Here is a 52,573-nt window from a genome sequence, read left to right on the forward strand (position 1 = left end):
GACATCAGCAGGTGTATTTTCAGTTTGCTAATTAATTACTTTGTAAATGCACACGTTAGTGTGTGCATTATATATTTAGGGGTAGATGGAGGGATGTGGGTGCAGCTGTAGAGCATCACCTGGTGCTGACTCAGCCCCTGCAGCCCCTGTGTGTGCAGGCAGGTGAACGTGGTGGGGAGGAGATCCCTGCCCCAGCCCCCAAGTGGCTGTGCAGAACAGGCAAGATGTTTTGCTCATTATTATTATTATTTTTATTCCTCTCTTGAAGTCACATGTTCAAGCTATGCTTGTTTTGATTAGGAATTTTTAGATCTCTTTTGGATCTTGCCTTAAAAGCTTGATAAAACTCTAGCTATGAAACTGTTAACGTTGTCTAACCAGGAAAACATGTATATTTTATAGCACAGGACTCCATAGGATTATAGCTATAAATGGCAAAGATTGGCAGGCGTCACTGTCTAACGTGCAGAACTGGGGCACAGGAGCATAACAGCATTTCGCAGGCAAAGAAAGTGGGGAACTGGGCCAGTGAACTGAGTGTCTGAAGGTGCAGGGCAGTTTGCAACAGACCCAAGGTGTTGGGCTCATTTTTCTCTTTTTATCTCCCTCATTACTGCATATTCTCAAGTGTTACTCCAGGTGTTTCTCCTTTAGTGGGCCTTCAAGTATCAGGGGTATTGCTGTTTTCTTCCTTGCTGTTGATCATATTGAGGGAGCTTCAGTGCCCGTTTCGGGGCTGGTGTGTTGCCCTCGCAAGGGCTAAGCCCATCCTTGCACTTCCAGGAATATCGAGCACAGGGATTTTCCATCTCCTTCCGCTAGTTGTGTTCCATAAAATGGCATGATACCTTTACCAAAGCCTTTGCGGAGCAGGAATGCTCCCGCACTCTCTCATAGCGAGACAAACAGCCTGTCTTGCCACTCTTCTTCTTTCTCTCCCCCATGCGTGTGCTGAAAGCTCTGTGCTGTTACCCGGTGACGTTTTAAATCAATTTATAGCGATGCAGCATTTTAGAAACCCACGCACAAGTCTAAGCACAGCATCGTGGTATTTTGGTAGCTGAAGGTTTCAGTTATATGGCACAGCAATAAGAAATCAAGAACTAGCTGCAGCTGCGTGTTTAATAAGTCATGATGGTTGGCTCCAACTGGCTATGAACATTTAAGGGGCCACACGTAAAAGATCCTTTTGGGCTGGAAGCTGTGTAGCGTGTTCGCTCCTCAGAGTGCCTTTTGGCTGCCCAACAAACAGAACTGAGTGTCCACTGGTGCAATATTAGCAAAAATCAAACTGCCACTGGAGGATAAAGCTCCCCTCTTGCAGTGCACCAGGCCACAACCTCCTGCTGCTCTGCCCTGCTCGGCTTGAGCTGCTGGTTCCTGTGGGACACGGCCGGCTTGGACATCTCTGCCCGTGCCGGGGAGGAGATGGATGAGGGAAACCTGCAGAAACACCCCCAGGTCCTGTCTGCAGGCTCCAGACACTTTGCAATCTCTGCACACTTAACTGATATAAATAACCTGCAAAAGTTGTATATGCTGATTGTTCAGAGCCATATTTCCTGTATCTTCTACTTCCCCTATATTCATCATACTTTTTCCAGTGAATTTCACTGGGTTTATTTCTGTCCGGTGTTTAGAAGTTGCTGGTGCTGGAAGTATAAAGAGCATGATGGAGGTTTCAAACTCTTCTCTATGGTTATCACTTCTTATATTTTAATGCAGACTTTACTAGTGTAAATGGTGTAATGGAGAAACCAGGTTATTTTTCTTTGTTCTTTCAATGAGGAAGCTTTTCCCTTGCCTATGCCCCTGGACTGACTTTGTTCTATCACCCATGTTCCCCCCGTGCCAGGATAGGCTGGGTCTCAGCGTAGTCTGTTCTCTTGACGTTCTTCCTTCATACTCTTCTCTCCAAGGTCGTCAGAGGAGCCAACGTCTGTCATTTGCTCTGCACAGAGGCAACAGCCTCTACATCCAGACCATGCTCTCCCTCCTTGTATGCAGCTGAACATCGGTGCTCCACAGCTGCACTTCTCGTTTTGGGCAGGATTTCTTTGCTTGTTAAATGGGCCATGGGTCAGAGCCGAACTTTTGTCTCAGTGTTTTCAGTGGTTACTATGTGTGAAGGAGATGTAATACATTTTTTTTTCCTTTTTTTTTTTTCCTCCGATTGCTTTCTGGACATAGACGCATCTTGTCAGAAAGTGTCCTGAGCAATCCTAGGCTTATACATCCCTTATACCTAGGCTTATATGCTGTATATGTCCCAGTAAGACACACGGTTGAGCGCTGCCCCTTCTAGAGGTTACTTAAACATACACTCTCACAACCCATTTCAAAAAGAGAAAAAAGCACTTAAAAAGCTCCAGCCATGTGCTTTCAGCCTGCTGTGAAGAGAGCTGGAAATGCATGTGTTTCTACTTAAATGGGTGCTGAAATCTCAGCTGGACCCAAGCCATAATTCTGCAGTTTCCTACTTAGTTTTGGTAGGCTTTACCCATTGGGAAGGGGAGGGATGTTTTTCAAAACAGGAAAATGAAATTGTACCCCTTCCCCCCATGCACACAATTGGCAGGAGAAAAAAGGAAAAAGAGAAAGCTTGAAAATGCTCCTCATTGCAGTTGAAACTGGCCGCACTTGGTCTGCTTGGCCTCGGTTCACTCCTGGGAGACCCGAGGCATCCTACCCCCACGCAGACGCTCAGCTCTGCCTTATCTGCCTTATCCGATGGGATGCGCGTTGGGACGTCTGTCATAACTTGACTGCTACCTTCTGGCTTACACCTTCTCTTCTACCTGTAGATGAACTGTATTTCTGTAAAGCTTTGGGTGAAATCCTGACAGCCGTGAAGACAGTTAACGTTTTGCTGTTGACTCCAGCTGCCAGGATGGCATCTCGTGTGTCAGAAAGCGACTGTGTGACCTGCAGCATGAGCAGCCGTCAAAGCAGCTGTGCCGGAGCAGCTTGGGATCAAGGGAAGGCATTTCGCAGTGGAAAGAAGATATTCCTGCCCTGGCACGCCTGCATTTTAGTGTAGATGTACAGGGAGAAAGCGGCTCTGTCGGCCTTTCTCCTGCTGCTGCTCACACCTGGGACACTGCGGTAACCGTGGGGTGGGTGCAGGCTCTGCTACAGGGAGACCCTTGTGGTCTGCACAGAACTGCAATCCTAAACGCTGATATTTAGGGGAATGGGGGAAAAATCCCCAAAAGCCCATTGGGAGTAAATGCAGGCTGACCTCTAACGTATTTGTTACATGAGGCACCTTCTGATTTTGCAGTCCCTAGAACACCACCTTCCCTTCCGCACCCACTTTAAGGTGCTTTTTCTGCGGATATTTTTACATCTGTATCTCTGGAGAGATGTTGCTTTTTTGAAGATTCCTGTGTACAAGACAATGTTCTTCACATTTGTGATCAGACAATTATTAGGAAGTAGTAAAGCTTTAACAAGCACTGCACATTCTTGATCTTGCTGGAGCGCACGAGCATGCAGGTCATCTGTGGGGTGCACTGCAGAGCGTGTCTGCTCTTACCTTGCCTTTGAGGCTGTAAGCAGAAGATTTTCTTCCTTTAGCAGGTGAGTTTTCCATAGCAACTCAGCAATAAGCACTGTGATTTTGCAATTTTACATTAATTTGCCTTTCATATTAATCCTTGACATCTCAAATTTGGCACTATGTGGAAAAGATACACTGATAGAGAGTGAATTGGTTCTACTGTTGCACTGACTGCATTTGAGGAAATAGACTCCTGCCTTTGAGAGGCCAGAAGAGGAACATTCGGGGAAGTAATTTGAACTGATATTGTTGGGAGGGGAATATTGCTTGACATATCTGTTATGACAGCTGAAGATATGCTGAGGCAAGAAATAGAAAAGGAAAAGACAGTTGTTAGGCCAACAACAAGATGAAACCATACCACTTGTGACAGCTGTTGGCAGCGTGATATCACGGTGCTCATGCATTCCATTGATCTTCTGGAGTATTAGGAACTCCGAGATCATGTTCGTTGGGTGCTTCTAGACATCTTGTTGGAGGTAATGCTCCCTGACAGCAGCCAACGGTAATTGGCAACGTGGATTCTTCAGATGCAGACAAACATACAAAACTTCAGCATTTTCTTGCTGACCCTTTCAGAGAGTGTTTGGTCATTCTGGAACCACGTGCCAACTCTTAGATTTCTTGCTTTTAGACTTCCTTGCTTCTTAGACCTTCAAAACCAAAAATATATGAAGATACATAAGCAAAAATAAGCTTAGTTGAGTCCTGCCCCTTCCAGACATACTCCTGGCTATTTTTCTGCCATCTAGGCTTTCAAGTACTTTTGCTCAGATTCTGCTGATACCTTTCCAGCTTGTAACAATCAGGAAGCTGAAACAAGCCTCTGGTCAGGTCTTGTTAAAGGCGGAAATGCCTTTCTGGCAGCATTCTTTGTATCTTTTGCAGTTTGGGGTCTCTGTAGATGCACTTACTTTCCTGTTTCAGAGATACTGTACCTCTCCTCCATCAGAGGGGATAAGAAAAACTTCCTCTGAGTAGAGCAGATTTCTGAACTTCCACAGTGCTCTGATTTTTTTTTCTCATATGCTACAACTGCAGTCTTGCATTGAGTTCAAAACTCAGCTTCGTGTCTTTGCTGCCTGTATTTAATCCACAGGGCAGATCTCTTTTGCATTCTAATTTTTTATTCTTTCATATCTTTTTCAGCTGATATGAATCACCATAGTTCAGTAGGAGATAATGAAGTTCTGCTGATTTGCACCAGTATTTTCGAAATATTGCCTCCAATGCACTTTCTAGGTGTGTCAAAACTGTGCTCATGAAACCAATTTTGTATTTTCACTGTGTCATTTTAACCCTTACGTCTAGAAACACACATACACTTACTCTCCAGCTCAGTGTGTCTGTTAGTATTACCACAAGGAAAGTCTGATGGAAAGCTGAGCTTTGCTGTCTGTTTTAAGAGCAAAAGACTCTTCTGGATCAAGGTTGGACTGAGGACCATTTTCCAAGGAAAGCTTCCTCATAGTTGTAGATGCTGCAAAACAAGTACTTTGAGGCTGCAGACCAAAGCTGATCTCTCTGGGCAAGACACAGTCTGGGGAAAGAGCTTGTCTTAGAATGTCATGTGAATGGCAAAGCCATTGCTCTTCGGAAGACTGCTCAGCTGCAATATCCATCCTCCCCGGAGCATGACAAATTGGAGTAGACTAAGGGGAAATTCAGGACCAAGCAGAGTTGCCTTTAAGGGTAGGCTGAAGTAGGGAGAATTTCACTAATGGCATCTAGAAATGGTAAAGCTATAATAACAGTGGTTGTCATAGATACTTCTACCTTACTTAAAAGCTGTGGCAGAGTACATTTGGTTTATTAGTGAACCAAAGGACCTGACTCCCACATGCAAAATCAAGCCAAAATGGGAATAAAATGGAGGTGAGCGGGTTCATTTGCCTGCAGTGAGAAGTATCTTAAGAAAAAAAAAATACTTCGCATTAAAAATAAATTGAGAGGTGGGGAAGAAAAACATTTAAGGTAGTAGAAGGATACCTTAAAGCATGACAGAGATCTGAAAAATGCCTAGAAATATTAAGGGAAAAAACCTTATGTACTTATTTGGTGTTCGTCGCTTTGGCTTTTATTTCTATTTCGTGTTTTCTTTGTTCCATTTTGTTGCATTTATTTGCTGTCTGAAATGCTGGGCTAACAGCCCTGGAAACTGAAGAGCTTTTCCTGCTGCAAAAGCAGGAATATCTAAGTCAGCTGGTGCATCCCTGTCCCCCTCTACCTCTACAGTCCCACTCTGCCTCCTCATAGGGAGAGAATAGTTGGGAATTTATTTGATATATCCCTCCTGCTCAAGCGGATAACAAACCAGTTGGCAGAACTGAGGAGGGAAAGGGGAATGTGGCTGGTTCAAGGTGTGTTGCGCCATGATATCACCCTCTAATCTGAGACCAGATCATTTTTTCTATACATGAGCCATGAGTTGCTAAAAGGCTTTCCATTATTTCAGGCAAGGGCCTAATTAAAACCAGAAGTGTAGAGGGCTCTGTATCCCATTACATGCTTCCCAAATTGTTGAATTCCTGGCTTTTTTCTTTCATTTTTTTTGTCGCTCTGATTGTGTCTTCAGTTCCTTTCCCCACGTGCCCTGCCCTAAAGCGTTCCGTGTGGCGGCGGTTGCTCCATACGTCCCGCTCTCCCGATCTCCTTGGCAACGTGGTGCCGCGGACGCGCCAGGCCGCGGGTCGCGGCCAAGCGGCTCCCACACACCTTGAGTCTCTGATGGTAACGTCGATGATAACGATGATAACGTTGATGATAACGATGATAACATTGATGATAACGCTGGTAATGCTGTCTGCTGCTTTCTGCCACGGAGCGGCTCGTTCCTATCGTGCAGCGCGGTCCAACCTCTCTGAGCAAAAAGATTCATGATTCCTGTGTCAGGGTAGGCCTCAGAGCAGAGCCTCGATTACACAGAAAAAAATGCCCTTTATTCTGAGTAGGACGATTAAGAATAAAATATCCTCTGTATTATCCACTGCATAAATAAGGGTGAAGAGTGAGAAACAAGTTTAAGGCCTTCAGCAGTATGCAAGGAAGCAAACACAGAATTTTCATGTTTCCAGTGCGATTGATGGAGCACTGGATTGATGGATTGACTAAGCACCTCCAATATCTTGTGTCTCGGTTGTTCTCAAAAGTGGCACAAAGGTGTCTCTTTTTTGAAAGGTGCCAATCTTTGGGTTTTGCTCTTTTACTTATTTGTTGTTAGAAGCTATTTCTTGCCTTAGCCGATAGTGCTAGTACTCCAACACTTGGAGTAACATGTGCTGACTTGACTGTAACTCAGATAAAAGAAGCATCATTCTGAAGGGCTTGGAAGCAACGAGAAGAATGAAGAGAACATCCTTTTGTATGATTAATTGATCGTTCTTTTGATATCCCTCACGTTAAGGCTGCAAGATGTTTCTTGTGGCTGTTGAACCTGCCTCATTAATGTTACGTCTTCACGTGCTCCCGGCTGGTCTCCTCCGCTCTGCACAACCTTGTTCTGGCTGGTGGCTTTGTGCTCCTGACAAAGCCTCTGCTAAGGCACCACCTCCTCATCCCGTTGCTGGGAGAAGGAAAATGTGAAGGACAGTGTAATATAGTGTCATCTTCTCTGATGGAGCTGCAAGTGCCACAGCCTGGTCTTAACCCTGTTGAGAGACTGAACTTTTCTCCTGCTTGACTTCCTTAGTGCTGGTGCTGCTGCTTTGACTGATGCACACAGCCAGAGGAGCATTTTTCATTGCTGCGGGAACTCTCTAAAATGTATTTATTACTTAAATAATCCACGTAAAATCCAAATCCACGTGTGAAAGATTCACATGAGTTCAAGTGTGAATTCACTGTGAATTCATTCTGCAAATAGGAGGAAGCCTTTGCTTCCTCCCAAATGGCTCAGGCAAAATGGCTTTTATAAAATATGGGTCTTTTTCCTAATATTTGTATCAGATTCCACTCATTATAATTTTGTTTTTGACTTTGCTACCTCATTCTGGAAGCACCTCATTGAACCCTTGCTAGCAGTATTTCATGTGGATATTAGCATTAAATCCTGAGAATTTTCTGTGTGCCCTCTGTCATTAAATAATCTCTCTCTGATTTACCAGAATGAGGATTATAATAGAGACATTAAAAAGGCATGTGTCTATAATTGGTTTTTAATGTCATTGCTATTTATGGGTAATTTTAGTTTCAAAGTAACCTGGAAAGTGATTTCAAAATATAAAACTGTTGAAGATAAAGCTGTGCCAAGGGAAATTCATCACACAGGATATTTCTTAATTGAAGTACTGTTAAGGATCCCAGAATGAAGCAGATTTCCATGTGTAATATATGACTTACACAAGCCAAACTCGGCATTGCATTATTTATTGTAAACTCAGTCAAAACCTCAAATGTCTATTCAAATGCATAGAAAGTGCCCCAAGTAGGTATGAATGTATATGTTTGTGTTATGCATGCATATACCATTTGTGTCTTTTCTATATGTGTGTGTGTGTGTGTGTATATATATATATATATATATGAATAGTGTGTATACAATTCTGAAACTTCATTTTCCAGCAGATGAGTTTACATTAATTCCTAAAACCCAGAGCAACAACAAAATTACTTTGCAGTGTTAGGGGGAAAAACATTACAATAAAAATGAGGCATACTTTTAATTATCTGTAGTCATTTGGATGAAATCTGTAATGAGCTTGATAAATGCTGATGCTGTAGGCATCAATTTTTCAAATGGCAGTAGATGCGAAAATGTCTGGAAAGGCATTGTTAGCTTCGACGACACAATATTTCTGAGGTCTTGGTTAGCAGGAATAATTAAAATGACTTATGTAAGATAAGTGTCATATCTCTGTCAGCAACTAAATGTTAAATGTTGTTATAAGCTAATTACTTCCTTGAATTGTAAAGAAAATTATAGTTTTGTATTTTAACTGCTAAAAGATGGTGTCTGGTGTCTACTCCTCATTTCACCCATGCTTTCTGGCAGTGCATTTTAAGCAACTTCAGTGCAATGGGATTTGCTCGAAGTGGGTGAGAAGAAAGCGTGGACCCCAGGGCCTGCAGAGGCAGTTCAAGAAAGCAAAACTTGAGTTTCTGACATTAAATCTGTTTCCTAAACAAGTGGAAACTCAGCGCACTGATGCTGTGAGGTTTCCCCCTGGGGTTCTGTGTGCAGACCAAGGGGGATCGCTGCGTCTCTTCCCTGGCCTTGGTCCCTTCCTCTTCTGGTTCAGGGTCCTGCTTTCCCTGGCCGTCCTTCCTTTCCTTCCTGGAGAATGCGAGCAGGGAGCTGGCCAAGGGGCTAAGGAGGAGAAAGGGGATAAAGAGGCAAGTTTCACCCCCATCCCTTCCACACATCCCTCCACCCTGCGAACTCCCTTGTCCCTCACCCCGGAGAAGGACAGTATTTGGGTGAAATGTAGCCTCTTGTGTAGCCTTGTGCTCTGTTTTTGTATTATTTCCCTAGCATCCACCATTGGTTGCTTTTGGACACAGTCTATAGGACTAGGTGGACCTCTGCTCTGGCTCTGTGTGGCCAATCCTATGGCTTTCCCATCTACTTGGTGTTAAACGGGCATGGGAATCGGGGGATTTGTAGGCTCGAGACATAAACCTGTGTTCTATGCAGAGCTTTCCCTCCACACCTCTGCGCTCCTCATCCCACCCAACATCTCCACTTAAATTAAATGTACAAATGCAAATGTACATGCAGGTACATGTGCAAAAGCAAGGAACGGTCACAGGGAGAAAGTAACTTTCAATAAGTGTCTAAAAATGCCGGGTTCGCAATGATTTTTCATTCATATTAGAATCTACCTTTCTAAAAACCTTATGCTTGCATGTAGCCTTTTGTAACCCCACAGTACTAGTTATATTTTGTTAGTTATTTTTTAATAATTTCTGATTTTTTCATTGGACTGGCTTAACTTTTTGTGTTTATAAATTTTCTGTGTTACACTGGTTTTCCTGGACACTTTGAATGGAGGTTTGTGCTCCTCTGGAAATGTTCAGATGAAACTGCAGTCAGACAATTTGCCCAATGACATCTGTTCAGCAGCATAGTTTTACTTGGCTACAAATGACATATTTAATTGAATGAAACATTTCAAATAGGCTCTGACAGCTTTCCAGCCCAGTATCTCCAAGCTTGCTATTTAATGAAAATATGCCATCCTAGAAGTGTCACAGGGAATATAAAGAATTTGTTTTGTGAAAGACAGCACTATGATGTTAGGAAAGAATGCATTAAAATATTATGTCTGCCGCCTGCGATACGTGCCTCTCAGCTTCTGAAACATCTCAGTGCTTTCTAGTGAATCTTTTAAGGCATGATTTTACACATTTTACATGTGTTGCATGCATATTTAGTTCTGATCTGCATTCTGCGTGCAAGATAAGTTTGTTAAACAAAGCCCGTAAATTATCTTGTGCAAGTTTTAGTGGAAGTTTTATAAAGGGAAGTATGCATTTCATAAGAAACCACAGTATTGTCAGCTGAGGAACAGATCCATGCAAGGGGAGCCAGAAGTTTGGGAGCTGTGTTAGTCTTTAGTCTAGCCAAAGCCAATTCCGAGCACTCGGGTTGTATAAATTTGTCTGGGTTCAGCCTGCAGAGTAGCAGTGCTCTTTACTTTTGATCTTTGCCATGGATACTTCGGAGATGTAATAGTCGAGTGGTGGTTTCCAGCATAATGTTTAACTTTTGGCACGTGGATTCAGAGCTTTACAGCCCCTGCCATTATTCTAAGTTAAAACTACTTAATGTGGCTAACACAGAAAAATAATTTTGAAGTACTCAGACTGCCTGTGTTGCCCAAATGGACCAGATTGTGGTTTCCATCAAATATCAAGTAGCCAATAACCCCTGCGATGCCTCTTTAGCTGACACGACAGATTTGGAGGTGTCTGCTTTTCTTGGCATACTGCCGGGCTCAACTGATAACATCATTTCTGCTGTTGGACAGTGCTAACTTCTATGCTGCTCTACTAGGAAGCTCTAAGGGGTAGTATAAAATACTCCCAGTGAGGGATTCTCATGGGTAATTCTGAGATATGCTGAAAATTGATAATCCTGTTCTCAACTCCGGAGTAGCTGAGCTGGTGCCGTTGACACGAGCTCGCCGGTGAGAATCCGCTCCCGCCTCCGCTTCCTGCTCGTGTGAGACGAGCGGGTCCGGGCCAGATGGGAGACGGGAGCCGTCCCTGCTCCTGCTGGAGGAGCTCAGTGTAACCGAGATTTCTTTTGAAGACACTGGAGATTTTTGTACAGGGTTTTTCCAGACAGGAATTAGGTACATCCAGGTGAAACATTTCTTCAGTTCAAATGCCTATTGGCAATCAAACAGTTCAATTAAACCCTTTTAGAAATTCATTCAGGGACTCCTTTTTCATATAAAAATCTTCTTTCCTAGGGTTTCCAACTCTTTCTAGCTGTGCTACTTATGCTTTTATAGATCCAAATATGTTATTTTTAAAACTTGAGACTTAGCAATAGCTCATGCTCCATCATGAAGACTTCGGTGTCTTCAAACATTTCCTGCTGTCCCAATCATGTAAAGTGGACACATCTCCAGGCATTACCCTGGATTAACCTAACCTTATCATGTACCTAACCTACCATTATCATGTACTTAACAAATTAATTGCTTTTTTTAGCTGATAGTAGCCTTTTCAGGGTGCAGAAACAACCTGATTATAATTCATTAGGCATTCTCCAATTGTGTATAAGACGGAGAGAAGTCTCTTCCTCTCATTCCTTCACATGTGCCTTACGGGTTTCCTTGCTTCTTCTCTCAATGGCCATCTGAGTGCAAGCAAAGTAACACTATGCCATGAAAGCTACACTGAAGATTTTGGCCAAGCCTAAGCCGTTCCAGAGAGGCAACTTCTTGTTCCCCATCTGCTTTCTTAGGAAACGTGTGGTGTATCTTCTTCGAAGGAAGAATGTGTTTGCACGGCAATGCTGGTTAACAAGTAGTCTCTTCATTAATGTTTTGGTCTTAGAAGGAAAAACAAATGCTAGAGTTTTGGCAAGTAACCACCCTTGCTCCCCACCCAAGGGTAGGGAGGTGGCTTTTTCCCTGTTCAGAATCATTTGCACACACTGTTACTTGGGATTTTCTATATTCAGATACCTCACACAGTCGTAGTTTGCATTTATGCACATTCACTCTGCTTGTGCCAGGCAGAATCCCCGGGCCGTGGCGGGGAGGCCGGGCTCCCGTAGCCACAGGGTTTGTGAGTTCCCACGTCCAAACGATTGGGGAGGATGCTGCAAGGTAGCGAATGATGAACTCAAATTGTCCATGTGAAATAGGCCGCAGGCTACTTTCATCTCCTTAATATTGATGCTTGGGATGCTTGGCTGATTTCCCAGCTATTATAGTTGTATTTTGCTCCCCTCTTTTTCTCCAAACTGTGGCGCTAATTAAGCTCTGCAAATTCCAGTCTTGCAGGTTTTCCAGTTACGGCGCTGCCGTCCCTCCGTGGCACACGCTGGAGTGTAGCAGCTAGGATATTTATGAAGTGGAGACATTCAACGGGAACATGTCCAAAAGCATTTCAAATCACTTAAGATAATTAAACAAGGGGAAAGGATGTGGCGCGTTTGAAGGAGATGGGGTGGTTTGGTGAGTGAGATGATGTTAGGCGCCTGTGCATGGAAAACTCATTACCCGTGCTTCTCTCGTTCCTTACATTGTAATGAGAAACTGGAAAATGCCACCGGCCGGGTAGCCTTTCCGGGTGATCCTGGCACCGAACCCAGCCCCGCGGAGGCAGCAAGCTTAATAGACTTGTTTATTTCTCTGAATACATTTTTTGCAGAAATACAGCAATTGAAGAACTAGCAACTAATTCCAGCATAAAGGTCAAGGTGACCTGAGTGGAGATGCTGGAGAATTAATGGGTTGTGGTGGTGTCAGTAGGCAGAGATTTCAGTGACATTTCTTATGACTTTCCTGTTTGCCATCCCGTTCCACTCTCTTCCCTCACTCCTAGGCAAGGTTTAAAATGGGTTGCAAAAGGGCTTTAAATAAGAATTTGTTTAACAGAGAGAGACAGCACTCGGGCAGGAAGAAAACAGACACTTGATCATTCAGGAGGAGAAACAAATAGGAATAAAGGTCAGTTGTCTGCCTGAACTTCAGGGCACGCATGGAAGAGAAAGGAAGCCCCCTAGGCAGGCCTTGCTCTACCCGTTTCTTAGTGAAATTAACACTCTAATAGAGTATGTAGAGCAGTCGATAGTCACTGTGTCATAAGATTTAATATTCTTCTTAAAGCAGCAGCTCTTGGAGTAATGTCACTACAGGAAAATTTCAGTCAAAACTAAAAGGTTAGCCAAAAAGAACAGATAAAGAGCACGAACCCCAGAGGTGTAAAAGCAAATGTTTCTCTCCATAGTTCAGTAGATGGTTTGCAGCACCTTCTCTCTATCATTAAAAGCTACTCTGAAATACTATAACCAAAGCGTGCATCGCTGTGATGTTGGACCCTAGAACAGAGATGTGCATACGTGACCGCGTTTGAAACTAGAATTAAAGTGAACGCTGGGGGCTGCATGTCCGAACTTTAGGATGAGGATTTGGGGTTGAAGAAGCCAGACCTGAGCGCACATCTCAGCGCTGCCAGTCCTTCAGCGCCGATGCAGAGCACCCAGCGTGCACCCAGCGTCCCTGGGCACGTCAGATGTCAAAAGCAAAATGCCACATGTCTGTAAAGCTTCATCTCAGAGTCGGCGCCGCTTTCTCCTTACCCCAGGCTTCAAAGAAAACGTAGAGCTTTTTCCAGAGAAGGCTCAGAGTGTTTCCATTTCGGGACACGGGCTCTGGCTAGCTGTGCAGTTCCCGCTTGGCTTCACCGCGTGTCAGAGCCCTCCCGGCTGACGCTCCGTGGCGGCGGCGCCGGGGCTGCCTCCAGCGGGTGCATCAGGGCTCGGGGCCCTGCACGGGAGCAGCCCAGGCCCTAGGCCACTCGCGGGCAGCTGGACGGTGCCCTCAGAGCATTGAGAGACTGGGTTCCTCCATCCTCGCCGAGGCAGAGGCCAGGCTGTTGCTGCATGTTCCTCGGGAGCTGTATCGCGGTGGGACACGCTGCAGCCCGGACCCCGTGCAGACATCATCGTGTCCAGCTGTAAGGCAACACCTTTGGATGCCCATGGCTGTACGTGACTCCATCACACGAGGCAGATCCCACTGCGTGTGTTTCCTTTTGGCTCCACAAAAAACAGCCGTTTTCCTTATCCCTCTCTTGCAAGGTGGGCAGCCAAAACCAGCTTCACCCTCACAGAGCAAGAAGCAGCCCCATGGGCTCTGGTGCTCCCAGGAAGAGATGTGCCCTCCGCAGCCTTCACCGAGTGACTGCTCCCACGTCCTGCTGTGATAACGGCCCCGCTTTTCCCAAGTAGCACCAGCATGAACCGGGATCTTGTCATTTTTATGGCCTGATATGCTGTACTTGGCAAGTGGTCGGTTAAGGGAGAGTTTGATAATAATCTGCACCCATTTGAATGATCCATGTACCAAGGGGAAAGAGTAAGTGTTTCAGCTAGTAAAAGAAGTGCAACTAGGAGAAATTAAAGAAAGGCTGAGTTTCGGGAAATGCGTCGTGACAGCAACATCTGTTAGAATGCAAAGTAATCTCCCTTGGAAAGTGGTGGACTCAGCGCCGCCTTTGATGTTTGAAAGTAGACGAGACGAAAACTAATTTGATCTCCAGCACACTTGGCTTTCAGGGAGGCAGCCTGCATGATCCACTGGATTTTTCCCATCTCCAGCTCCTGTGACTCCATCTTTCTGACACTCCCTGGGTGATGAAGTATCATTATAACCTTTTGAAATAATATATTGGCGCTTGGAGAACGCAGAGTGATTTTCTCATTTGTAAGTAAGAGGCAGTGTGTTAAATTACCATTCCTGGTATTAAGTGGATTGAGTAAAGAGCCTGATGTATTAAAGCAGGATATTTCCCTCCTCCCGAGCAAACCACCCAAGACTCCACACCATGGAGAGGCCGGGAAGGGAAGGGTTGGAAGTTTAAACACTGCTCATCGTGTTCCCTGGGGCTTGGGCGAGTGGAGGCAGTTTGACAGGAAAGCCCGGGGCTGATTTATGGCAGAGGAGGAAGCCTGTGCTCTACCTGTCAGAGATCAGTGCCGGTAAAACTTGTATCTGGGGCCTTAGAAGCTTCTCCCTGTTATTCCACTCTTGGAAACACAGACTGATCTATGATACTGGCCAACGCAGTGTCTAAATATCTAAGTTAGTTGAACTCAAGAATCCCACTTTTGCGTCTTGAAAGAATTAAATAGAAAATTGTGGTATTCCTTTAACTGATTTTTTAAACTCTTATCCAGCAGTTGGTGCAGTTCCTGAGGGCATTTGTTTCCACTGCTTCAAGCAGTGCAAAAAGAGGATAATGGTCTGACACTGCTGAGCTCTAGCTGACAACTCCAGACGTGGTGATGAATTGCAGTATGATATATTAATGTTATTTTGATCCCTGCTCTTTAAAAATTACATTGATCCAATTAGGTTAAGTAGCTTGCCATCTAAATTAATTTACTTTCATCTATTAATCTCCTTTACTGTGAGTCAGAAACAGAAATGTAAATCAATTTAATATGTTACATATCTTTTTGAGGGAGGAAATTAAATTACCTAACAGATACATATGGTGAATTTGTTGTTCAAAATGTTAAACATTATTACCGTAATTTGGAGCTGAAGAGCATCCCTCTTAGTGGTGGAGTCTGAGTGCTTGTTGCACTTACTTTGGTAACCTTTCAAGCAATGTCTTTACATGACTTGCCGTCCCCAGGCACTAGTGCTACATGCTTATTCTGCTACATAGCTTTTAAGATATTAGACATTTTGAAAGTGGGATAACAGCTTCTTTTCCTGCCAGAAATTGTTTGTTGAGTCCCTGGTGGCCTGTCTCGTATAGGTCCCCAACCCCTACAATGCAGAGAAAACCTTTCTTCTGGCTTGCTCCCAAACTAGCACTAGCACCCAGTGGCACAAAAGCAGACAGAAGCCATTGCAAGAATGTCTTAGTTATTAAAGCTCAATAGCGTTAATATATATTCCTGAAAAACCTTCTCGTGACCTAGAAGCCCTTCAGCTGTATGTGAAGTTTCCATGATTCCAAACCAGCTCTGGCTGCCACATGAAGGCATTTTTGCTTCATTTAGTGGTCCAAGAGTGGCACTCCATCATCTTGGCAGTCTTGCCAGCCCCCGCTTTGCCTCACTAGGATTCTTTCAGTTAACTGGTATTTCCATCACACTAGAGAGCAACCCTTCGTCCTGGAGAGAGGAACTGATGATAGCAACACCAGGGCTTTGTTTCGCTGCTGTATTTCCTATTTAGTATCTAGAAATATCCTTGAAAATACACAAAAGAAAGTGAAGCCTCAATGGCAGGGACCGAGAACCAGCAGCTGGAAACTGGGCATTGACAAATTCAAGCTGGATAAGTGCAGTGGGCGTAGTTGGCTGGTAAAAACTCAGCAAGATTGCGGTAGTTTCTTCATCATGGGAAATCAAGACAAGAACTGTATAAACTAAGAAAACACAGTCTCATTCCATCACAGTTATTGTACTAGAAGCAGAGATTAATCAAGGCAAATGACCTATGTGACATGGGATATCAAATTGCTGGTCACAGCGCTCCCTTCTGGTGTTAAAATCCATGAATCTATGGAATATTTTCTAGACTTGTGCCCGAGGGTAGAGCCAAGAGAAGCAGAAAGGTCACCTTTATCATCACTGCTGTCAAACACTCGGCAAATAGCAGAGCACAAACCAAATTTATTGCTCAATCGCTTTGCCCTTATGCTACATCTGTTACCCTCTCCCTTCGCCTGTCTTTTGTCCCATTAAATAAGAATTGCTCTGGTATCCGAAGTGAAATCCCATCTCCAGATAAGTGCACAGCAAATTTCTACCAACTTTAGCAGCAATGGGATCCTGCCTTCTGCCTTTACAAAGCCAAGGAACCCCTGCTAAGCACTGAACTTAGCCGCGCTGCTCTATAAATAATGGTTATAGCTAAGGCAGCAGCTGCTCTTTCTGAGCATGGGAATGGCAGGCTGGGAATGTGGACAGAGCGTGATGGATCTCAGGGCGGCTTTCCAGGGGTGAGATGAACACAGGTGTCAAGTGCTGCCCAAGATACCCTCAGGTGCTCAGGGCATCGCTATAGAGCGGGCTGGTGAAATATCTAGGGCATTACATTGACAGCAGATGCCTGTGGGGTTGTTTTGGTTTGGTTGATTTAGGCAACCAAACCCTGCTCTCAATTTGGTGGATGGCCAAGATCCAGAACCAGTTGTACAACTCACCAAACATCACTGTGTTTTGATATCTGGTATCTGTTAATAAGCTAATAGTTCCTACAGTCTGAAAAATGGCAAATGAGAGTCTATGCTGGAATATCCATGGTGTTGGGTTGTCTGTCTTTATCATTTTATTTATTAATTTATTGCCTTGTTTCACTAACCTTGTTTCTCTTCTACCTTAAAATACGGGCTTTCAGAGACAGGTTCTCTCTCCAATAAGTGACATTAGGATTTGATTTCTTCAAACAGTGCTTTTCCATTTCACTAAGGTGTTTGTCAAAATCAAGCATGTTTGTGCTGAGGGCTGTCACTGAACTCCCATGTTAAGAGTCAGTGTAGGGATTTATTCTTCCTTCTGACCTTGTTAGAAATGCCCTTTAGAGAAGTAACTGAGAAAGAAATGCATAACAGGGCTTCAACAGGGCTGAGCAGGGGCTGCTTTCCCCATTCCATGAGTTTACTACGTGGGGAAACTTCAGGTAATTACCACACATAAACCTTCCCCGGATGTTTCCGGAAACCTGGAATAGCAAGTCAAAATTCTTGGTGTCGTTGCCAAGCCGGGAGGGGAAGTGTGGAGTGAATGGGAAGAAAATATCTCCCTGGTTTTGCTCCCTGTTTTCCCTTGAATGTCAGTGGAAGGGGCTTCTTTACACTCACTTGAGGTAAACGCGTCTTTGGGTGGTCACTTGCTGATGAGTCCAGCATTTTATAGAGCAAAATGAGTAACACAGGGAAAGCATTTCCCTTTTCCAAAACCATCATTCCTTACTGATGTCTAGGCTTCAGATTTAATATGAAACGTGTTGAAAATTACCTGGAAGCTTCAGTGCTGAGATGTGCTGACATTCAGCGCTCATTTGGAAGAGAAAACTGTCTGAAAGCGTGTAGTCTTTTTATAATTAACACAGGTAGAGCTTGTGTGCTAGCACTTCAGTATTTGAAGTTGTATTTGTCATTATGTCACGCTCAGTTCTGGCGGTCACCGCCTCGTTAACGCCAAACTGCCATTGTCACCTCGCATGGGAGCACCAAGGGACAAAGCAAAGGAACTAACACTCCTGTGGTGCTGTGTTTGCCTTCTAGGGGCCTGTTAGCCAGCACCTTCACAGAAACGCACTACCTGGGGGACGGCACCGACGTGGTCGTCGCGCGCAATCGCACGGTAAGGCCTGTGGCGCTGGCGCCGCCTCGTCCAACCGGGCCCGGGGCCGCGGGACGGACGGCTCCCGCGTGGCCTCTGCTGCCTTTGGGGCCTTCCTGGCTGCTGCGATCCCATGCAGGAATTTTTAGGGAGAGACTTTAAAGGGAAGCTGCGGTGCTTTTAACAAGGTGACTGATAAAAAGTGTAGGATTTATTCAGCTTCTCAGAAACATGCCCGTTAAATTTTCATAAGACGTTGCAAGCAGCCGTTGGTGAGCAGTTAAGGACGAAAGTCGTGGTTCCCATAGAAAGGAATATCTGCTTTTTGTAGTGGAGATCATAGAATCACAGAATCATAGAATGCTTAAGGTTGGAAGGGACCTCTCGAGGTCATCTAGTCCAACCCCTGCACACGCAGGGTCACCTAGAGCACGTGGCACAGGACTGCGTCCAAGCGGGTTTGAAGATCTCCAGAGAAGGAGACTCCACAACCTCCCTGGGCAGCCTGTTCCAGGGCTCTGGCACCCTCACTGTTAAAAAATTCCCTGTGGAACTTTTGGTGCTTCAGTTTGTGGCCATTACCTCTAGTTGTGTCGGTGGCCACCAGTGAAAAGAGGCCAGCCCCATCCTCCTCACTGCCTCCCTTGAGGTACTTCTAGACACTGCTCAGGTCCCCTCTCAGCCTTCTCTTCTCCAGGCTGAACAGGCCCAGCTCCCTCAGCCTCTCCTCATAGGGCAGATGTTCCAGGTGCAGAAGCCATGGTTGAGGTTTAGAGGAGGAGGGTGTTTGGGTTTATTGTTTTTAAATAGATCTAAAGACTGTTTCATACACATGCATACATATATGTAAACCCACACATATGAGTATATACGTATTTATATAGAGATATATCTCCCTTGGTAGTCTGCTCCTTGTTAAAATCAGCACAAAATGTTTTTTATCATAAATAATTTAAGCTGCTTTTTAACAATAAAAGCACTTTAAGGCAGTAAAGTCTTTGTCCTCTGACAGTATGAATGCCTTAATTAAAAACAATGCAGCAAGTGATTTCAATTACAAAGTTTATTTTTTATCTGTCTAAGAAGTTCCAGCTCCTATGGAGTATTTGTTATGTTATTTATTTACTGACTGTATCAGTAGCAGCATCGTGCTCCACATTCCCATCCAAAATGGGCTGTGCTGATGTCAGTGAAAGGCAGTATTTCTATGCATAACATCTTAACTCAGAAGAGGAAGCTCTGTTATATCTCTGCATTTGTGAGTTTTCAGTGTTTTCTCATTGCTGGATGCTCCTGTCTTGTTCAGAATAGGAATGGTAGAAAACAGTGCTGTTCTTAACAGCCTAAGTAGGAAACTGCACAGACTGGTTTCTGGAAACCTCTGAACTGCCTTTCTGCCATACTCCTACTTCAAGAGGCAGAAATAAAGTTACTTTATTTATGCTTTCAGGCTGCATCAGTGTCACTGTAGGAGAATCAGTGTGTGTTCACTTCAGGGCAGGGGGGTGTTTTTCCTCTGTTACCAACTGCATGACTGTAACTGATAATAAAATGAAGTAGAGTACTCATGCTGGAAACTTGGATGTCCATAGCAATTGTGACCGAAGCACTCATCCCAAGAAAGCTCAGGCTACGATTTCCTCCCTTTTTTGGGAGCTTTGTCCTTGATAATGTATTACTGGGTCTTTATGAGCACAGCTCATAAACATCCCCCAAAGTAACCACTGTTACCCTGTTTCTGACTGTCCATTCACTGAGAAAAGCCATTGACACCTGTATTTAGAATATCACTCGCTGCTGTTCTGTGTTTAGTTGCTCATGCTGGAAAATAGGAAATGCTTCAAAGAAGTATTTTTCATGGTACAATCTAATTTTCAGAAAATTCGTATCTGCATTATTCCCCCTTGCCCCAGCGCTCTCACGATTATTGCTTTCTTTAACAAAACCGAGGTGGTCTTTCAAAGTCCACCAGGTGAGGCTTTGTAACTGAAAACCATGGCCCAAGACTGAAAAGGTTAATTAATGCAGCTAGATGGGTGTGAATGAACCGAGTGGTAAAAAGGCATGGTGAGATGGCTGTCAGGCTGAAGCCTGAGTGATAACTTGCCTTTGCACTAATAAGATAGCAACCTTTTACAACAGTGTTTTCAGTTTCCAGGTGGCATTCAGAGGAGCCACGAGAGAAGAAACGCTGGACGTGACACAGTCATTACTTTCCAGCCAGTCCCATAATTGGGAATGTAATATAACCTTTAGTCAACAATAAAATTAACCTTGATTCCAGACAGATATGTGTATGTGCTGCGCAAGTATCTCTGTTGTGGCTGCCTTTTGCACGTTGTGGATTATTAAGGAAATACAATAACCTAGCCACAAAATGAAATTGGATTGTTGCCTCTTAAAATAGAAGACCCTCTTATTCTTGGTTCTTAATAACGTGCAGCCATTCAGTTGGGTAATTCAATAAAAGGTTTCCTTTCCAACGTGCTTCTCTTCCCCTTCATTTGCTCTGGGAGGTCTATTCAAACTGTAGGATTGGGACTCGCTTTATTATACTTCCTTTTTTACATAGCTACCTCTTATAGATATGCACACATGTAAACTACCTTTAATAAAAATATACAAGTCTATGGGAAGCAGTAAAGCATGTCCCTTGATTTGTACTGATTATTGACTTTAAAATATCCCATAGCTTAACCCATTTTGCTGTATTATTTTATTTAAAGCTATCACAGTCATGCTTTTTAAATACTATGGACCCTCTTAAAAAAAATCCCCCTGAGGTTTTGCACCTGAGGATCCTTTGGGCAGTTAAGGATGGTTAATATTAGTGGAGGTGGGAAAGATGCTGTCGGTTTAATTCTGAATACTGTAGCCTAGATAAAAATCTGCTTTAAAATATTTTTAAAAACTATGGAAAATCATGGTAAGATGAGGTATTAAGAGTGGTTTCACCTGCTGAAATGTCTTCTCTCTTTTTTAATTAGGGTCACTGCTATTACCACGGCAGTGTGCAGGGGTACCCTGATTCTTCTGTCAGTCTCAGCACCTGCTCTGGACTCAGGTGAGTGCGTCCTTCAGTAATACTTGAGCTTCTCAAGAAACCATCCTAGCGCTGGTTGCATTTTTGGTTGCCCTTTTAAAAGTCTACCAACATGGGTTTATTTTTTCACGTGTTGCTGCAATCTGTGTAAAAAAAATTCCTCCCTGTAGTAGCTCAAAGAGGATAACATAAAAGAGGATGCAATGTGGGAGCTGTCCGTGATTCTCCGTGTGTTCCTATATGCCTTTGGGGCAGTGTGGTGCTTGCTGTGTGTCGGGGCTCTCCTGTCCTCGTTGCTGCTCCACCTGTCATTAGAAAAATTACTTCCAAAAGGCACCCTTGGAGCTCAATAAATTGTGTTCATGACAGGGAAGATGCTTCACATTAGTATCGTAGCTACTTGCTAGCAGAACAGTAACAGATTCGCGTTGCTGAAGACAAAATCTCTTCTGCATTTGAGGAAGGAACGGGCTGGTGGCGTTCTAACACCGTTCAGGAAACAATTATCTTCCTTACTTGGACAATCCGAGGCTGGTATTTACTCGCAGAGCTCTTCCAAATCATAGTAATTAACTGTAAATTGGCTCGGGTGTTCTGTCTCAAAAACCCAGTTTTCCTGTCAGATTTCCAGCTGTCTCAACCTTTTCTGAGTTTGTTTCATTTATCTGCCAACAGCATGAGTAGCTGGAGCCTTTTTTCCTCGATTTTGCATTTTGTGCCTAGGAGCATTATGGAGGCCTTCAAACGGGTGCTCTGGGACGAAGAGCAGCAGGGAGAGAACAGTTTTACCAGCCAGCAGGACCTGCTCGCTGTGGTGCTGTCCAGCAAGGAGGAGGCTTTTGTGGGTGCTTGGGAATGGCTCTGGCATCTTCCACAGGCTTCCACTAACTAATCCATCACATGGTCTGTCATGGTCAGCATTAGCCAGTCGTTCTCACAGTGTGCAAAAAAACCCAAAATTATGCAGTGCTGTCTGTATCTGAACCACCACTAAAGCGATTGCATCGCTGCAAGGTCCACAGAGGCAGGGAGAATTTTCCCTGCCTGAAACAGCATCTGATGTTTCAAAACCAATGTTTTGTTCCAGAACAATATAGAAAACGAAGAACTCTCAACAAAAAAGACTCTTGTCAGCATTTAATGCATTTTCTTTTTGAATTTGCTTGTTCCCTTATGCTCCCGGAGTTACGCTCATGGAGTTGTTTCTCTGTATTAGCTAGTCGAATATGGAAGGCAACATACGTTGGCAGTGACATTTTTCTCTCATGTGGCACTATTGCAAATAAATTCCCAAAGTACAAGCTGACAACTAGTCTCTTTCCCTGCAGAACAAGTGCAGCAGCATCTTTGTCAGTACAAGCTTTCACAAGCTTCCCTACCAGTGCAGGTTTTCCTTGCAGGAGGAAAGCCCCGGAGGATGGGGATACATCTCAGTATCCTTGCCCATTTAGCTGCAGCACACACAGCTCAGGCTGCCCCACCGAGTGCCCACGAGTGATAATAGTTTTGTGATAAAGGTGCCTGTTGACTAACTCTGCAAAACTCATTTCACAGCCTGGTAGCCAATAGTAATAACTTCCAATCATCATCTGTGCTTGATTTGAGCCAGGGATGTCCGGTTCAAAGGCTACATAATGTCCTGTCAGCTCCTCTAGCTGCCCAGACCCTCTCATTAAAGTGATTAGGAATGAAAGGGCAGGTGGAGTGAAACCCTGAGCACCCACAATAAAGTCCTGAGAGCTCTAAGCACCTTTCGGAGTCAGGCCCAGAGGTGACAGTGTAGCTCGTCCATCAAAACATTTCTGACAATATGCTATTGTAGCCGTATGTCCTGTGAGAATTTGGTGGAAAGATCTGCAATCACTGCACGTGATTGAGGCTGAAATAATATGAGAAGAAATAGGACAGTGCAGACTAGTTCACAGCTCGCTTTTCTGGCAACTTTCTGGTCATAGAGCTTGAAAGAGTAGTTACGTGTAAGAAAACTTTGTGAGGGTGCAAAACAGACTTGAAAATAGAACAGTCACACTGCGACGTTCTGTGTCTGGAGAGTAACTGTAGGCACCTGATATGCAGGGGGAAATCAAAAGGAGTGAGGGCAGGAGCCGCAGGGAGGGCAGCCCCAGGGGAGCTGCCTGTGGAAGGAGACACCCGTCTAGGTCTCGCTCTGTTCCTGGCTTTGGGACAACTTCCAAGCTGACTGGACGAATCCCTCCGCCTTGTTCAGGCTCAGTTTCTCCATCTGTGAATTCGTTCAGTGAATCTTACCTACCTCGGGTGGCGCTTGAGGGAGGCTGGAGTTCAAGTGCCTTGAAAACGTCTGATGAAAAGAAGCCCTGAAACCTCGGAGCACTCGTGTCCTCCCACTCCCTGCAGACGGGCGTCTCGGGCACCGCTCCATGTGTGGAGGGTAGGAAGCCTTCCCCCGGGTAGGAGAGAGCATTAAAACACATGAAGCTGCTCATAAAGAATAGGTGGGCTGCGCGTTTCAGAGCGCTCTGAAGCCTGAGTGCTCAGCAGTGGTCAGAAAGCAAAAAGGATCATAGAATTACTGAGCCAGAAGCAGAGAATAGAACAAAAACACCATTAGCACTTAATAAATACATACTGCACTCACATCTTGCACTCTGTTCTTGCTTTCTCATCCCCATCTCCAAAAAGGAAACACTGTGTGTAGAAAAGGTATAGAGAAAGGCAAAAATGGTGATCAAAGATAGGAGCAGCTTTTATCCAAGCAAAGGAAATGGACTAGGATTTGTTAGTTTTGAAGAGACGATGGAATAGGGGCTTATGACGAAGCTAGACTTAATGTCATGCAAAGTGGGGGACAATTGCTGAGTACTTTCCATAATCCCAGAATGAGGAGGCATCATAGGATACTTTTTGAAGTGGTAGAAGTCACTGTCAGAGGTGGCTGCCAGTGTCAAAAGTATCAGTAGATTCAGGGCAGTTTGCAGTAGGAAGAGGCCTCTCCCAGACTCTCAAACGCAGGGAAACCCCCGACTCTCCAGTGTTGGAGCTGGGATCCAGACAGGCATGTGCTTGCTCTGGCCCTGCACTGTTGCCCTAGGTACCCGCTGCTGGCCAGAATGAGCCTCAGTGTGGTGGTAGGGATGGCCTTGATGATCCTGAAGGTCTTTCCCAACCGTAATGATCCTATGATTCTGTGATCACAGACAGGCCAGCCACGTGGCTGAGCATTAGAGATGCATTATTAGCTTGTGCATATGACATGATTAGTCTGCCTGCCATAAGCTACAGGGAAGAATAAAGTGTGAAGTATGCAAACCCAGACAGGTTTGACTAGTTTATGGTTTTTAGGCAGATAGAGATGGCGAGATGCAAAGATAACTGAGAAGCAGACTCCCTTCTCTTCTACACAGAGGCTCACGTACTCCAGCTGTGACACATCCTCTCAGACATAACAGCAGAATGTCTCACTTCATACAGGATTACGATGGCATAAATAGTTGGATTGCCACTGATAGCTGCCTAAAATGCAGGTTAGAGAGGGTAATCATGCTGTAATCTGCTGCCCTGGAGGAGGCAGAGCTGCGCGCCGGGGAGGACACAATATATGCCGAATGCACAAGATGGGAACAATGGATAATCAGGATTTCCAGCACTTCCATCTGGGTAAGGAAGCCAATTAGGATGTCAAAATGCATAGGAAGGTGAAAATACAACAAAGTCATTTCCTTCCTGTTCTGTGCAAATACCCTTCTGTTTATCTAGCTCAGAGGCTCTTCAGGTTTATTAGTGCATAGGTGCATCTTCCATATATAATTTTGGCCTCTGGCCATCCCATACGCTTCTTCGGTCATAAATTTGTATTCACCTGAGTGCTTTTTGCCCTGTTTCTTTCTCTGCACACACACAGGGTAACATATACATACCAATTACAGCCTAAGGAAGAGCACAAACTCTGTTGCTGTAGCTCCAGGGTTGGCAGGTAGCAGGGACCTCCCAGGTGGTGAGAGGTTCTCAGAAGATCCATGGTGGATTAAGGACAGAGGCCTGCCAGGAAGCCATTTCTTACCAAAATTCCTAAATGCTCCAGAAAATCATAAGATCTCTGTGAGTTACCTAATTGCCAGCTAATCAGCACAGTCACACGTGCAAAAACTACCCAGTCCTGCCCAACTGCATCTGCAACTGAAAGGAGCTGAGTCCAAGAAGAGAGTGAAGGCTGGAAGGCCACAGAACTGAGAACTGTGATTTTTAAGGCATTACGTGGCTGTGCTGCACAAGGCTGACAACGTTTGAACCACCCATTTGTCAAATGGCTTGGCTGAACTCGCCGCGTCCTCGACTGCTGAAGCAGGGATTTAATTATGACAGTTCAGACATCAACTGTTTAAAAAAAGAAATGGAAGTAGGAAACCAGTGAGAATAAAATGAAATTCCTCATAACTCCTCAAGCGTGGCTTCCTCACAGAAGGGCTGATTCTATCCAAAAAGAGGTTATGTGAAAATCCCAGCTGAGAAAAGCAAGGGTTTGGATATGTGCTTTTTCTCCATACTTTCCGAAGAGCTTTGAGTTCATGCAAATAGCTCGCACGGTTTGTGAACTGCCCGGGGTTCTTGGGTTTCATGGCAGTGAGATTTGGCCCCTGGGGTTGCCCGGCTCCTCTGTGCTCCTCGTTCCCCCGTCAGCAGCTCCTGCATCGCTTTGATCTGCGGCCGGGCTTTGTTTGGTGCAACCCGAGGTCAGAACCGGTCCTTACGCGGCTCTTTGAGCCTGCCCCTTTCCCGACAGGTCAGGGTCCTGTCAGCACTTACTAACAATGAAAAGTGACAATTTTTTCCGTACATTTTGCAGCTTGAAAAAGTTTTTTACAAGCCGTAATATGATACGCAATTTAGAATCAAGGTTTCTTTCACCGTTAAGCCATTTACTGCTATAAAATATACTCACTAAATTGGCATTGATGCCAGAATCTCTTTCCTCCTTCATTTTCCTCTATTCTGTCTTCCCGCCCTGCAGAGTGGGTTCACATACAACACCTTTGCTGATAACACAATTAGTGTTTCTCGCCTCCCAAATGCTGGACATGGGATTGCATTATCACTTTCAATTCAAGCAACTCCCTGCTTAAATTCCAGGCATCAAAATTGCAGACCTTTGTGCACTCTGGACAAACCTGTCTTGCACAGAGGAAGGATTAACACACCTACCTGTGTGTTGCAGTAGTCTCTAGGTATGACTGCATTTTGCACGCTGTACTGTGGAATAGATTTTTCAGATTAGTGTAAGGCATTCGCTAGAATAACATGTTTATTTGATTAATGATGTGTCTGAGTGAGAATACCTCTGCCACTATTGCAATATGTAAAACCAATAATGCTGCTGCTTTAGCTTCCTTTTGTGATTTTGGCCTGCGATGATTTGGATCGGTTTTGTTATTTTAATAGAATTCTGGTGGGTAGTATAGAAGGATAATAGCGATACTTGGTCTTCTGTGATGCTCTTCACCAATAAATCATCATTATATGCAGTCAGTAGAATTTACCCTGTTTAGCAGATGGGGAGCTGATGCACGAGAAGGGAATTGCCAATTCAGGGCTGTCTGGGCAGTGGTGGAGACAGGAGAACCTCTGTCTCTGGAATCCAGGTCCCGTTGTCTGTGTTTCTCAGTCTTTTCAAGTTGAAGCCTTCTGGAAATAGCTAAAGTCAGATAAATAGATTAGGAAAAGAGTAGAGAGATCATCTAGTTCGGTTATCCCAATAGTAAGTATTTGCTTGCAGCTAACTACAAACAGTCCAAAACTGGGCTCTCATTCCTTATTTCAGTTTTCCTCCTATTTGCTCGTTTGCCTGCTCACAAATCTGAGAATCTGTTGTATAGAGTCCTGGGAATGCAGGTTTTCTAAGAAAAATAAATAAATAAATATGCTTACCACTTTACAGGTCACCTTCTAATATCAGAAATGTTTAGAAACACTGAGAAGCTGCTGTAGCTCCGTTAAAGACATCATGAGACCGGTGCTCCGAGGCCACATTGCTCAAGTGCTGTTACCTGTTCAGCTGGAACCCTCGTGGAAATGGGTGGTAGAGCTGTGAGATCAGACCCGGTCTCTGGAGAACTGATCCCAGCATCTTAGATTAAAGCATTTTGCAAGTGCTGCTCATCTTTGCCATTGCAGACAGCCTGCACTGCGTGCTCATCGTTTGAGTCCTCTTCCACACTGGCCCACTCGTGTGAGCCTTGACAAATACGTGTCCACACTTTGCATCGTGGCACAAGGGCCGGGTATTGAGGACCCCGTTGGGTTTTACCGCCACTCGAGCGCTGCGTGGACCTGGCTGTGGCTCTGGACAGAGACAGGCTCAACGTGAGCATGCAGCATGCTCTAATTAACCTAATACAAACCAAAGACATCTACATTCGTCTTCCCATGGCAATAGGGCTTTTTATTATTATTATTTAGAAATAAGTATAACTTTGAGCTTCATTAAAACCAAATGTTTAATTGCATTCATGGATATCAGTTTTATTGATTTACTTAGCTTCCCTTGTACGGTACAGCAGAATAATATATCACGGTTTCATATACTGCTGTCCTAGCCAAGTTTTGCTTCAGCGTCACAGTTTCTCAGACAAGTATGCATTGATGGTTTATGTTGGCAGGGCCTTTGCTTCTGCTGACAAGTTGGAAAAGAAAAATCCCATTTATATTTTGAGATTTCCTAAAGCCTGTTGATTTATGAAATTCAACTGGCCTTGCATTAGGTTGTGCTTTATTTTGTTTCTTCCCCTTCTTTTCTTTTGAAAGCAAAAAATACCCTATTTGACTTTATCAACTGCTTAAGCAGTAGAGTTATTCCATGTAATTGTGTTTCCCCAGTTGAGAGATTCCTGGCAAGTTAAGCAGCACTTAGCAACAAATTAATTATTTTAAGTTAAATTTTAAGTGCATTTTCTTTGAGATGGAGGCAGAGCCCCCACCACAACCCATCCCATGGGCAGGTTCCCTGTGTGTCCATATGTCCTGCAGTAGGCAAAGATCAGGGAGCCACGGCTTGTGCTTAGGGCTCATTAGGAGCAATGTGGTTTATGTGGTACTGAGCACCAGGCACGAGCAGGGTTCAAACCTTGTGAGACCCAGTAAAATATTAGCTCAAGAGCAGTCTAAGAGAGCTTCCAGCTGGCACCGAGCCTGTGAGATGATGTCTGGACATCCCGGATGGTGTCATTTTATTTTCTCCCTCTCTGCTACTAAAACTGCCTGTTTTAGATAGGGGTTGAATTGTCTCGTCTTGTTCCTGGTGATGGTGGAAGTGAAATTATATATATGGAGCTGCTCTGGGTCCCACTACCTGCCTTAAGGGCAGGGTCTGGGCAGCAGGGCCCTACAGGAGCCAGGAACTGCTGGAAAATACGGACCATCTTCTGGAGCACGTGAGAGACCAGGAGCAATGTCGGAGTAACAGAGCCTGCTTGGAAAAGCCTGTCAGAAATGCAGAAGGAAAAAAATAGTAATTATGGATTTATTTTATTTGCATCAAATTCAGAGTACTGAAAGACTGGTAGGTATGGTTAATTTTATCCTGCCACACCAAAAGAAAAAAAGAAACCATCATTTTTGACTAGCTATATTTTTATGGTCACATGTTTGGCTCTTATTCAATGGGGGAAAATGCAACAGTAGGAAAAGAAAACTGATCAAAAACAGAAGGTGGGCCAAGATAATTCATATTTGATAATATTCATTATCTTATTACAGAGGGTCACAAGCCAGGTGCTGATATCCTGTCGGCTGGATGGAAAGGATAAGGGTGCATTAAATTAAATGTATATTTTCCTTATGTTGAACATGCAGAATTTTTGACCTTGAGATTGTTTCCTGCGCAGAGGTGGAACTGCACTTAGAGGCTCGTGCTGTCCCTAGGGAGATGGGAATTTCGGTGACGAGTTGAATCAACTGGTTCTCAGATACTCAGTGGAAAATGAAATGAATCCCCTTGGTACCTGCTCATTTGTTCTTATCCCCCCAAATGAAGGGATGAGAACTGGTTAGGGACGTGAGGCAGTGGATGGGGGCACAAGGGGGGTACCTGGAAACCTGGCACTGCTGGTGCGTGTTTCTGCTGGGAATTCTTGGCTCCAAAATGCTGGATTAAAAAAAAAATGAAGCTTCACCCAGCAATAGGATACTGTTAAGCCCTTCCCTTCTTAGTGCAAATAATTACAGTAAATGAAACAAGTATAGATACTTAAAATGAGCAGCATTCTAAGCAGTCTAAAGTTAAAATTAAATATATATTTTTAAAAGCTATATAACTTTTTAAACAGTTTTATGCTGTTGTCACTAACAGGGAGAGGGTCAGGGCTAGCCCATTTCAAACAGTGACTAACAGGGCTCTGCCTCCACTGGTGGCTCCGGCAGCCTCCAATATTAAATGATTAATTGCACATGGGAAAGACAACAACCTTTATTTAATTATGCTGATTAGGGAGTTGCTGGTTATTGGAGTAAAGGGAATATGTTGTCCTAGTTTCCTAAATTCTTAAAGGAATGAAGTAGATGTAACCTAATTTCTTGGAGCTGCATAAAGCTCAGGTCGTGGGGCAGCTTGGAGGGCCCTGCTGTGTCCTTCAGGCTGTGGCCTCGTAGCTCCAGCTGAAAGGTTAGTTCTGCTTTTGCATCTATGAAATATTTGATGTGTAAAGAGTTTTTTGAAACACTTAATTTACAAACATTCCTGTGTAGTGGGTAAATAGTAAATCTCATTTGACTTGCTGGGGTGCAGGGGAGGCTTGTCAGACTCCAAGTCTTTGTTCAGATCAGTGAATTATGCTCCTTGTGCTTGTGTGGGCCTGTGAATGCTATTGCAGGGCCTTTTTAGTATGTTCTAGAGACAGTTAACAGAAAAAATGGTTGTTTATTGGCTTGGCTGAATTGAAGTTACTGATGTTTTGTAGCAAGGCTGTGCTGTCGGTTGGCTCGAACCCAAAACTTCTCTTAATTGGTTTGGGGGCCAAAGACCTAAGTGTCTTGTTCATATCTTCATAACTTTCTGTTCTCTCTCAGCCAGCTTTTCCATAATATATGTATATATATTTTAAAATCAGCATTTATGGTCTCATTAACCTGCTGCTGGGTCTCTGCTGTTGTTGTTTTTGTTTTCTGTTTTTTTTCTTTTTTTTTTCAAGCTACAAGAATGTGTAGAAACACATGAGATACATACTGGTCTCACTGGGGTTATAGTATCTCATTTTTACTGTAGTTCAGACTAGAAATATAAACAACAAACACTTCCTATATGCTAAAAAGACCCACTAATGAAATGTAACTTTTTTGCCCAAAAATGATAGCTGTTAATAGCATATACAGACAGCGTAGAGGAGATTAAAGGAGGAATTGGGGTAGTATGTCTGTCTTGGCCAGTAGCAAGATCCATAGGGATTTTAGGCAGGATCCCACTATTACTGCTGAACCTTTGCCGGTCCTTAGGGATTCATGCCCACATAATTTAAAGATATGTAAGAAATCAGTAATGTGGTGCAGTTTGAATTGACCAATACTTGCAGCATCACTGTAAGTAATTTTTCATCCCTAGTTTACAGAAGAGAGATGGGTTGTAAAGGCTGTCTAGCTTTGATTATGCCGTTAGCCAGCAAAGCCTGATCTCCCGTGCCATGGAGCAGCCGTCTGGCAGCCTCCTGCTTGGTCATCTCCGTGTGCTCAGGATGTATGTTAGACACCGAATACTAAATCCCTTCCTCTTACTATAACGCCTACCTAAGGCCTGGCATTGAGTCTAACTCCTGGCTTCTAAAGGCGTTAGTCCTGGTGTAACGCACAGCGGCGCGTGGCTGCTCACCTGCCTTGTGCTGGGCTGCAGGAGCATCCCGAGGTCCTCACATGGCCTTGCATAAAAGCAATTGCTCTTGGGAGCAAAATGGGTTAAACAGGAATCCCTTGGTTAATGCATCTGAGCTTCATTTTAGTTAATAATCCATTTAGATACTCTGCATCTCTCACCTGGCAGATTTGTTGCTTGCATGAGCATTAGGTTTAAAAGGTGTAATGCACACTGCAGATCCTAATACATACTTTCCTCTGTACCTTCTCTTGTAAAAGCATTTTACCACCTTTCTGTTCTGTAGTGTTTTCCACGGGTTCTCAGAAACACGTGCTCTGTGACTCCACTCCGCAGTGGCAATGCATCACCAGGAGAACAGAAAACACATAAAACACAAATGTAATTTTACTCTACAGCACAGCACTTCAGAAGAGGAGAATTTTCTTTGAGCCATTGCTGCTGTAAAGTACAGTGTGCTGCTCTGACGAATATACAGCTCTGATATCTCCTGTTCCACCCAGCTGTGACACTGTAAATCCACGTTTTGCTTTTTTCACGCTCTGTCATTATTAAAACCTGTTGTAACTTTGTTGAAAGCAAACATATATTAGCACCTGAAATCTATGCATCTTACTCTGCTCTCTTAACAGGGGAATTATTGTATTTGAAAACAAAAGCTACATTCTGGAGCCATTAGAAGGTGCTGCAAGTGAACACAAGATCTACCGATCAGCAAACTTGAAAATTGCCCCAGGATCTTGTGGCCACACTCTGGACCTTTCTGCCACGAGGACTGATGACTCCCTACATGGTTCTCAAGCATTTGCTGGCAGGGTAGGTGGCTGATGCAGTTTGCTGAATATCTGCCTGGTAGCATGTCTGTATTACTGTCCACTGTGACTTTGACCCAACCTCAAGAGCTACCCTTTAAAAACTGTTTGTGTCCATGAATCTTTAGTCATCATTCCTTCTCTACTACATGAGTCTGGATTACAGGTTTCCAAGGAAGAGTTCCGCCTTGGAGAAGGGCAGAGGCTTGTGCTGCTGTCCTGCATGTAGAGGCCAGTCATGATCTGCCCAGAGGTCGGATCGGCTGCTCCCTGCGTGTTTCAGTCCTGCCGCATTGGCTTTCTCTATGAATTAATCCTTGAGCTTCTTATATCCCTACGGAGCAAACCATTAAACCATTTAGCCACTTCTGTTGAAGTCAGCTACTTGAGTGCATGCTTAGAGTTAGGCGAACATGATTTACTAAAATGCTTTTTCCTGGTCTTGCTTACATAGCGTTTTTAAAATTCTCTTTCTGGTAGTGAGATGGCACCGAAGAGTGTGTGGTCTCATATTATGGTAATATATTTTGATTCATGTTCCACTTATAATTATAGCAATCATTTAAGACTCCATAAGGATAGTGAGTAGAATAGTTCTAGAATAGCTCTTGCCCACCCAAGATGGAAAGAACATGATAGCTGTGATGCTTTGCTAATAATATGTTTTCAAACTTAAATGATCCTTTAATTCCAATAGGAAAGTATTTTATGCAGACAAAACATTCTCACCATTTTATTCTCCAGATGTATATTGTAATTGTTTTTATGTAGGAAGAAATACTCCTAATTTAGAATGCATCTAGCTAATGGAAACTGGAGAAAGTGAAAAAGAGTTCCAAAGCAGGAAGAAGAAATACACAAATATGCACAAATTCATGTGCATATTGGATGGAGAGTGTAGAAAAGACTGGTTTAGGCATTCAAAAATTATACAATGGCACAAATTTGCCCTCTGAATTTAATAAATGTGGCATGTTAGTATTTATAGTCACATATTCTACTAAGCCTTTGCATCAAGTTAATTGTTAAGGAAAACAAACTAAATGGCATCCCTAGGTATTATTTATGTAGTGGGATAAATTATTGTACAATGGGGGACTATTAAACAATACATCTCCAAATTTCTTTTTGCCCCATAAATTTTTTCATTCATTGTTATATATACTGTTTTATGGGGTAAGCTTATTTCTGAAAGTGCCTGAAGTCTATAGGTTGAAAGTGCTGGCATATCTGAAAAGAAATTTATTTATGTGTTCTGATTAAAAATTCCTTATTAACTTGTCCTCATATTTTATATAAATGACATGAACTTTCTATTCTTTGAGAAATATATGGAATACCAGAATAAAGCCATAGCCTTTCAGCCTGTCCTTCTATAAACACAACAATAACCAAACACAACTCGCCAGAATGTGCTTCCTTACAATGAAACTTCAGATACCTGTGGAGGTTTCTCCACTATGCTGCAGTGTTTCTGTAGACCACGCCAAAGCTTAGAAAATTCTATTTTCAGATAGAGGGGGGCCTATTAATGTTAATATTAAAATACTTTCTGCAAATTTATTAAGGCTGTCCCAAAATATTTAGCAACTTTAGTTAAAAGTTTGCTGACATAATTGGTTTAAGAGTAAGCAATGGAAATAAAGAATATACATATAACTAACTGATACAATCAAAGTAATTTTACCATTGCCCTCAAGTTTCTTGTGTGTTGTTTTTTTTTTTTTTTTTTTTTTCCTCCATGACTTCAACTACATGTCAGAATTCACCTTAAATATCTGTCTAACACTTTTTACTGTGGCTCAGTGGACATATTTATTTTGACAGGTTTTATAATTATCATACAGATAGGTAAAATATATATAATGAGTATGTTGGATAGATTTCTAATATATGAATTTCGCAACTTGTCAAATGTAATCTGGGGAGTGCATTTTCACATGTCAATGTTTTCATCAGCTACATAGACTGTCAGGATGCATTGAGTATATAGATGACCTGCAAACATGGAAGGACAAGCCTGTCCCAAATTACAGTGGGTCACAGAAGTAAGCAGAAATCCAGGCTCAGCTCTAGTGCACTAGGAATATTTTGGGTTTCATGGAGAGTTTTGGGGGGCCTTTTCATTTTTCTCTGACTCTTTCCTCAGCTGCACCAAATGTTTAATGAGCTGAGCTAAAGCATTAGATCAGTATATCACAAAGTTAGGCTAGACTTAGGTTTAGATTTAAGGGTGGATAGACAATGGAACAACAGCAGATACTCTCTCATCTTCCCAGAGCCAAACACAAGGTGTAATTGGCCAAGGCAGATGCGTGCAGGAACTTTTTGTGCTGTTAGAAGCATGTCCATAAACCCTGGATGGTTTTGTGACTTGGAGGGCTCTCAAGTTGCACATGGGCTGTCTCTTCCACTGTGTCATTCTGGAGTCACATTAAATAGCCATTTTGGTGGTGGTGGCATCAGCAGCAAATGGAGCCAAGTGTGTTTTCTTCCGTTCTGGCTTATGTCTGTTGTCTTGACTCTCTGTTTTAATTCTGAGTGATTAATCGAGGAAATGGATTGTGCAGTGATGCAACTGTCTGCAGAAAGCAATCTGAAAGAAGTGATAATTAGGTACATTTTATAAATGAATAACTGTATTCAAGGAGCACACGTGGCTTTGGGCCAGTGGCAGGAAGGGATTTGTTAGGCTGATCAGCCACCAGAGGTATCACCATATCAGATGATTTTACCACACCAGCCAGTTTCTCTCGGGCTAAATCTCTGCAGCCCGGACAGATTTGCTTTGGCTGGGAAGTGGAGGGTGTAAACAGAGTGCTGCAGTGGAGCTCTTCTCACATCTGCACGGCTGGGTTGCTGTGCCTGATTTTCTACTCTTCAGCTGGAAGAAGACTCTGAGGTGCTTCCCCGATCTGGACCACACACGAAAATTCCAGTATATTTTAGAGCTGCGGTGCCTGAAAAACCAGTTCTGCCACAAGCAAAATCCACATACTGGAAGAACAGTATCCTAATGCTGGAAGAAACTGTGAGACTCTCCACCCCAGCTCCTTTGCCAGGCCTCAGAATAAGTGTAATCCAACAACAGGTTATGCCATCAATGTTTAGTTTCCTGATGATATCCTCTATTCCTTTCTCAGCACAGAAATACTGTCCAAACTGAGTTTATTTTTCAGTTTCAAAGCAGATTAGCACTCCTAAATGGGAGATTTGTAGTGTTTGGACGTTTAAGGTGCAGAAAGTGGGTTTGTCACTCCCCTCTATGCGAAATGCTCTGAGCCGCGAATCGCGGTGACGGAGGAAGGCAGCGATGATGGGAGCGAAACCTGCTGCAGTCTGTCTGGAAGGTCTGGCCGTGGTGTCCTGGACTGACTTAGCTCCTTAGGAAAATGCCTCGGGGATTGTGCAATTTGCCTTGGAACACAGAGTTTGCACTGGAAAGCTCTGGTCATGGTTGAGGTTATAGAGCGTTAGTTCAAGGCATCACAGTTACTTTGTAAGTCGCTCCCCTTAAGTCATTCTACTTAAAACCCTTAAGTTCTGGCCAGAAGGTCAGACAAGGCGCTGGGAGCTCCATCCTCCAACTGCCTCATTCCAGGAACTGGGGAGAAGCGATAGCAGAGATGCTCAGCTGGCATCAATCAGAGAAACTTTGCAAACAGCAATAGATCACTGCAATTCAGAACAGCACAGGAGCAGCCGTGTTGTTAGTACCGTGACAAAATCATTTAATTATCTTTAGTGATCTTTTTGCAGATAAGCATTAGGATTATATCTGCATTTAGGAGTGCAAATATCATGATGTGCTACTGTATATGAAGATGCAGTTGCAGGATTAAATATGTACCTTTTGTTTTGAAAGTTTTGCGGTTTCCTTCCCCAGACACTCACAGTTTTTTGGGTGTTTTTTTTGTTATTGTTGGGGTTTTTTCTTCCTTGCAGTTGTTCTTTTTTTTTTTTTTTCCCCTCCGCTTTTTAATTGTGTTTAATTTATCCGATGCCCGATTGCTCTCCTCCTACTTCCCTCAGTATACCTTTATCCTTCATTTTTCTGGGCAGCCACTTGGTCTATTTTGCGGGAAGTTTCCTAAAAGTGGCATTGTTGTTTGTCTAAATGTAGCCAGAGAAGAGCAAGGGCCCTTCTACCACAGACGATATCCTCCTACAAGGAAAAGACTTCAACTGCAGGGAGCGGGTTGTGGGGGACTCTGCGTCACTTCCCTGCTCTGATCAAACCCGTGTTGTTGTGCGAGCAGCGTGTTCTCTATTTATCTTCTGGAAGATAAAAGAATGACTTCCATGAGGAAAAGGAAAACAATAAAATGTATGTATGTAGTGAAACCTTTGGAAATCTGAAATGATGTGTATCTCCTTTTGAAAACACTGTCTTGGAGTGAGACCAAGCTGATCCTAAAGAGGACTTACTGCAGAAACAAAATACTGTTTTCATCTTTTTTTTTTTTTTTTTTTTTTTTGTCAGTACAAGAGGGAGACTCTGAAGACGACAAAGTATGTGGAGCTTGTTATTGTGGCAGATAATCGGGAGGTAAGAAACTTAAAAGGTATGGGAAGTACAGGTGGGAAATGAGTAGCTCCGTTTAGGTTTTGTGGTGTTGCAAATAATGTATTTCATATATAACATCCTAGTAGTGATGCTTCTTGCCTGATGAGGGTCAAGCAGTGGGGAGCACTAATTAGACAAGCATAAAGCCGTGAATAGTCCCATGATAGGCAACAGGAGTTTGCTGTTGGCCTTTGGTTGCCCATTGTGGTCCTCAAACAGCAGTGACTGCTGGCAAAGTAGGTGCTGGGGAGAAATATTGCTGCCTCGGTGCTGCTAGCATATTGATCTTTTACGTTCTAAGTTTCAGAGACAAGGCAAGGATGTAGAAAAAATCAAGCAGAGGCTGATAGAAATTGCAAACTATGTTGATAAGGTAAGAAAGAATATTAAAATTATTTCACTTTTTCAAGCCTTACTGTACTTCCCAGTGGATATTCCTCTGTCATCTGAGTCACTATCACTAGTAACTCAAAACAGATTCTAAAATGTAAAAATTACGTTTTCATGGAGAGAAAAAGAGCTCATCACTGAGATTTGCTGGTAAAAATAAGTCCTACATTTCCAGTAATTTTTTTGTTTACCAGATCAGCTATGAATCAGCTCAGATGCTCTGTGGCAGAGCCCAACCTAAAGAGAGCAATACCAAGGAGAAGCAATAGTTCTATAGCTGAAAACATACTTTAGCTTAGTCCTGAAAAAAAATCCTGAAAAAAAGACAAAAGAACTGCCAAAGAATTAATTTAGGCAAAGGAACTTACTGAAGATTGAGCCAAGCATCCTGTTATTGTGCCTGCTAAGACAGTTTGGTGCCTGCTAAGACAGTTTGCTTTCTTAGGCAGCTTTGACTTTACGACAGTATTTTTAGGCTACCCAGCACCACTGCAGGCCCATCATTTTTGTAGCGCCCCATGGACACAAAGCTGCTTGCAAAAAAATTGAGATATATGTGGTTTCCTGCGATTACTTGCTCAGTGCCTCATCGTATGGGGTTGAAGGCAGCACAGGTGATGTGGGAAATAAAGCCTCTTGCAGTATCCATTAAGCCAGCAAAGGAGAAGGGTATAAAGACATGGTCAATAAGCTATATAGTACAAGGAACACGGCAGAATGAAAACCATGCTGTACTTAGGAAGCAAGGGTTTATGGCTAGGTAAGAGCAGCAGCATTTTGCCTGTGGAGACAAGAAGAGACATGCCCTGGATTTTTGTATGTGAAGTAATTTCTTGGCAATATACAGTAAACTCTTGAGTCCTCTGGGTAAAAGGCACTGCAGTGTTTTTTGAACAGATTTACTTTTGTCGTGCTATATGGCCAGGAAAACGAGGACTCCAGTAATGAAATTATAACTGAGAGAGTCTAATTTAATGGGGAACTTACCCATTGATGCTTCAAGGACAGTAACTCAAGGAGAAGCATTCTTGATTAAAAACAGGATGCTGAATAGACCTCCACTTCTTCTGTAATTGTCTTGCTGACTTATTACTGCAGGAAGGGTGTTTATATGTTACCTATTCAAAATTAATTTTGCATGTTATAATATATTTATGTTTTACGCTCAATTTATGCTCAGTAAATGGCAGTACTATCCAAATGACTGTGATGTGTATAGGCAAGACAAAGATCTAATATATACTTTTCTCGGACTATCAACCAAATTGGTACTTGATTGATTCTTGAGTCCTTCTTCACATTAGTCTTAGCTTAAAATTGTTAACACTGCCCCAGGTCCCATCTTGTAGCAGCTATGGCATTTACTGAGGTTATGATGGAGTGGTGTGGGCAACAGTCCTATGATTACTTGTTTTAAATCTGCTTTGAGCAAATCCTAGTGACTCTGATTCAATTTTCATAAAGTATTCGGAACCACAACTGTAGCACACCCCAGTAATACTGTTGTTTCTCCCTTTTGACTTACATTGGTGGTGGTAATAGAGGGAAATTGTGGAGTGAGTCATCTGAGGTAGAAAAAAGCTTATTCAGAAAGCAGGGGGTGTGCTAAGGTAGTTGCAACACTTCGTCTTGAAGAAAGATATCAAACCTAAAATAGACATAGATATCCACACGTCTATGGATATCTTTGAGTCCTTATAATATTTAGTTAGGTCAGAACTGGACCAATGTTTTCTCCACATCATAGATTATCTGAGTCCAGTCCTATAAGGTGCTCATTTTTGCCCTAGAAGACCCTTGAAAGGGATTGTTAAATCTCTGCAAAAGGGGCTTATATGCACGTTAGGCCCCGTTGACATTTTCTTATCTAATCAGTTCTAAAACAGGTGGGTTTTTTTGATTTGTTTGTTTGTTTCCCCTCCCTAGTTCTACAGGCCACTAAATATTCGAGTAGCCTTGGTTGGCGTGGAAGTGTGGAACGACATGGATAAGTGCTCTATCTCTCAAGACCCTTTCACCAGCCTCCATGAGTTTCTGGACTGGAGAAAGCTAAAACTACTACCTCGTAAACCCCACGACAATGCACAGCTAATAAGGTAGAGTTGACCGTATATTTAATATTGGCACGGATTTCGGTGATTCAGTAGTTGTACTGAATTCTTGGTCAGTTGTTCAGCTGTTGTGGACATCTGTGTCATGAGGGTTGAGGGCACTGCCTGGCCTTAAGGATACTTGGTAGGGCCCTTCAGCAGTGTGGGTGGATGGTAGAGATGAATAGCAATAGCTCTGCAATAGCTCTGTTACTTGCAGGTCTTTCCTGTATACAAGTCACACAGAATTGTGGATGGGTTATAACGTGATAAATACTTTGGGTAGGAATTTTCAACCAGTTTAAGCTAGTCTAAATTTAAACTTTTACTGAAAGAGGAAATGGGGTCTAAATTGGACAATTCATTTGTATTTGTAATTTCAGGTTTAAGCTTTACATGTCTTTCATCCTTTTGCCTTTTTTGGATTAAAATGGTTGAGTAAATGTGCTCAAGAGTTTAAAAAAAAAAAACCCGAATAACAGAACTTCTTTCTTGAACCAACTATCATTATGTCAGTGAACCAATCTTTATACCATACCAATAAGCATACTTTGTGTATCAGTAAGTGAAAGGTGCTGTCTTTCCTACTGCGCAGATACTACATTATCTGTGTGAAACTAGTGAGTCCTTTCACATCATCTATCATAAGATATTTGATTATTATGTATGTCTAATAATGTTTTGTTTAGAGTAATTTTATTGCCACCAAGTATTATTATAAATAACGTATAGACTTGCCCCTGCATAAAAATAACTCTTCCTGGAGCTAGAGACATTTTTTATGTTTATATTTGTATTCCCAACTTCAGTCAAGGAAAAAAGAAAGAGGGGAAAAAAAAGAACCCTATTGCTGCAGTAAATCTCAAAGATGATGATCAAATGCATCTTTCAAGTAGCAGGGGTGTTGTCATTGTCACTTTGGCAAGTCTGCATGACTAATCCATGCTTTTCATTGTTTTCAACCTGCAAACGTCCAAAGCTGACACATTCGAAATGGGATCTTTCTTCGAGATTGGCAGAAGTACAAGACTGAAAATCGCAGGGCTCTTTCTTGACATTAAATGGTAATTCTGTGGTTCTTTTCCTTTCCTGCCCTCCTGCAGCGGGGTCTACTTCCAAGGGACAACCATTGGCATGGCGCCCATCATGAGCATGTGCACTGCAGAGCAGTCCGGCGGGGTGGTCATGGTAAGTGACAGGAGCACAACAGCAGAACCTGCCCAACGGATGCACCGTGTTCTCAAGGGCTGTGATACTGAATTCCATACCAGAACATCCACTTCTTCCATCCCGCTTCCAATCTCTGTTTTAGCTGTGTCTACATGCTTTCCTGTAAATGTTTTAAATCATAGTTTCCATAGTGAAGAAAACAAAGTCTTGGATTAAAATATACGACCCATTTGCAAGAATCCTGAAAGTGAATAGGCACTACTCCTGGTTATCAATAAATCAGGTGCAGATGTACTGTGAAAGGTGAGAACCGTGTATTTGTTATGCACCTGAGTATCTTAGTGTAACAAGCAACATCAGTCTGTTCTGAATCTCTTATTCCATGCATTTCGTTCTGCATATATGGTTTCCTGCATAAGGCCTTATTTGCTGTCTTTGCAGCAGAGTTGTTTCATTCTGTTTCCAAAAAGCAAGCACAAACAGGGGAAGCATTTGTTCTAACTACATCTCTCTCTTGGAGAGTATTACCGTTAGATTCTAGACACAATGAACATACAAGTAAACATCTCAGCCAGTGTTTTTTAGTAGTTCTGAAATACCTTATTTCTGGAAAAATGTATAGAATTTCTGAATTTTGAGCAGTGTTTTGGGCAGTAAAGGGTGGAGGAGAAGGTTTGAATTAGCTAGGCTTTTCAGTTCAGATATTTTACATGAAATTAAGTGTGGACTCTCAGAGCTGTTAGGCTGCTAAGCTGCTGAACTCAGGGCTTGCTAGCCATGGCTCAGCTTCAGAGCTCAAAGCTAGGAAGCCCTCAGAACCCCTCAGATTTTCTCTCTCTGAATTCATGGGATGGCATCTGGCTTCCAGCACTTCTGTGTTTCCCACAGTTCTGTCTAGACTTTCTCCAGCTCTGCAGGACACTTCTGCAGCAGATCCCGTGACAGGCAAGGTTCAGTGTCAGGAATGCACAATGCTCCTGGAGGTCGCACGCTCTCTGTTTTCAAAGCTTCATGGTGCTAACATGGAGCCCAGGTCAGTAAGGGTTTTGCCCCAAGACAACCCTCATAACAGGCTCATTCCAGAGCTGCAGCCGCTTGCGGCCCCGCTGTTCCTTCCCTTTCCAGCTCGCAGTGCTGAGGTTGTTCCACAAGACCGGGCTGCCCCAGGGGCTCTCAGCGAAGGTGGCAAGAAGCCAAGCTGGGATGGGGGGTACATGTGTGGAAAGTAGTCCAGACTAGCAGAGCGTACCAGGTGAGCTGGGGAAATGTGGGAAAGAGTTAGAACAAACAACCAAAGTGCGTACGATGGAGAAAATCACATCAAAATGGAAAAGACAGGAGCTCACCTCTTGGTAGCTTTAGGCAAGCTGAATTTCTTACCCTTAGGTTTTTTTTCTTTTTTTGTTGCTAGGTTCCTGGGGGATAGGTGCGGAAAAAAAGGAAGGAAGGAAACAGTTTTGGGAGTCTCCTGCAGCAGTTCTGGAAGTTGACCAAGGCGTGTATCAGGCAGACAGTCCCTATTTTATTCATTTCTCCATCAGATCATCAGTCTCTGCTTTGGCAGTCAGGGATGCTCTTAATTATGATTTTTTTTGTCCTTTTAATTTAGACTATAACCTTTAAAATGTGTCACACTATTTTACGGCAAAGTTAGTCCTCTTCACTCTGGAAGCTGATGCTTTGAATAAACAAGAGCTATTTCATCTCAATAACAAGAAAACAAGGATCAGCATTTCTTTAACTTGTTTTCAGGGCTCTGATGGAGGAGAAATTGATTTATATGTCCATGAGAAATCCAGTGAGTGTGTAAGATATGTGGGCCAGACTGCAGCCTTGCAGGGAAGCGCGTTGTTTCTCACACTGCCGCCTCAGTGCACTGAAACTTTAGAGGTGCAATTTAACTTCAACCTTTTAACTCAAGGCTAATTGATGTGTATGCAAAAGAGTCTTGGTCCACATCTGTACGTGCAGAAGGATAAAGCTCTAAAGCTGGAATATATGTGAATGAAATAGTGAATGTGTTTTAATCTGGGAGGTTGTGGTGCTCAGACATCTCAGCAATGGGCAATCTAACATTTAGCCTTTGTTATAATTTGGCCTACATTTTACCTGTCCCATGCCGAGCACTCATTCCACAAGAACTCCCTCACTTCCAGGGATAGTTCTGTTGTTGTAGGGACGCAACCAAATGACAGTGTTGAAACAAGCCTTTGAAATAGGCTTCAGCCTTCAATCTCCTCTTTCTAAAGATTCACAGATTTAGATGTAAAATGTTGCTGATTTGCTGTGAGGTGGCGCAGTGTTCTCAGCCATGCAAATCTCCATTGAGGTTAGTGAGATGCTGGGTTAAATGACAAGGACTGGGACTGATGAACATTGCAGGGAATTGTTTAAGTTGCATAGAGGTGGCTTTGAGAAACATTGGGTCTCTACAACTGAGTGAACCTGCTTGGGAATTGCAGCATGGGACATGAGACCCTTCTAGCTGCACGTGATAGTATTTTATTTCTAAGGTAGGAACTGAATCAAGGCATCTGCATGTTATGTGCAAGAGTTTAGGATGTCCTAATAGTCGCTGGCTGCCTGTTCAACTGTTGAAACTGTTGTGAAACTGTTTGTTAATGACTTTTACTACTCAAGTTAACTTTGAGAGACCTTGGTGAAATCAAAGTCACATTGCTATTCATTTCTTTAGTACTTGCCGTACTTAAGTGGTTTCAATATCAAATGGGACATGTTACTGTTTGTTTTGATAGTCTTCATTTATACTGCCTTCAAATAACCCCTTTTGCTGAGACATCACATTCCTTGTTTTAAGAACCCACTCTGGAAACTGATAAAATAGCATTCCAAGCGGATCTGAGCAAGTAATGAGACCGTGTGTGTTGTGTCTTGAATAGGCAAACAATTATTACAAATTACATTTCAGAGCATTTACTGCTCTAATTCTAGAGTGGACTGGGTGAAGTCTCTTTCCCATTTTTAAATGCCAGCTTTGGAGATGTTCAAGTCGAATTGCTATGCAGTAAGGAAGGAAGTGACTGGCTAGATCAAGAAAAACAGAAATCTATTGTCTGTTTAGATCGTTCAAGTTGTAGAGGAATTTCTTTACCACAGAGCCATAATTTAAAGGCATCGCTGTGATTCTCAGATAAATTAGATGGACATTATATCATTGTTTTCCTAGTACTCATTCCTGGTTTGTTTTCCAGTTTAACACGAGGTTATATGGTCTGTTCAACAAGAGGTCGTCTTTTGATGATATCGGGTTCAATCACACTGAATTCTCTAAGTATTTAGTAAATTACCATAAGCAGAAGGATAAATCAACCTGTACTGGTCTAATATCTAGATGAGACATCTCAATATGTAGGTGTCATGCAGGAATATATATTTTCTTGATTATTACAGATTATTTTGCTGCATGTGTTTCTCTGTTAGGCTTTTTTACAAAAAAACTTACAAGTTGTACTGCTCCTTTTATCAAACAAGCATCTTAAGATATAACTGCACAGAAACAAAATAGCTATTGTATTAGTCACACCTTTTTTAAATTCATGTAAATGCAAAACCCTTTGTTAAAAGATAAAATTCTTTTGGGTTCATTCCAGATACAGAAAGAATAGTTTCTTGTTTTAAGAATTTGACTGTTTCCTTTCTGATTTTTGTTTTCTACCTGGGAATTGATTTACTAAAAAATTTAGCACCTCTGGCTGAGAGAAAAAACTCTTAAATCTAAGCCAAAGCATGTATGAAGGGTTTAATTTATATGTGGCTAATGCTTTAGACATTTTTACCTTTCTCGTATATTCACTGTGAAGATTGGTGTAGATGATACTAGAGGAGTTATTGAAGCTGAATATATTCATATATGCTTTTGGAGTAGGCAGCTGTACACAGTAATTCCATCTACTGACTGATAAATAGAGGATCATGCATTTATATTTCATGATGCTGCCTTATGGGGAAGCTCTTATATGAATGCAGTGGTTTTTTTTTCCCTTAAGTAAAGTGAATGATGTGGAAAGGCCTCTTATTTGTGGTCAGTCCAAAATATTGGTCCCATCAGTAGTCAGTAATCAGACCGTGCAGTGAGTTTCTCAGAAATATTTGTCCAAAACCCAGCATTTCAAGAAGGATTAATGTGAACACAGGAGTTAATGAGAGACCATCTAGGATTTCGTCTTGCTTTGGTTACTCTTCTCAAGAGAAGTTTTATGCTTCATTTTCTGCTCCTACCACGAAGGGTCTCCTCACACATTTATTCTGCATCTCACTCATGCCCTCCCACAGAGTATCCCCCTCCCAGCACTCCACACTTGGGGTACCATTTTCTGCCCCTGAATTTTGGGGTGTCCCTGGGCAGGGGAAAAGTAGTACCTGGAACAGATTCAGGCTCTAAATAGAGATGACCAGGATAGGCCATCTCTAAATAGGATGACCACGTCACAGGTGCCCAATGGTGTCAAATGTCACAGGGAATAAGGCAGCAAGGAGCTATAGGCTGCTTTAAAATTCCCAGTCTGTACTTGGTATACATGAATTTTAAAATAATATAACTTAACGAGTTTTAAACTTTCTTCATTTAACAACAATTAAAGCACAGCTGGTCAGTTTATAAAGCACTTTGAAGGATAGGCAGTGGCACCTCAGAAGAGCAGTGTGTATATTTAACTGATTTCTTTTGTTTTTGTTTTTTTAAGGATCATTCAGAAAACCCTCTAGGTGCAGCAGTTACCCTGGCTCATGAACTGGGTCACAATTTTGGAATGAATCACGATACGTTGGAGAGGGGCTGTAACTGCAAAGCGTCTACGGAGAAAGGGGGCTGCATCATGAACCCCTCTACTGGGTAAGTGCAAGGTAAAGGCTGGCAGGTTGTAGATGGTGGAGAATTCTTTGATTTTGCATTGCATCTCAGGAAGATTTAAAGGAGAAAAACCTTTCCAAGACCTGCCAGAGCAAAACATGTACCACTGCACTTTTTTATGTTATTAGTGAGAGAGACAAAAATGCTGCAAGCAACTGGTTGTTAATTTTTTTTAATCCGGTGTTGAATGAGAATTTCATCTTTTCTCATCTTGCCAACTGAATATCATAGGCATAATATGAATGAGTGAGGTCCTAAGGCCAAGTCTAAAATGAATATGTAGGAAATAAAGTGATGGAGGAAATCCATTATTAGATTCTCTGTAAAGCCCTTGTCTTGTGCAGGGAGTGTTTTCAGGTTTGTACCAATTTCTGCATTGCACTGCTCATTACAAGGGTGATACTGGCATGTGATCAAATCAAGTCTGCAAACTACCAGGCCTGAGGACTGTTCATTGACTGTGTGTCAATGTTGAGTGGTTAGTTTTTTGAAAATAAAGGCCCTATGTTAATGGAGAGGCTTGGTGTTCGTAGACATGAAAAGCACAGTCACTTTTTTAGCATGTGTCATGCCCAGGATAACTAGTTACGGGCAGGATTCAGACAAGGAGCAATGGGTTAAATTAGAGGAAGAGAAATTAGGGTTAGCAAAGCTTTCTGATGATAAGTGGTGTTTTGGAATGGATTGACAAATATCTGTCAGCAGAACAAATATCTTGTAGGTACAGCTGGTTCTCCTTGGAGAAAACAGATGGGCTTAGATGATCTTCTGATATCCCTTCCAGGTCTAGCATTCTCTGTGTGTGCTTCAACTTTATCCATTGCTTAGGAATCTCTTCTTCGGGGATTCGTGCTCAGCTCTGTCTCTGCTAGCTCCAGGACTGCACGTTCCTGGGAAAGGAGAGCAGACTGGGAAAGGCCACGGAGCGTTGTGCTGGAGAGCTCCCTGCTGGTCACCCAACAGCAGCCTTGGCTGCTCTTCAAAGGCCTCCTGTCACCCTCCTTCCAGGCAGAAAAAAGGGATGCTGGCCAAAGGCCAAGCACAGCAAGGGAAGGGACAAACAGTGAAAAGAGGAGAGAGAGAGAGAGTGATTTCTATACTTTGGAGAAGAAAAATAGCTTAGCTTTTCTAAAACAATAGGTAATAAATATCCCTATGGAACTGCGTGCTGCAGCACATCGGGGTTATTATGTACCCTGTGAAAACAAACTGAAATTGGAAACAGCTCTGAGAGGCGATGTGGTGTCTTCAGTGCAGTGGTCAGATCTGAGCTCCTGAAGGATGCAGGCAGCCCTCGGGCACCTCAGCTGAATTACTGTTGGGCTGTTCAGGTACTCCCCTTTTGGAGACGCTTTATGAGTTCATCCTGTGAGGATATCTCTAGTGTGGGGGTAGGTGGCTCTTCCGTGGTTCTACCTTCTGCACCGTAGTCCTTTGGGTTTATCTGGAGCCATCGTCTTGCCTGTTGTTTGGCTCTGAGCATGGGCTGGGAACGGCTACACCTGCCTCATGTATTCCTCAGCTCACTGGATTCCAGGGTTTCTGCATGTTATGGATTCAAGGGTGGCTTTCTTAGCAATGCTGTGCCCAGCACCAGCACTCCATGGGGGTGATGGTTTGAGAAGTGCCTATCAGGTGTACTTGAGCTTCATAATGCTCTTCAGACCTCAGCAAAGTTCATATGCGAATTATGCCCGAGGAAGTGTTGTGGCATTCACGGAACAGAGGAGTCTGGTTTGCAGTGACTATTGATTTGTAGATGGAAATCTTAACATCAGGCTTGTAGCCTTAGGCTTTACCTTCATACTGTGTTGTCAATCTGTAATAAGTATTCCAGGAGAATACTTTATGCCTTAAGCCAGACTGCATTTTACCAATTGAAAATTAATGGTTTGAGTATTTACTCAGCATCTGACAAATGCACATTTCTTTAAGTAACAATTCAAAGAACACCAAAATGATTTCAGCTCTGGAAGTGTCTGGATAAAGGAATATTCTATACCTGGGAAACATTCTTAAAATCAGAAAAAAAAACAATATCTCGGGGAAGTTAAGTGCAGTTGGTGTGGAGAGGCAGCCTCTTCTCTCAGTGTGCTCATTGGCATCCACACTGTGCCCTTCAAATTTCTGTTGGTTTAAGCAATATTTAACAAGTGCAAGAATCAGAAAAAACATTCTTATGTTGAAGCTGGTGTAAAATGTATGAGTTTGAGAAGACTATCTGAGAAATGCCTAAATTATAACAGAAAGGCCTTTGCCTTTAACTTTGGAGTCGCTTGTGTGATTCTGCAGCAAAGGAGAATGTTTGAACGGTTTTTTTTTTTTTTTTTTTTTTGCTTAGAAGTGATTTCATTAATTATTGCCATCTTTCCTCCTTCTTACGTTTCATCTTTGAAGGGGTTAGCATTAAAAACTTGTCTTGGAAATTACTTCTCGGTGGAAACAATCTCCTGGGATCAGTGGGATTTAAACTCTCTTGGATCTCTCCTTTAATGAGCTTCCTATAGCTTTTTCTCTAAAAAGATACCAGCAAGATGTGTACCACTTTTATTTGAGCAATGAGGGCTTAAAAGATCCAATGCTTTAGCAAAATATATTCTGTTTAACACAGAGCTATCCATATGAAACCCAAAAGAGAATTGGTGGCACTTCACTTTTGTGAGATTCAAATATCTGCTAGGGAAATCACACAAAAACCGCTGTAGAAGTTTAGGTTTTTGTTATAAAAATATCATCAACAAGGAAGTATTTGCTACTAAAGCATCATTTACCTTCTTATGCATATGTTTTAATGATACTATTTCACTTTAGTTGTTTTGACCACAAACTCTTTCAAGTGAAGAAGAGTATAAGGAGTCTTTAGAGAAATGTATAGATCTTCTGCTGAGATTGCAGTATCTGAAAACAAAGGGATGAAGTCGAGAGTCAGCAAGGCCATTTCAGTATTCTTCTAAGTACCTCCCTAAAGTCCTACTACTAGGAGCTTCCCAACAGCTAGATAAATCCCAAATAATTCTAGTGAAACCCGAGGCATTACTCTAAATTTACATTTACTGTAACTAATAGTTTAGGACAACCTACAGAGCAAAATTTTGCTGATTGACAGTGCTTGTCTATTAAATAATTTTGGAAATGTACTTTTATCGTGGTCCTTCATCAAAACTGTGCACCCCTATCTCCATGGTGTTTGAAATCAGGTGACTTTGTCAAAGTCAGTGGAAGCTTCTAAGCTTCATATGTTCTTGAAACTTCTAGCCAGCCTTAAGGGGAGCAAAACTTCTTCAGTTTCCTTTCTCCTCTCCTGTAACCCAGGCAGGTCATGTTCTTACATGACGAGTCCACTTGCCCTCTTACTTCTACATTGGTTTGTTCTCTTCAAAGACCATGAAATAAAGAGGAGATGAAATAAATGCAAAATTATTGAAAATAATAAATTCTTATGAAAAGTGCTCTAAGAACTATTGTTTCAAGACTTGGATGTAGCTGGTATAAATCTGTGCCCTTTGTGAACAGCAAAATGCCTTGTTGAGAGAGGGCTGGGCTGCAGCTATTTGCCTGAGTCTTTTGAATTAACCCGGCAGTCTTTTTGTTCCATGAATCTGGTGCTATCATTTCCATTTTCACAGCTAGAATTTGAAGTCTTTTTGATCGGGTCAGGTTTTAAGTTCTGTTTCCCAAAACACTATGACTGCATAGGTGACCAGGAGGTTCAGACTCTGGCTTCACACTGATGGAAATACCCGTGTGTCATTTGTGCTGCAGGAGAGCTTGGGGCTCTGGCATATCTGGAGACCTGCCAGTGCAGTGATCATAAGCAAGGGGAAAAAACGGAGAAATTGAATAAATTCTTTAACCTCTCACTTATTGATCATGATTTGAGAGGATTTTATGCCCCTCAAAATAAAATAATGGCTAATTTTGAGTAATTGCCCTTCAATACACAATCTCACTTTAATTACTAATTTTTTGGAGGCAGGAGTTGGAGAAGGAGGACAATTAAGAACACAGAGAGTTTACACACATAATTGTATAACTTACACAGCAAAATACTTGTTTATTTACTATTGAAATTTGGAGATTTTTATAAACAAATCTGAAAAGTATCTGCTGTTATCAGTATGTTTTTATATAAAAATGGAACTCTTATGATTAGAATTAAAAAAGAAACAAAAAGAGCAGATTTGTGGTGAGAGAGCAAAAAGAAGAAAAATCTGTAAAGAATCAGTTTAATGGCAGTCACAAATTTAACTGATTCAGTCACAAATTTAACTAACTGACTCAATCTAAGCACCCTTGGGGAAAAGGGAGAAAAAGCAAATATGGGAAGAGGCAGCAAGAGGGCTTCTATTAGTTGAACTGAAAAAGAAGGCATTAGTATATACTATATTTTCATTCTCTTTAGAAAGACTTAGATATCTTGCACTGGACATTAGTTACAATTAAGGCTAAATGAAATATTTAGATGGGAATGCAAAGTCTTTTCCCTAGTAGTAATGCCAGATGTTTATAACTTTTCTTTGTGAGTGGCTAAAATGTGACATCAAGCAAGACTGTCAATCACAGGAAAGGTGTTTGAAATGTGAACATTCCCATTTGTCCCACCGGTGATACATTTGCCCGTGCTTTCCTTCCATTAGCTGCCCAAGCACCCAAGGTTGTGCAAGGAACCATTCGTTCCTTGTTGCATGCTATGCCATAAACCAGGTCTCAACAGAAAGTTCTGCTGTTCCAAAAATGTAGCTCTGTGATTTGGGAGAAGCAGCTGTGGTTGAAGGGCAACTTTCCAGTGCCTAAGAAACAGTAGCAGTGATGCTGTCTTCCCCTGTTTTAGCTTCAGTAGGCGCTGGGAAGTGCATTACTCTTCAGTTCATGTCATTTATAGCATCTGTTTCTGCTGGTAAAGACAAATTGGTTGCATTGACTACCCTCTATTGACAGCCCTCTGTGGTAGCAAGTATATTATCAGAGCCATATAAATCAGCTATATTGGCCTTCTCCTCGTGGTTACCCAGTTCCTCATGCTGTTTCATGTTGTTGAAAGCTGTACTTTTGTGTTCTAATTTTCCTCCTTGAAATGCCCCAAGCTGCTGAGGCCCAGGGTTGAACCTGAAAATTCTGCCCAGAGGTATTGCAAGTGTCACTGTTTGGACCAGCTGTTTGTTCTCTCTGCTAAAGTAAAGCTAAATGGTAGGTCACAGTCATTGAATTAGGTGCCGGTGCACCTGCTCTCTATGTAAAAGCCATCAAATATTTTAATTAGCAAATTACACCCACGACCTACTCTGTGAAATACTGGTTTTGGTTGAGAAATTGGCCTGAGATGTGAATCCCAAACTGTCCTTAGCCATGTTGCAGTTTACGTCCTCCCCCGGTGAGTCAGAACAGCATCTTGTGTGACTACGTGACAACCCAGATCACGTTCGAGTTAAAAATAAGACTTGTAGAGGCAGAAGATTATTTTTAACGAGGATTATTTAGTGACCTGTTTTGCAGTTCGGGCTCGCAAATGGTTATCCTGATGCAGCGGGGAAGTGGGAGAAGGGCAGGATTGGGGCAGAATGAGGAGACACTCAGCACCTTCTCCATCCAGCAAGGCTGGCGTTGGAGGAGCTGCACCCTGACATTCATGTGTTATACCGTTATGCAATTTTTGTCCTTTGATAGTGCTGAGGATCTGCTCTTCCCTCATGTATCACCCACTACCATTAATGAGATCTCCCTGCACATCAAAAGAAGGCTAGTAATAGTAATGCTGATTTTTATAATGCATTAGTAGATATTTGCAGGATAGATGGGCAGCTATGTCTTTTGGAGAAGCATCCTGCTCAATAGGGTCAACCCTCAATGGCTTTCATGGGAAACCTTGTTATTTTGTCTGTTCTCGTTTGACTTTTGTCTTTAAATAAACACACAAATATATTTAACTACATGATAAGCATGCAGCTAAACAATTAAAAAATGAAAGCTTATGAAAGGCAAGTTAGGAAGTTACAAGTCATTTGTATAAATCGCCTTATTAAATATTAGTGTCAGTGAGAATCCCCTGTTTTTGCAAAGGGATCCCAAGGATCCCATCTGAACTCGGCATCCCTCCGGGATTTGCCGCAGGCCGCGTTCGGGAGCCGCCAGATGTGCTGGGAAAGCAGCGTCTTGGCTTTGGCACCGAGCTCAGCTTGAAGTGAAAAACACTTATTCAACACAGCACAAGGTTAAAAAAGAACCCCAAAAGTCAAAAGGTCGTGCTCGGAGTGGCCTAGAGAGGAGGAACAACGTGGGAAAAGACTTTTTAATTTACTCTGACTGGTTCTCCTTTCTCCTTAGCAGACATCTCTCAGTCCCTGTAGCTCCAGAGCTGCTAAACATGAGATAATCAAAGCGTTATTAGTTAGCGCTGCATTTCCTGACCCCTCTCCGCTTGTTTTCTTCAGACCTTCTGGTGCTTTTGTCAGTCTGGCAGCTTAGAGACATTAAACTGCGGAGTCAGCAGAACTATCTGGAATTACCTCTGTTACAATTTGAAGAAAATGAAATTATCTTTAAGATGTAAACAGTTTGTAATTAAACTCTGAAGCTGTTTATGTTTCCAAACCAGTCTGAGTCGAGCTCTGCACAGACAGATTTCTTTGTTGTCTTTTTTTTTTTTTTTTAATAAACTTGATATACTGATGTAATAAATTGCCTGTGACAGAGCTAGGTCTGTTGTGCCAGCAGTGCAACTGCTTTTATAAAAAAACACTTGAGCAGCATTTCCCTACGCCCTAGTAATTTAGCACACAGCATTCTGGTCCTTCCTTTAGTAGGAAACAGCCACGAGAATATAGAATTATGTCAGGCTCTCAGTTAACTCCAAGTAGCCCCATATCTCTAGGGTGTCTGGCATCCCTTTTTATTAATATTCTCTATACATTATAGATATATTTAATCATTGTAGCAAGCAAGATCAGCATTCAAGAGGTAGTAGCATTGGTTAAAGTAAGCTGCACATTTCTCAGTCCTTTGCGGGAGTGGATCGCTGCTAACAACACCCACAGCAATGGGGCAGGCATTTAAAAATATTTTCTTTTTTTCTATTTTAGTTTCATATTTCACATTTCAATAGATGTGCTGCTAGAAATGAAATTATTTTGCTCTTTTTGGTATATTCCACAGCAGAACTCATGCAGATTTATAGCCTGCATTCTCTGTAAGTGAAGCTGACAAGGAGAGAGGTTACTTCTCAAATGAAAACACATTTTACTTCTGATTATTTACAGCAGATACTTAAGGACAAGTCATGTTTTCTACTATATGATGTATCCAGAATGAGTACAGTTTTACTGGCTTGGATGCTGGTATGTGCAAGTCCAGCTGCGTTTTGTCTTCTCGGTGTAATATCCACACAAAATACAGCTCTGTAAGGGACATTTTTCTCCTACAGTGCTGCCACTGCTGTGACCCATGAGAACCACTCATATAAGGACATTTCCCTTTGTCTTAGCTTTCTGTTTCATCAGAAAAACATTTCAACCTGCAGGGACAAACCTGTAATGCAGTGCATGGAGACTTAAGCACATAATGTCCATTTTTAATTGGTGCTAATAAATTCCAAAATCCTAGGGTATAAATGGAAACATACCTTAAAGGGCATATTCTTACAGTCACATGAATGCTTCTTTTTGGACATGTGTTGTATGCCCTGAAGCCCTTAAGGAACTGATGTTGACTCGGAAGCCTGAATCATTGTAATTAAATGATGCCTACAGCTGCATTTGC

The 52,573-nt window shown here is 42.6% G+C and overlaps 1 protein-coding gene and 1 long non-coding RNA gene across 2 annotated transcripts; both read left to right on the forward strand.

Moving 5' to 3' along the window:
• The first annotated feature begins 18,015 nt into the window (after nt 1–18,015).
• LOC148591786 (uncharacterized) lies at nt 18,016–31,599 on the forward strand. Its single transcript, XR_015914025.1, has 3 exons — nt 18,016–18,071; nt 21,038–21,114; nt 31,555–31,599. It is a non-coding gene; the product is annotated as an uncharacterized LOC148591786 (long non-coding RNA).
• A 1-nt stretch (nt 31,600) lies between these two features.
• Nucleotides 31,601–44,803, forward strand: LOC148591787 (disintegrin and metalloproteinase domain-containing protein 12-like; the record flags this gene model as incomplete). Its single annotated transcript, XM_088536744.1, has 6 exons — nt 31,601–31,738; nt 36,218–36,283; nt 36,603–36,674; nt 38,618–38,787; nt 39,885–39,969; nt 44,655–44,803. Coding segments are annotated over 6 exons (680 nt in total), but the record flags the coding sequence as incomplete, so codon positions are not given.
• Between the last annotated feature and the right edge of the window lie 7,770 nt (nt 44,804–52,573).

This window comes from Tinamus guttatus, unplaced genomic scaffold, assembly GCF_059628265.1.
Source record: "Tinamus guttatus ecotype Peru unplaced genomic scaffold, ASM5962826v1 Tinamus_guttatus_pri_ptg000707l, whole genome shotgun sequence".
Lineage (NCBI taxonomy): Eukaryota > Metazoa > Chordata > Aves > Tinamiformes > Tinamidae > Tinamus > Tinamus guttatus.